Source organism: Nomascus leucogenys, chromosome 25, assembly GCF_006542625.1.
Source record: "Nomascus leucogenys isolate Asia chromosome 25, Asia_NLE_v1, whole genome shotgun sequence".
Classification (NCBI taxonomy): Eukaryota; Metazoa; Chordata; class Mammalia; order Primates; family Hylobatidae; genus Nomascus; species Nomascus leucogenys.
Window position 1 is genome coordinate 15,863,416 of NC_044405.1, and position 72,089 is coordinate 15,935,504.

The 72,089-nt window shown below is 36.7% G+C and overlaps 3 protein-coding genes across 3 annotated transcripts; 2 read left to right on the plus strand and 1 right to left on the minus strand.

The window, feature by feature from the left end:
• Positions 1-20,579: 20,579 nt before the first annotated feature.
• LOC100600582 (keratin-associated protein 13-3) lies at positions 20,580-21,110 on the minus strand. Its single transcript, XM_003263840.3, has one exon. It carries the CDS (start codon positions 21,104-21,106, stop codon positions 20,588-20,590), a length of 519 nt encoding a protein of 172 aa, XP_003263888.1. The 5' UTR covers positions 21,107-21,110; the 3' UTR covers positions 20,580-20,587.
• Positions 21,111-25,410: 4,300 nt separating this feature from the next.
• LOC100600937 (keratin-associated protein 13-4) lies at positions 25,411-26,090 on the plus strand. The gene has a single exon (XM_003263841.3). The coding sequence runs from the start codon at positions 25,474-25,476 to the stop codon at positions 25,954-25,956; it is 483 nt and encodes a 160-aa protein (XP_003263889.1). The 5' UTR covers positions 25,411-25,473; the 3' UTR covers positions 25,957-26,090.
• Positions 26,091-28,308: 2,218 nt separating this feature from the next.
• On the plus strand, positions 28,309-35,883 carry LOC115833128 (keratin-associated protein 15-1). The gene is made up of 3 exons (XM_030805980.1): positions 28,309-28,323; positions 31,737-32,104; positions 35,457-35,883. The coding sequence occupies exons 1-3, from the start codon at positions 28,309-28,311 to the stop codon at positions 35,881-35,883; spliced, it is 810 nt and encodes a 269-aa protein (XP_030661840.1).
• Positions 35,884-72,089: the final 36,206 nt, after the last annotated feature.

The following is a 72,089-nucleotide window of genomic DNA, read 5'->3' on the forward strand; positions in this document are numbered from 1 at the left end:
ATCCTTCCAAAATCAAATTTAAATTCTTCGAGGAGGAGGAGAACATCACAGTGAGCTCTAAATTATTTCTTTATATAGATAAATTTAGATACAAATGTAAATATAGATACCTATTTATATATAGATATAGATACCATTGCAGATATCGTTATATCTAGATACACATGAAGACGCAGATATAGTCTAGTACCCAACAAAAATTTACCAGGCTTCAGAAGTTAAGAAATTACTAAATCCAAAATATAGATATATGTAGCAGAATTAGGCTCACAAGAGCTTCAGTAAATGAAAATATTAGACGTAAATGTTAAATAACTACACTTGACATGCTTAGGGAATAAAAAGATAGATGAAAAATTTTGGCAGAGTACTGAAGTATATTAAAAGAACCAAAAAGAGATTTTAAAATTAAAAAAATAATAAATTAAAATATTGAATTGGTGAATGGATTAAAACAAAACATGGCTAAACAGATAATTAGTTACTGTCCAGTAGAATATATACAAATCAAAGAAAAATTATTAAAATATTTAAAGGAGTTTCAGAGACTATGGAACATGTGAAACAGTCTAACATAGTTGCTGTTGGAGTCCTAAAACAAAATTATGTGTCTGTATGTGTGTGTGTGTGTGTGTATGTGTGTATGTGTGTGTGTGTACATATGGCTAGAAATAAATCCACATATTACTAAATCTAAGAGAAGTCATCTGTAATAGAAACAAATTCACAGGGGATCCAAAGATAATTTTTGAATAGAGGAAAGAACAAATCCATATATTCAAGAACTACTAAAACTCCCATGCATGATAAATATGAAGACAAGCCCATAACTAGGCATATTGGAGTCTCACTGAGGAACAGGAAAGAAAAAGAGAAAAACTTAAAGCAGCCAGAGGTGGGAAAAAAATTTAAAAAGAAATTTACCTTCATCAAAGCAACTGAGATTAAAAGCTAAATTTTAAACAGAGAAGAAGAAATAAAAGAAAAGAAATACATGTCCTCAAATATTTAAAAATTTCAAAACTAGAGTAATATGACCAATAAATGTCTGTTTTAAAAATGGAGGAGAAGTATAGACATTTTCAGACAATCAAATACTTACAGAATTTGCCAGTAGCTTTCTGGGAAATCCAAAGGGATTGAAATAATGAGTGGAAATATGGAAGGTTCTATTCAGCTTTCTGTGACAGAAATTGGAATGACAATGTTCGATGCTCCCTGGTGAACTTGGTCTAATTTTGTTTATAACTTTCATAATTTAAAAAATATTATAATTCAAGTTATCTCTATATACAGAATTCTCACCTGTGAGTTTCTGCCATCTTAGAGATCTAGAACACAGACACAAATAGCATTAACATTAAAGAATACTTTCTGGCTAAGCCCTAAGCCAAAGCCATCTTGGATTAATGGAAATGATATGCCTATTTTAGATATAAAAGTGGTTCTCTGGCCTCTGGAAATACTCTAGTTAGAAAAGCAAACTACCTTTTAAAGACTAATCAGTGATAGTTTCAATAATAATTACACAACTATATAGTGAAGCATGCTTACACAGCTGGTAGTTATAATGTTGGAGACAATAAATTTGCAATATCAGAACTGGTACTGAAGTTAAATAGATTAATATCTAATTTCAGGATGAAATAGTGATAAATTTATCATCATATTATAAACTCTATCATTATATCATTATAAACTTAATCATTCTATTTCAAGAAACTATCCCAATGCCATATTAAAGTTTCTCTAGAAATGGCCAGCCCAAATCCCTGAGTCTTTTGCAACATTTTGAATTTACCAGGATTAAGGTAGGTTTCTCCCTATATTCCAGCAACTCAGCAACAGTGATTCCAGATCTCTATTTCCCTACAAAGGCAGTCCTGCTCTCTACCAGAATTCTATTAGATCTCTCATGGGCTTTGCCTCTACCAGTGGTGTGGGTTTCCACTGCGGCCTTCCCTGTTTGATCTGTTACACTCATTAGCTCTGTGAGTCTTGAATCTGGGGGTTCAGGTCTTAAGTTCCAGCTGCCCAAGCAACTGTATTTCCAGAAATTACCAGCCATCTAGCTACCGGCCAGCATGTGGTTCTGACTTCCAGGAATTAATGTATTCAGTTTCCCAGGAAGCTCATCATGAATCATTTATATGCAATTGATTTTACCAATTTTTATTTATTTATTCTTGTCACTTTAGTGATTACAGATAACAACTTGTTCCTCCCAACCTTAACTTCTGTATTTTTCATTAGTCATGCCTCAGTAGCATTTTCTCACTTCTCAAAATAAGATTCATCTGGCTCTGTTCTTAGGGAATGCATGATGAAAAAATATTTTATTATATTTTTCAAGGAAAATGCCTCCATTCATAGGCTACCCTATAATAAGAAAATTTAAAAACAATTTTTTGGCCGGGCGCGGTGGCTCACGCTTGTAATCCCAGCACTTTGGGAGGCCTGAGGCGGGCGGATCACAAGGTCAGGAGATCGAGACCACGGTGAAACCCCGTCTCTACTAAAAATACAAAAAAAATTAGCCGGGCGTGGTGGCGGGCGCCTGTAGTCCCAGCTACTCGGAGAGGCTGAGGCAGGAGAATGGCGTGAACCCGGGAGGCGGAGCTTGCAGTGAGCCGAGATTGCGCCACTGCACTCCAGCCTGGGTGAAAAAGCGAGACTCCGTCTCAAAAAAAAAAAAAAAAAAAAAAAAAACACAATTTTTTAAAATACAGTTTCTGTTTCTCTGAACTTACCATTTAGCAGGTTTAATCAATGTTAACCAAATAATTATTTAATTACAGTAGTTATTAAAGCTGTGAATAAGCAGCCTCAACATATAAGAACAATTAAAGAAGAGATGTCACCTATTTAGAAGTCAGCAAAGGTTCCCAAAGAAAGTATCCTATCAGCTGAGTCTAGAGAGTGAGTAAAAATAGCTTGATTGGGGTGAGAAACTGGAATAAGCATATCCAATTAGAAGGTGCTTTGCACTAATTTGAATGAAAAGGATAAAAACCTATGATTAGTGATATCCAATCAATCATCAGACTATCTGTATGTACTCATTCTACATTGCAAGTTCTGTCTCACATTTCTACATAAAACCTCTTTTACTGTAAACCAACTAGATTTCACTTCTTCCCTAAATACAAAATATGCATTTTTTTCTCTCTGCTTTGATCATTTTACTTTACCTTCTCATATTTCCCTTAGCTATTCTCATAGTTCTTGTGATTTTGATATTCAAGATAGCCCCAACTTTTAGATACATGTTCACAAGTTCTTCTGAAATTGGAGCTAAACTGAATTAGAATGAAATTTAAAGAGTGAGGTAGTCGGGATACGATGGTATAGTGAATGTGGTGATCTTGAATAGGAGAAATTCAATTAATAAACTGCTGTATGTAGAGACCCCACTTTCCAAGCTGGGAGAGTTTGAAAATGGAGTTCTCAAGCTCGCTAGGGATGGCGGAGGAGGCATGTTGTTGCAGATGCCTTCTAGGTTAACTCAATTAATAATATCAATCATCTTTTACATGTCTAATTCGAAGTAATCTATAAAATTACTATGGAAATATCGATTTTATGTGTCTATACAAATGAAAAGCATATGAAAAATTAAGTTTAAAATATATTGTAATAATATCAAAACATATCGTTTGTGGAATACATTTCAAGATCTTGAGTCATATCATGGATCTATGAATTTAGGGATAATTTTTATTATCTCGAATTCACAGATCCAACACATTCCAAACAGAAGTGCCAAAATTGCCAAAAATTGAAAAGTTGACTGAAATTTGTAAAATTTAACAGAGGAAGAATAGGCAACACAATCTTAAAAATGAGAAATAAAATAGGAAGATGTATATTAAAACATTATGGTGCTGGAATTAAGTATAGATAATTAAATTAGTGGAACAAAATAGAGTTATGCAACAGATCCACATGTGTACTACCTATTTTTTACAAAGATGTGAAGTCAATTTGAATGTAAAAAAATGTCTTTTCGACAGATGGTATTAGAGTCACTGATACGTGTAAATATCCAGGCATGTGGAGTACCGTCTCTCCTGGATTAGGAGTTTAGGGCATCCTTCCTACCTTTGCAGAGATCTTGGGACTGAGGAGCTTTCACACCTCCATACCTGACCCACCTCGGAGTGTTTGGTGTCTGCCGACAGAATTCTCCCTCAAGGCTGATGCTTGTGCCTGTCATCAGGGGACCTGTCAGCAGAACTGCCAAGTCTGGCCCTGCCCATTTTGACTCGGCTCCCATGGAGCTGAGCAGGGAGCTCAAACCACTGTGCACTCCGCAAATCAGCCCATTGGCTGAGGGAACAGAGAGCTTCTCCCAGTAAACAAGGATCAGGTTATATACCTAGCCACGTTGGCTGCAGCTGGCTGTTTCCCATCAGCGCCATCTACTGACTTGCAAGTCAAACCACACAGTCCAATATAAAACATGCCAACAGAGTGCATAGGGCTATAGAAGTAAAGCCAAAAACCCTACCCAGCATTCTCCACAGTCGCACCCCGTAAGGAGGTAGGAAGGAGAAAGGGAGAGAAAAACAGAGAAAGAAAGAAAAGGAAAAAATACTACCCCCACAAAAATAATTACAATAATTAGAAGTACCAGTGTTTCCAGACGAGAAGAAACCAGCACAAGAATTCTAGCACCATTAAAAATCTGTAGTGACACCACAAAAGTATTACACTAGCTCTGCAGCAATGATCCTTAGCCAAAATGGGAACTCAGAATTAATAGATAAAGAATTCAAAGCGTGGATGGCAAGGAAGCTCAATGAGATCCAAGACAAGGTTGAAAATCAACAGAAAGAAACTTCTAAAGCAATCCAGGAAATGAAGAAAGAGTTAACATCTTAAAAAGAAATAATTCAGAGCTTCTTGAAATGAGAAACTCACTTAAGGAATTTCAAAATACAGTTGAAAGCTTTATCAATAGACTGGGCCAAACAGAAAAAATAATTTCAGAGCTTGAATATTGAACTCTCCTAGGTAGACAAAAATTTTAAAAAAATGATTTTTTTAAAAAATTGAAGTCTTTGAGAAATATGAGATTATGTAAAGTGACAAGTTCTACAAATTATTAGTATTCCTGAGAGAGAAGGAGAAAAAGTAAACAACCTGAAAAACATATTTGAGGGAATAAATGAATAAAATTCCCCTAATGTTGATTGAGAGATAGATATTGACATATATAAGAAATCCAGAGAACACCTGTGATATGCAATACAAAATGAATGTCACCAAGGCATATAGTCACCAGACTGTCCAAGGTCAATGCTAAAAAAAATTTTTTAAAGGCAACTAGAGAAAAAAGATCACGTACAAAGGGAACTCCATCAGGCTAACAGCGGACTTTTCAGCAGAACCTTACAAGCCAGAAGAGATTAGGGGCCTATTTTAAGCATTCTTAAAGACAAGAAATTCCAGTCAAGGATTTTCTATTTAGCCAAACTAAGCTTCATAAGCAAAGGAGGAATGAAATCTCTTCCAGACAAGCAAACACTAAGGGAATTTATTACCACTAGAGCAGTCTTACAAGAGAGCTTAAAGGAGTTCTAAACATGGAAAGAAAAAAAAACCTGCTGCCACAAACACATATTTAAGTACATAGCTTACAGACCCTAGAAAACAACCACAGAATAGAATATCAACAGAGCAGCCAGCTAACAACTTCATGGTAGGATAAAAACTTCGTATATCAAAATTAACCTTGAATGTAAATGGCCTAATGTGTCAATTGAATGGCACAGAGTGGCAAATTGAATTTAAAAAAGAATATTCATTTGCTGTGTTTAAGAGACCCCTCACACACACTATGACACCCATAATAGGCTCAAAGTCAAGGGGTGGACGAAGATCTGTCTCATAAAATGAAAACAGGAAAAAGAGCAGGAGTTGCTATTTTTATATTGGATAAAACAGACTTTAAACCAACAACAGTAAAAGAATAAAAAAGAGCATTACATAATGATGAAGGATTTAATTTAAAAAGAAAACTTAACTATCTTAAAGATATATGCACTTGGCCGGGAATGGTGGCTCACGCCTGTAATCCCAGCACTTTGGGAGGCCCAGGCAGGTGGATTACCTGAGGTCAGGATTTTGAGACCAGCCTGGTCAACGTGGTGAAACCCTGTCTCTACTAAAAGTACATAAATTAGCCAGGCATGGTGGTACACACCTGTAATCCCAGCTACTCTGGAGGCTGAGGCAGGAGAATTGTTTGAGCCTGGGAGATGGAGGTTGCAGTGAGCTGAGGTTGCACCACTGCACTCCAGCCTGGCCAACAGAGGGAGACTCTGTCTCAAAAAAAAAAAAAAAAAAAAAAAGATATATGCACTCAACATTGGAGCACCCAGATTCATAAAACAAGTACTTCCAGGTCTGCAGAAAGACATACAGCCACACAATATTACTGGGGAGACTTCAATACCCCACTGACAGCAGTAGACAGATAATCAAGGCAGAAAACCAATGAAGAAATTCTAGACTTGAACTCGGCACTTGACTCTGATAGCTATCTACCGAATAATCTACCCATCTACCACAGAATATACATTCTTCTTCTCTGCACACAGAACATACTCCAAGACTGACCACATGCTCAGGCATAAAATAAGTCTCGATAAATTTAAAAAAAAAAACTCATTTCACCATACTCTCAGATCACAGTGCAATAAAAATGGAAATTAATATGAAAAATTTCCCTCAAAACCACACAATTGCATTGCAATTAAACAGCTTGAATGACTTAGGGGTTAAAAATGAAATCAAGGCAGGATTTAAAAATTCTTTGAAATGAATGAAAATGGAGACACAACATACCAAAATCTTTGGGATGCAGCAAAAGTGGTGTTAACAGGAAAGTTTATGAAGAAAATGCCTACCTCAGAAAGTTAGAAAGATCTCAACGATTTAGTATCACACCCAGAGAAACTAGAAAAACAATAACAAACTAATCACAAATCTAGCAGAAGAAAAGAAACAAGCAAAATCAAAGCACACATGGAAAAAAATTGAGAACTGAATATTTATACAAAGAATCAATTAAACAAAAAGTTGGTTCTTGGAAAGGATAAACAAGATGATTCTAACTAGTGACCTATTGATCACTAGTTAGAGTGACAAAAAATAGAAGAGATAAGATTCAAATAAACATGAGCAGAAATGAAAAAGGTGACATTATAACGAATCTCACAGAGACATAAAAGATCCTCAGAGACTATTATGAATACCTCTATTGAATCAGGAAGAAATTGAAACCCTGGAGAGACTAATACTGAGTTCTGAAATTAAATAAGTTATAAAAAAAACTACTAACCAAAAAAAAAAGAAAAAAATGCCCAGTACCAGATGGATTTACAGTCGAATTCTACCAGATGTACAATCAGGAGCTGGTACCAATTCTATTGAAACTATTCCCAAAAATTGAGGAGGAGGGACTCCTCCCTAACTCATTCTATGACCCCAGCATCACCCTGATACAACACATGAAAAAAACAAAATTAGAAAAGACAATTACAGGCTAATATTCCTAATAAAATAAACACAATAAAAACTTAACAAATCATTAGCACACAGAATCCAATAGCATATCAAAAAGTTAATTTACAGTGATCAAATAGGCTTTATTCCTGTAATGTAATGCTGTGTTAACATGTGTACATCAATAAATGTGATTTACCACATAAACTGAACTAAAAACAAAAACCGAGTAATTATTTCAACAGACAGAGAGAGCTTTCAATAAAATCCAATATTCCTTTATGTTAAAATACCCTCAAAAAAACTAGGCATCAAGGGAACACACCTCAAAATGATGAGAGTCATCTATGACAGACCCACAGCCAACATTACACTGAATGAGAAAAATCTGGAAGCATTCCCCTTGAGAACTGGAAGAAGACAAGGATGTCCACTCTCTCATTACTCCTATTCAACATAGTACTGGATGTCCTAGCTAATGCAATCAGGCAAGGGAAAGAAATAAAATGAATTCAAATAGGAAAAGAAGTCAAACTGTATCTCTTTGTGGATAATATGATTCCATATCTAGACAACCATAAAAACTCTGCCAAAAAGCTCCTGGATTTGATAAATGACTTAAATCAAGTTTCAGGACACAAAATCAATGTAAAAAATTAGTAGCATTTCTGTATACAACTATTATTTAAGCTAAGAGCCAAATCAAGAATAAAATAGTATTTACAATACTCACATCAACAATAAAATACCTGGGAATATATCTAACCAAAGAGGTGAAAGATCTCTAAAAGGCAAACTACAAACCACTGCTGAAAGAAATCATAGATTATACAAACAAATGAGAAAATTTTCATGCTCATGGATTTGAAGACTCAATACCATTAAAATGTCTGTACTGCCTAAAGCAATTTACAGATTCAATGGTATTCCTATCAAACCACAAATTTAATTCTTCACAGAATTTTTAAAAAGTATTCTAAAATTCATATGGAACAAAATCGATCTCAAATAGCCAAGGCAATTCTATGCAAAAAGAACAAAGCCAGAAGCATCACATTACCTGACTTCAAACTATCCTATAAGGCTACAGCAACTCAAACAGGATGCTACTGATACAAAAACAAACACATAGACCAATGACACAGAATAGAGAACCTAGAAATAAAACTACACACCTACAGCCAGCTGATTTTCAACAACGTCAGCAAAAATAAGCAATACAGAAAACACTCCCCATTCAATAAATGATGCTGGGATAGCTAGTTAGCAATCTTCAGAAAAATAAACCTGGACCCCTATTTTTTAGTATATACAAAAATTAACTTAAATGCATCAAACATTTAAATATAAGACCTCAAACTATGAGAAATCTAAAAACCTAGGAAACACCATTCTGGACATCAGCTTGGGAAAGAATTTATGACTAAGTCCTCGAAAACAATTGCAACAAAACCAAACATTGATGTGGGACCTAATTAAACTAAAGAGCTTCTGCACGGCAAAAGAAACCATCAACAGAGTAAACCGACAACCCATGGAATAAAAAAATTTCCACAAACTATGTATCTAACAAAGATGTAATATCCAGAATGTGTAAGAAATTTAAACAATTGAACAAGCAAAAAGCAAATAACCCCACTAAGAGACGCTTCACACACACACACAAATACAAGCAGCCAACAAAAACATGGAACACGTTTCAAATAAAAATCATTCAGAAAATTGCAAATTAAAACCACAATGAGATACATCCCAAACCAGTCAGAATGGCTACTATTAAAAAGTCAAAAAGCATCACATGCTGGCGAGGCTGTCTAGAAAAGAAAAAACTTATGCACTGTTGATGAGAATGTAAATTACTTCAGCCACTATAAAAAAAATAACAGCTTAAAACATAGCTACAATTTGACCCAGAAATCCCATTGCAGGACATGTATTCAAAAGAAAGTCAGTCATTTGACCAAAAAACAAACAAATAAACAAAACCACACATATACTCGTATGTTCATCAAAGCACCATTCACATTAGCAAAGACATGGAATCAACCTAGGTGTCAGAGGCATTTGAACCAGCCCTCATGGCTGCTCTGCCTACGGAATAGCCATTCTTTTATTCCTTTACTTTCCTAATAATTTGCTTTCACTTTACTCTAAAGACTTACTCTGAATTCTTTCTTGTGTGACACCCAAGAATCCTCTCCTGGGGTCTGGATCGGGACCCCTTTCCTGTAACATCTTTCTGGTGACCACAGAAGTGACTATAGTGGGGAAACCCATGACCCAAAGGGTAACTTTGGGTAAGTGATGGGGTCCAGTAACATCTTTTTGGTGAACCATGGAAGGGGCAATACTTAGAAGACTCCTTGATCCGAAGGAAACAGACTGCAGCTCTGATCGGCCAACTTTGGGTAAGTGTTGGGGTACCCAGGTAAAGAATGGGATTGGGTTAGAGGCTCAACTTAACGGGATTTAGAGTCTCTCCTAAGACAGATTAGGTTAGAGGCACATCTTAATAAAAGGCAAGGACGCTTGACTGACCTAGGGTTAGAAGCCCAACTTAGAAGGGACTCTAAGATTTAGGGGGTTAGAGGCCCCTCTTGGTGAACTCTCTTTCGGATAAGAACGGCTTTAGCTCTATGGGATGTTAACCACTATTCTCTTTAGATTAATCTGCCTTGCCTTCTTTGCTGATGGCCGTGGGTGAAAGGGTTAGCCATATACAGATCATTGAACATGGGAGCTTTTTTCTCCCTCAAAAAGGGAAACTTGAGAGCTGATGGGACTGCTGGAAAAGATCTGTTTGCCGTCGACAAGCAGCCGCCTAAAATTTTTAGTGTTGCTGCAATGGGTGGGTCATTCTCTGACCTTCCTGAGTACCTCGCCTTCCCCACTCTGACTCAGGCAATGCTTTCCTCCCTCTCTCTCTCCCTCTTTTTTTTCTCTCTCTGAACAAGCTGGTTGAATGAATGGCAAAATTCACTGTTTATCTCCTGTAAAGTTTTGATTAATGGAAAAAAGGATTTAAGAGGCTAGTCTTAAGCTGTAGCAAAGGGTGTGCTTTGTGTGTTTTTCTGTATTGTTCCGTCCTAATAAGGTGTACCTTGGGATAGAACATGGATTTAGCACACCCAGGTGTGTTTTTCAAGATAGCCCAGCAAACTTGTCAGTTAGAAAGTTTGACACAGGTCCCTGAAAAAACTGGATGAGATTTCCTTCTTGTCTTGTATGTCCATCTTTGGGAGCTTGGCCTTCTAACCATGTGGCCATGCTTTCCCTTTTCACAATGGCAGCCCAGGTTTAGAGTTCAATTCCTGGCTTGGGAAATGAGTCCTTTATTTTCTGTCTGTCTAAGTATTTTTTTTTTTGAGATGGAGTCTCGCTCTGTTGCCCAGGCTGGAGTGCAGTGGCATGATCTTGGTCCACTGCAAGCTCTGCCTCCCAGGTTCATGCCATTCTCCTGCCTCAGCCTCTTGAGTAGCTGGGACTACAGGTGCCTGCCACCATGGCTGCCGAATTTTTTGTATTTTTAGTAGAGACAGGGTTTCACTGTGTTAGCCAGGATGGTCTTGATCTCCTGACCTTGTGATCCACCTGCCTTGGCCTCTCGAAGTGCTGGGATTACAGGCGTGAGCCACCGCGCCCAGCCCTAGGTATTTTTGTGTATTATGCGTGCAATGTTTACATATGAAAGAGACTTAACTAATTGGTTTAATAACAATAAGAGCTTAAATCAAATATTTTGTCAGAAAAGTTTAAAGTGTAATGCCTTTTGGTTCCCATGACTTAAGTAATCTTTGAGAAATAAAAAACAATTTTAAAGATTATTGGCAAAATAAAAATATCTTCACAAATGTAAACATCTGGTCTAAATTATACACATCAGCTATTTAGTTTGCTAAATGCTTTAAGGTAATAAACTGCTTCTTTGTCTTTTAAAAATTGTTCAATTCGTTTTGAAGCATTAGATTCTAGATAAGGCCTGAGGACATGTAGAATTAGCCATGCCCCCTAGCTATGCAAGGAAGACTATAAAGAAAGCTTTTATATAAGAAAGGATGTTGTATGGTAAATTCTTGTCCTAAAGTAAAATAACTGGTTGTTTAAAAAGAGGGATGTTTAGGGCAAGTCAGAAAGTCTAAACATGGTGTACATGGCCTATGTAAGTTCTGAAAGGATTTGTGAAAGGGAATTTATGCATGAAATGTACATTTAAAAGTGATTAGGCCTCCTAAATGCACTGTGACTCTTAAATGTACAACTTGCCTGGTTTACAGCTAGGTAAGGCCTGGGACACATAGAGTTAGACACTGGGAAGAGTCAAACCTTATCTGCACTTCTGTCTGCTGTCCTAGGGTCCACACCTAGTACATAATTAAAATTCCAAATTTATCAAGGATTTTCATGAAAAGGAAAAGTTTCTAAGAGTTAACAGTGCAACATGTGTTTGAGACTACCAAAAAAAACCAATTTTACACACAAGTCATGTCAGGAAAGTAGGATGTACTTTTGGTAAGTGAGTATAAGAAGACATAGAAATGTGAATTTCTTGCCTAGGGTTAGAGGGTTAAGAATTGTTTTAAGTTAAATAGGATAAAGATGAAGGTTTTAGCAAGTTGTGGAAGGTTTGTGAAAAATTAATTGTAAAAGAGGTTCTGTGTGTGAACATATTGGCTAAAGTTAAAGGGGCATTACTCAGTTTTTCTGTAAATTAAACATTGGAATAAAAGCACGGCAGGTTGTTCCTAAAGCAAAAACCTGCATATAATCTGCTCTTTAACAAAAATTGTAAAGGGTTTAAAAAGGTTTATGAGGATCTTACCTTATGGTCAAACTGATTACAATTGGATAGATTTATTTATAAGGTTTTATAAAGAATTGGGTTTGACATCAATAATGCATTAATGCAACAATGACATTTGGCTTATTTGGTATAAAAATTATATGAAAAGCATTGTCAAATGTGAAATGGTGTTTGGCTTTCTTTGGGCTATATTTGCATAAATGTGTCATTGGTACATGTTCAAAAATAATGGGAAACCCCTATAATTCTAATATGACTTAGTGTATGTTATTAATAATTATAATTGTCATTGTATGCCACACAGGTAACCAAATTTCTCTGTCAATCATGTTTTTGACTGTGGCTGTCTTAAGACATTTTGTCACCAGCAGACAATTGTTGTCTCATTTTGGTCCTCTTTAGAAGATGGTTTTATAGTCAGCTATAGAACTCCAAAGGTACATTTGAATACAGATTTCTGATAACTTTGGAGACTGTGACATCAGAATAGAGAAAACAACTTCCAGAAGTCTCATGGAGAGCTAAAGTGTTCATGAATATCAAGCAGAACAGAAATTAACTCCATGGAATAAACTGAAGAAGTCTAAAGTAATCTGTTTATCTTTTTGCTTAAAACACTGCTGATTCTCTATTTTGTTTTTCAGAATCAAGGAAATTTTTCTTTACAGCCATTTACTGCTTTGACAATTGAGTAGAGTATACTGCTGTGAACAAAATTTGGAGCATATTTGTTTCTCTCTACCTGATTTCTCCAGAATTTGGAAACACATATTTGTGAGTATTCTTAATTTATGGTAATATAGTCATTTGCATAAGTTCAGTAAGAATCTATTTTCTTTTGCAGCAGGACATCATTGGAGAAACTGGTTATTTTACCACAGCTTTGTCTGGAATGGTGTGTTTTCCTTTAAGGAATCAAACTTGACTTGTAAAGCCAATAAAAGCCCCCTGGGGACCTGGCCTTAGACCTTGTCTACAATAATCCCTTATAGGGTTTGTGACCTGTGGTAAGCAAAGAATGCCACTCTCTAACAGGTCCAGGAGCCCCATGTTATCTTGGGACCCCAAGAGGAGAGGAATTTACTCAACTCATAGATATTTGAAGGTACAAACCCATGTCTGGGCTGGGCTCTTAAAAAGTCTTACCTACGAGTCCTTCTATGGAGCAGAGTTCCATCAAAGACAATTTAAAAAGAGTTTATGTAACAAAATAATTATTCTTTCTGCCCTTTATACAAATAATCAGGACAAGTATAATAAAGCCAATAAGTCTTATCATGATTTGTCTTTAGTAAAAATGAAAAACTGGAGAAATATTATGTTTCCAGAACTATGGTACACTTGTTATTAAATTCTCATCTCATCAGTTGTTTATAACTTTGTTTCTGCAATGTAGGCTTGCATACCAACCAGTGATCTCTAACTGCTGCTCAGAAAAAACAAGAAGCATGGGTAATGTAAAAATCTAAATCAGTTAATTCTGGGCACATTGAAAATAGCTAGCAACCCCACATCAGCTTGGTTCCACCTGTTGCCCAGTTCATGAAAAGTTTTCTAATTTAGTTTATTTGGGATAATTTTACTTGTTTTGCTTTATTCTTGTGGAATATATTGCTGTTGTACTCTTAGTGTAGGAATGCAGGATAAGCTTACTAAATGTTTTCTTAAATTGAATACTTAAGTAATCTTCCAGATATCACCTTTTGTCAGAACTCAAGAGTTAGTTATAAATGACCCTCAACATACTGATTCTTTCTAAGCTCCTCTCTACCCTGAACACAAGAGACCCTAATAGTTAGGCAGGAATATCATTGCCCCTATTCAGCCTGAAGATGTTACAGAAGATGGATCTTCATCCCTCAGCAACCCTTAGGATTAAGAGTTTTCTTATAAAAGAAAGGGGGGAAATGTCAGAGGCATTTGAAGCAGAGCAACTCTATCTTGAATAAGAGCTGGGTTAAATAAGGGTGAGACCTACTGGGCTGCATTTCCAGTTGGTTAAGGCACTCTAAGTCACAGGATGGGACAGGAGGTTGGCACAAGATACAGGTTCTAAAGACCTTGCTGATAAAAACAGGTTGCAGTAAAGATGCCAGCTAAAACCTACCAAAACCAAAATGGAGACGAGAGTGATCTCTGGTCATACTCACTGCTACATTCCCACCAGCGCCATGACAGTTTACAGATGCCATGGAAGCATCAGGAAGTTACCCTTTATGGTCTAAAAAGGGGAGACATGAATAATTCACCCCTTGTCTAGCATATACTCAAGAAATTACCATAAAGATGGGCAACCAGCAGCCCTCGGGGCTGCTCTGCCTATGGAGTAGCCATTTTTTTATTCCTTTGCTTTCCTAATAAACTTGCTTTCACTTAAAAGTCTTGCCCTGAATTCTTTCTTGGGCAAGATCTAATAACCCTCTCTTGGGTCTGGATTGGGACCCCTTTCAGGTGTCCATCAGCAGTGGATTGGATAAAGAAAATATGGTACATATACACAATGAAATACTTAGAGCCATAAAAAAGAACAAAATCAAGTTCTTTGCAGCATCAGGAATGCAGCTGGAGGCTATCATCCTAAGTGAATTTAAAGCAGGAACAAAAAAATACCATATCTTGTTACTTACAAGTGGGAGTTAAACATTTGGTACTTATGGGCATGCAGATGGCTACAATAAACAATGGGAACTTCTAGAGTGGGGAGAGAAGAAAGGGACAAGGATTAAAAACTGGTTGGGTACTATACTCAGTACCTAGGTGATGGAATCAATTGTACCCCAACCCTCAGCATCATGCAGTACACCCACGTTATCAACCTGCACATGTGTCCCTTGAATTTAAGATAAAAGTTGATTTTTTATTTTCAAAAAAGAAGGCAAGCAACACATAGGAAATTACCAATACTAATAACTACTTTGGGAATACATAAAAAAATTCAGCTTTAATTATCAATAAAAATATAACAATAATGAGGGGAAAATAAACACTAAACAAAAGATTCCATGGGTATGGTCGATAAGCATAAAAAAAGGTGTATAAAAATCACTAGTCACCAAACAAATGCAACTTAAAACCACAGTAAGATGCCACTTAGCAAATGGCTGAAAGAAATATGGCAAATGTTGGTGACAATGGAGTTCGTAGGCATCTAGGAAATTGCTGGTGGAATAGTAAAATAATGAAACTAACTTTGGAAAACTGCTTGGCGATTTCTAATTTAGTTGAGCATATGCCCACTCTATGGTCCAGAAATTTCATTCATAGATTTTTTCCCTCCCCCCGGGAAAAACTAAAAACATATATTCACAAAAAAACTGGAACAATCAATATTCATTGTGCTCTATTTTTTAAATCTTGAGAAAATTTGAAGTCAGTCAATAGATGAAAGAATATACACATTGTGATATTAATAACAAAAGGGAACATACGGCACCAATAAAATGAATAAAACATGTCACAACATGAAGCTTTTCGAAAACATTGAGTGAAAAAAGATGCATACAATAAAAAAAGTATGATTTCATTTTTATGAAGTTCTAGAAGAAGCAAGTTAGTCTATGGTGATAGCAATCACTACAGTAGCTGCGTCTGGGGTCAGGGATTGATTAAAAAAAGGAACATGAGTGAATTTTCCAGAGTGGAGAAATTTTCCGTATTTTGATCAGGTAGTCATTACACAGGTGTGTATATTCATCAAAGACAACAAACTCTACCCTTTGAAATATGTTCATTTCATTGTATGTAAATATTGATTGATTAAAAAAATTATTTAAAAACAGAGGTATTCTTATAGATATACCTCTGCTTAAAAACATTTAATGGCTTCTTATTGGTTTTAGAAGAATGTCTACAATACCAAATTACAACTCTGAGGACCTGCATAGAATGGCTCCAGAATACCTCTGTGGCCTAATTTCAAACTGTTCTTTCCTTTTCTCTTAATGACCAGCCAAAATGGCTTTTAGTTATAACATGCACATCTCAAACCTTTTGTCCTAGAAACACTTCTCCCAGTACCACTTACCGATTCTCTACTTATTGTTTCCATCTCTTTTAAATGTTAGTCCTCTGAGAAACTTTTCCTGACTTCTAAGACTAAGTAAAGTTCCCTTGATGTATATTATTTTAGCAAAAAACCAGCTCATTATTTTTGTAATTAAACAATTGCTTACTATTTACTTTATCTGTTAGACTTTCAGCCCAGCTAGAACAGAGACCACACATTTTCTTAATTCATTTATTATGGAGTAATGAATGAATATAATCTTATTTTTAAAAATATATTCAGCAATATATTTCCCCAGCAAAGATTCTGGTTCATGGTAAAGGCTCAATAAATATATTGTGAAAAAGGATGGTACTGACAAAACATTTGACGATGTATTCTGAGGCATGACTAATAAAAAACAGTCAAACAAACATGGGGTCAGGGTGTTGAGGAGGACAAAGCTGCTCTCTGTAACCACTAATGAGAAATGCATTAATGAATAGAAATTGTTGAACTCAAATGCCTAGAAATGATTTGTGAGAGAATTTCCTGGAAAACTGGTTACATTAATTCTTGGAAATCAGAACTGCAAGCCAGTTGGTAGGCAGATGACCAGTAGCTTCTAAGATTATAATTGCATGGGCAGTAGTTGCTTGGGAACTAAACTCCTGGGTTTGAAATGCATAGCGCAAGCATCTGTCAAAGTATGCAGCAGGAGGGAGCTGGAAGAATGGAGGCAACTAGATGTAGTCCAAATAAGTGCCAGCTGATTTCCTGTTAATCGTGTAGAATGGGATCAACTTGGTGACAATCAGAAGACTGTAATTCACTATGCTATATGCAGTTGCTGAAATAGAGAATAAAAGCTGCATTCTGGGAAATTTAGAGTGTTGCAAGAGATTTGGAATGGGAGAGGGTGGATGTTTCCTGACTGGTAATGGCATGATATCAAGTCAGGAGTTACAAGTTTCTCGTGACAAAATAATAAAACTTTCTTGTCTTGACTATCAGCTAGAAATGGCACATTATATATAATAACAGGGGCAATTGTGGTATAAGTTCAGAGTCCCCATCATTCAGTTTTTATCATTTGTTTGTGAGCACTGTATTATACTGCTATCTATCTGTGATCAATCTATCTTTGAGTTATTTTCTAAATTTGCATGTTTACTAGTTTTGGTAGGCAGAATAATGGCTCCTAAAAGATGTTCAAATTCTAAATTCTGGAATTTGTAATTATGTTCCTTCACATGGCAAAGAAGAATTAAAGTTACAGATGAAATTAAGCTTGCTAAAGTAGGGAGAGTATCTTGGATTACCCAGGCGAACCCGATGTATGTAATAAGTATGAAGTGGAAGGTAAAGGCAGAAAAGTAGGTCTAAGCGATGCACTATGAGAATGATTGGACTCACCACTGCTGTTTTTGGAGACAGAGGAATGGGGCCATGAACCAGAAAATGTAGGTGGCCTCTAGAACATCCATCTCCAAACTTTTTGGTACCAGCGACAGGTTTCCTGAAAGGGTTTTTCCACAGATTGGAGGATGGGGGAGGGATGGTTTTCGGATGATTCAAGCACATTCCATTTATTGTGCACTTAATTCTATTATTATTACATTGTAATATATCATGAAATAACAATAAAACTCACCATAATGTAGAATCGGTGGGAGACCTGGGCTTGTTTTTCTGCAACTAGATGGTCCCATCTTCAGATGATGGAAGACAGATCATCAGGCATTAGATTCTCATAAGGAACGTGCAACCAAGATCTCTCGCATGTGCAGTTCACAACAGGGTTTGTGCTCTGATGAGAATCTAATGCTACTGCTGATCTGACAGGAGGTGGAGCTCAGGCAGTAACAATTGCTCAACTGCCACTCACCTCCTGCTGTGCTGCCTGGCTCCTAACATGCCATGGACCAGTACCAGTTCATGGCCCCAAGGCTGGGGACCCCTGCTCTGGAATCTGTAAAAAGCAAGGAAATAGATTCTCCCTGAGAGCCTCTGGAAAGAAACTCAGCCCTGCCAATACTTTGATTTAGCCCAGTGAGGCCATCAATTCATCAGATTTTGACCTACAGAATTAAAAGACAATAAGTTTGTATTGCTTAAAACTCTAAGTTTAATCTAATTTGCTATGGCAGTAATAGGAAACCAAGATTAGAGTGTATTCCTGAAAGCCAGAAAACCATTCCTGCATCTGCAATTTGGAGACAATAACAGAGGAGACCTCAGCCTGGCCAAGAAGCTATAGGTGCTCCTCATTAAAGCCTTACCATTGCCTATGTTTTGGGGGTATAAGGCTTGATCATTACTCTTGGGTAAATATTATGAGCATAGGACTAACTAGAATCACTAAAATTAAAAAAATATTGATGAAGTTATAAAAAGGACCAAGTTTATAGAGGATTTCACAATTTGTCATTTTAATTTTTGTAACTCAATCACTGATAATTTTTCCTATGCATTTTCTTTCATTATTTCTTATTTCTTTCCTCTAACTATATAAGCACCATGACTATTTCCTAAACATGACGGAGGAGAAGGAGGAGGGAGAAGAAGAAGAGGAAAACAGGGAGCAAATGAGGGAAGTGAGGAGATAATAGAAAATGTCACAGCTGGATAGATCCAATAAAATAAATTGGGTGGAATAAAGTAGTTCTACTCACAGCTCTACAATAACTTGCTGAGTAACATTTTAAAATTCTATCTAACGCTACTGTTTCCATTTCCACCTCTGTAGAATAAGAATGTTGAGGTCAATGAACTCTACAGCTCTCTTTATATTTCATATTTTATTGCAATAGCAGTAACAGAGGAAGTAAAGAGAACATGATGAGATGACTGTTATGTACTCATAAGACTAAGTTTTTTGCCAAGTGTCTAATAATCTGCATTCTATTTCTAATTTCAGAGAATGTTCGAAGATCTTATAAAGAATAGGAATATACTTGAACACTGCTTGTTTTATATAAATATTATGTCTCCCATTACCATCATATTGTCTTAATACCTTACTTTTTATAACACTTGAATGTAAGATAGCAGAACAGCATAAGTACAGCCTATCCAATTTTATTTCAAGATACAACAAAAAACAATCATTTTTGATGACAGTAAAGGCTTCAGAGTTTTCAATTAGATTCAGTTTATATTTTGGCAAAGAACCCAGGTACAACTAACACCTGCTGAGCCTACTTCCTTCCCATCAAAGTTTGTTGCCTGCCTTTTTAAACAAATGGAGATCATTTGAGCAGATTGAAAATAGTAATTGGGGTACTGGGATTTAGCTAATTAAAAATAAGGGATACTCCTGCACTATCATACGTGAAGCTCATAGGTGCTCTTTCCTAAATATTTACATCCTACATCCGTGTGTTAGTCTTCCATTTTAATGTACTTCATGAACAGGCCTAATCATATAAGTATAAATTTTGTTCATGTACTCTTCAAACTTTTCTGATACATTCTGCCCTTCGAGATGCATGGCATATTCAAGGAGTGAACAAAGATAGTCAATACTCTTAATACTATCTTAGTAACTTACTTTTTATAACACTTTGATGTGAGAGACCAGAACAGTATAAATACAGCCTATCCAGTTTTATTTCAAGATACAACCCAAACAATCATTTTTGATGATTTTGATGAAAGGCTATCATCAAAAATGATAGCAAAGGCTATCCTAACTATCCTGACAAGGATACTTAAGAGAAAGGCTATCTTTGGAAACTGTGAGAATCCCGGAAACTCCTGCCTAAAGAGGAGGAAAATATCTAAAGCCCAACCAAAATTAGTGCGGAGACCCCACAATCTGGGCATTGCAAAGCCATTACTAGAATCAATGACAAAGCATATCCTAGTCAATGCCTTACTAATAAATAGCAATATTAACAGCACATTTGGACAGAGGAATGAAGAGTTTATTAAAATAAAATCTTTTTCATTTCCTATTTCTTTTGGAAAGAAATACAAAAACTATAAATTGTATCTATAACGCAGTTTGGATCATTCATTGATCCAATGGCTTCAGATATCTGAATTATAGAATCCGTGCCTTCCCTTCCCAGAGTTATAGATCCAGATTGATCCAGTTATAGATCATTCATTGATCCAAACTGCAGTTTGACAGAACTAACATACAAGCCAGTTTTTGAAGGCTAGAAAGTAAAGTAGATATGGTGATCAATAATATTAGAATACTTCTCAAAGGAAGAAATTAACAGATGACCTTACTAAAGAATATGCATTTCTCAAATGGGTTTGACCAGTCACCATATCAGTCAGTAGAAACCAGATCTACAGAATGGCTGATAACAGGATGAATGGAACCACCTCCTAGATGGAAAATAGATTGGATGGCAGAATCTGGATCTACAACTCTGGGAAGGTAAGGTATGGATTCTATAATTCAGATATCTGAAGCCATTGGATTCACAGCCCAGTGAGGAGCAGCTCCTAGATCTACAGCTCAGGGAGCAGCAGCTATTGGATCCAAAACCCCGAGACCCAACGTGCATAGTCGGGCAAGAATTGCAGAGCATGTGGGTCCTGGGGTAGTAGCAGGAGGTGCGGCAGGGGCTGGACTCCACACACAATGTCTGACAGCTGTTGGGCCTCCAGCAGGTCTCCTGAGAGCCCCTACAGAGAGAGGAACCCAGCTGGCAGGTGCTGGGAGAGCAGAGGTCAGTGCTGTAGACCAGGTTGCTGGGGTAGGAAGAGCCACAGGAAGAGCCTGGGTAGTGCAGGTAACCCCCACAGGAGCAGGAGGAGAAGCTTCCAGAGCAACAGTTGTAGGACATAATGACAGGAGATGCGAGTTCAGCTGAGTGTACCTGGGAAGATTCTGAGTTTTAATGTTGCATCCTGGACAGTGCCATTTATATCCTCTCAGCAATAGGTGTGGTGCACAACAGAGTCATCCCTCACATTTTTGTGCTCCCTCATTTACATATGTGTAACTCAACAATCTTGTCTGTAATTGCGTTTGAATAGTTTTCCACATATTGTATTTATGGGTGCTATAATTTTGGTATTATAGCACAAAGCCAATGAACTGCACTTATGCCAGAAATGCTATGACTGTTTCATATTAATGCTTATTTTATTATGTCTAAGAAAGCACTTCCTTTTCCTCCCAGGATAATTTTCATGTGTCTTTTTATTGGCTGTTATGGGCAAATAATTTTCCCTAAACAGTGAGAAATGAGATAAAAGTTACATGTCTTTTTTTGTCAATGGATTAGAGACACAACTTTGGCCTTAATGAGAAACCTGCTGAAAACTAGACCTACTTGTCACCATCCTTTCTCATTCTACAAAAGTTTTCTTCATCTATTATGTACTGTTACTCACTGTGTCTCACATCCAATGTAGAGGGAAAAGTATGATCCAAGACAAATTGAGTAACATTGATGCCTATGACCAGAAGGAAACCTGGATAATTATTTGGAGACATGGTGACAGCAAGGGATGGAACTGAGACAATCACAAATGAAAACCAATTCTGGGGCCTTATGAAGAGAATTAAAGTGTTAAATAAACACCATTGAAATGCGAGAAAAAAAATAAATGCATGTTAGATTCAATGCATCTAATATGAGGCCCATGGTCCTAACAGATTCTCATTCATATGTGTGGCAGCCTGGAGATTTCCCATCTCGGATCTTAAATTACAGGAGGCTTAAATAACCAGTGGCCCTACCTACTGTGTTCTAAAAGTTACCATTGCATTTTTGGGGAAGCCTTGCTTTCTCTGGGCTGCTCCCAGGCAAAGACTGAGCACAGTGGGATATAGGGATTCCTGGAAGATACTTGACGGCCAGCTTTGACTCAGGGTTTCCTCAATGGCCTTAAGGAACTACTGTCCCCTGCATAGGTCTCAAGCACTTCCTTCTCTTTCTCCTTCACTTGGGCCAGACCTATGTCCAAATCTTACAACTCTCCCAACCTCTCTCAGGGGAGACTCCGGAAAGAGAAAAAATGCAGAAAATCTGTAAATATTTAATCTTGTTTATACTTTTTAAAAAGTGATACTGTTTGGATTTGTGTCCCTGCCCAAATCTCAGGTCAAATTGTAATCCCCAGTATTGGGGAAGGCCTGGTGGGAGGTGATTGGATCATGTGGGTGGACTTCCCCCTTGCTGTTCTCGTGCTAGTGAGTTAGTTCTCATGAGATCTGGTTGTTTAAAAATGTGTAGCACTTCCCCCTTCACTGTCTTCCTGCTGCTCCCCTTGTAGGACTGGCTGCTTCCCCTTCATTTTCTGCCATGATTTGTAAGTTCCCTGAATCCTCCCCAACCGTGCTTCGTGTACAGCCTGCAGAACTGTGAGTCAATTAAACCTCTTCTCTTTATAAATTACCCAGTCACAGGTAGTAGTTTATAGCAGTGTGAGAATAGACTAACAAAAAAAGGAAACCAATTTTTTGATGGATAGCAAAAAATTTAAACTGAACATTTTATCTTGAATATGCCAATCAGGGTAAACAAAAAAAAATTATTTCAGTTGTTCAATGATTTAGAGAAACAATAAAAAAACTTTTGAGTTTAGTTTTGGAGCTTATGTTCAGACTGTCTCCAGGTAATGTCTGCTAAAACTCATTTTTTCAGCCATCCCCACCTTAGTTAGACTAGATCTACACCATTCTTCTATTATTTCACATGTGAGTTTATGTCTTTTATCAAGATTGGTAAATTCCCAACTGTACTCTCTTCAAATACTGTTTCTGCCCCATTCTCTCCTCTTTCTTTTGCTTAGATTCCAATTATAAGCAAGGTACACTTTTTAACTACATTACATATGGCTCATACTCTTTTATCTATTTTCAATCTTTACATAGAAGTATTGGCTTTTGCTTTTTGAGGTTGTAACCTGGATGGTTAGTGAAAGCAAGATTTTCCAGCATGTTAGTGACGAGTTGACTGGTAATTTAGAAAAGAGAAGCAGGTAGGTGCCAAAAGTTGTAATTTTCAACTATGGATGAGATTCTCTTGAAAACGTATCTCAAATATCCAAAGCCATTATTCATAGCCTAGTGAAGAGAATCAACTGTCAAAAGATCAGAAGCCTTTTGATGTGTATCCCTGAGCCATATATTTTATGTGAAAGATCTCAATTTTTAATTAATTGTTGATAAATAATTCAGTTAAAAAAAAGAAACAACAATGATGAGGCTCCATATTAAACAGAACAAATAATACGATCTCCAAGATGAAGTGGGTCCAAAGTTGTGGCATTTACAGGTTCTTCTTAAACTTCTATCAAATTAATGTGAACAAAGCTTTAGAGATTTAGAGGCAGAGAGAAGGGAAGAACCCCTCTTTTCACAATAACTGGTTCAGAGAAGGATTTTTGAATAAGGAGCCTGGATTAACTGAAGAGAAATTCACTAAATCCCTTAGTTTCACCTGAATAAATTCATGCTCTCCATTTAACTCATAAGTTTTGTATTCAAGATTATTTTAAAGAGTTACATTTGAAACAAAAGAAAATGGGGAAGGAATACTTTCCAAACCTACTTACTAAGGTACAAGGTTAGGGGAAATCAACTGCTATTGAAAAATAGAAAGTAATTCACTGAATAGATATTTCAATTGGCCATATTTGCGTCTTTCTTCATTCTCCCTTCTGGAAGGCCTATATTAAGTTACTTTTCAATATTGCCTTACATTTTAATTGAGAAAATTTAATCGAGAAAATTTCTAACATTATTGTTGTAAGTTTATTATATTTTATTATAAAATAAAATGTCATCAACCATGAGAGTACACTTTCTTTGGTCCTGAATATAATTTAACTACTTGTATTTCAACATAGAATATTTTGTGAATGAACTTACAAAGTGGCTATCCTCAAAGAATATGACAAAGCTGTCCAATTTTTATTTTTCAACATGGAATCTATAATTCAGCAGAGGCAAACAAACAAATGAACAAAACATAAAATATAACAAGTAAAAAAAAAGAAAAAAGATAAAATCAAACAAGCACAGAAAAAAGAAAGAAAAACAGAGGGAAAGAAAGTCAGAGGAAGAGAGAGAGAAAATAAGAGAGAAACATTCATATACCATGCAGAGGAAAAGAGGACTGGGAAACAAAGAAATTTCACATTTTCACAGGAAAATATAGGATGGTACTTGGTTCTACAAGTGGCAAAAAGACATTGAAAACCAGTAATATGGAAAGCTAGAGACATTCTAAGAAGGTAGAAGCCCTGGATAATTACAAAAGTAGATGATAAATATATCAAAGTTCATAAGATTTGCTAATTTTGAAAATTTTTGCTCATAAAGACATTGAGACAAGACACATGACAGCTTGAATGCAATAGGAAAAAAATTCTGAAATTCCTGAGCTTTCTCTTTGTTTCTCTTTCACTTGTTTCCTCCCTTCATCAGACAAGCATTCGGGCTCTTTGGCTGAATAGAAATGACCTCAAATTGATCTTCTCTGTGACTGTGTTTCAATTGAGCTTCTTTTTGTTATCTTGTCTTTAAATAAATGGCAAGGTTTCTTTCAGTTTCTAGCCATTTCTTTCTGTTTCTTTGCTTTGCCTGTTCTTGATCTTTCTTCACTGGATATGAGACACACTTTATAACTGTAGTACTTAATGTATTAATTTACTCTTACCGCCCTAAAAAGTCACCACAAAGTAATTTTGGAGTATAGCAATGAATGGTGACAAGATGGATCATTTTCACAAAGGTTCTGATCCAGGTGGAAATTGCACCAGAAAGAAACTAATGTTATCTCATTCCCCACTCTTAACAGGAAAACATCTACTAGCAAAGCCAGATGTGAATACACAGGAAAAGAGGCAGGTAGCAAGTGCCAAAGAAATAGGAAGAGCTTTCCTTGTCATGATGAGCTAGACATTAATGTAAAACAGTCATAGCATTTCTGACATAAGTACGGTTCATTGGCTTTGTGCTATAACACCAAAATTATAGCGCCCATAAATACAATACATGGAAAACTATTCAAATGCAATTACAGACAAGATTACGCAGTTACACATATGTAAATGTGGGACCACAAATATGTAAAGGATGACCCTGTTGGGCACCACACCTATTGCTGAGAGGATATAAATGCCCTTGTCCAGGATGCGACATTAAAACTCAGAATCTTCTTAGGTACACTCAGCTGAACTCACATCTCTCATCAGCATGTCCTACAACTGCTGCTCTAGAAACTTCTCCTCCCGCTCCTTTGGGGGCTACCTGTACTACCCAGGCTCCTGCCCCAGCAGCCTGGTCTACAGCACTGCCCTCTGCTCTCCCAGCACCTGCCAACTGGGTTCCTCTCTCTACAGGGACTGTCAGAAGACCTGCTGGGAGCCCGCCAGCTGCCAGAAATCCTGCTACCACCCCAGGACCTCCATGCTCTGCTGTCCCTGCCAGACGACTTGCTCTGGATCTCTAGGCTTTGGGTCCAGCAGCTGTCGCTCCCAGGGCTATGGATCTAGGAGCTGCTACTCGCTGGGAAATGGATCCAGTGGCTTCAGATTCCTGAAATATGGAGGCTGTGGTTTTCCTTCCCTGAGTTACGGATCCAGATTCTGCTACCCAAACTACTTGGCTTCTGGAGCCTGGCAGTCTTCTTGTTACAGACCAATCTGTGGATCTCGCTTCTATCAATTCACCTGCTAAATTTCTAGATCCTTTTGAGTATTGGGATCAAAGTCTCTACTGAATGCAGCCATTATTTTTATTCTTGCCAGTTCCCAATATCCGTTTATTCTTCCACCACCAGCTTCTTGCATGACCAACTTCTGGCAGACTGCGAAATTAATGAGTAACCTAATATTAAGTTCTAATATCTTTACCATTGATCGAATATATGCTATCTGATTTTCATCCAAAAACTGTTGAAAATGGAAATTTTAATCTAATAAATTTATGTAATCTGGTACCCAAATATATTGTTCACATTGTTATTATTTTATTATTATTATTTTGCTTACATTTTTGCATTCAAGAATTTGGGACATTTAAGTAAAAATCAATATGACTGTGTAACTGGATTTGGGGCACATATAATCTGACAGATTTGAGAACATTTCTCTTGAAATTAGGTATGTTGTCTATTAAAAGTAATCATTTCTGGAAGAACATAGTTTGCATCTGCAGACTTGTCTCAACAGCAGTGAGAATTGTCTAAGAATGAAAGATATACATTTCTACTGATATAGGAAAGCAGAAAATTTGATGCATAAACTAGAAATGCAGACAACAAGACTAGGATGTAATTTATAAGGTAAACTGTATGCTTACACTAAAGGTTACTTAAAGTCTAGCATCTGAATTTCAACCAAGAGAAAAGTGAAGCTTAAGCAACTGCTAGGACAGACGCTTTGCTCTTTGTTAGTAGACTTAAGTGCCAGGGTTCCTGCCTCCCAATGGTAAGGAGAGTAAGGATCATTCACCAATGATCTTAAGTGGGAATTATTGGGTCCAGGAGGCTTGGGTAACCTACCGATGCTTCTTCAAGGCTCAACCCCAATCAAGCTGACAGCAACACACCTGAGCCATGCTGAACAAGCATTTATATCCATTAGTCTTACTCTGGATCCTTCTCTTCTCCCCAGAACAAGGCTAATGTCAAAGATTTGGGTGCAAACAGTTTATTTGGCACAAGATCCCAGGAAGCAAGTATGAGGCACTATGGAAGACGAAAGAATCAAAGAGGAAAATCTAAAGAAAGGGTGCATTTTTGAGTTTTATGAAGAGCAACTTGGCTAAATCCTGTAAGGACATTTTAGGAGCATGTAGAATGACTCTTGGAATTGTCCACCACAGGATCAGATCAACATTTATCCATCCGCTTCTTTCTCCCATTGGCTGAACAACATCCAAGGTGTGTAATTTTCAGGAACCTTATAATTATGCAAGGGAAGAATCACAGTGGGATCCTTCTGTTTTCCTAGTTGTGACCTGGGAGAAGCCCAGGTACAGTAAAAGTGGCGTTGCATATGATAGAGGGCAGATGTTGTCCACACAAAGGTGGTTGAAGCCAACATAAAATGGTTTGCATTGCTATGCTTGTGGTCATAGGTGAGTGTATACCACACAAGAAGGCAAAAGAGTTATCAGGTAACAGATTTTCATTTAATACTTAACATCCCGGTGAGAAAGACAAATATTATATACTACAGACCTTTACAGGCATGGGGGAATGGAGACTGTAAAAGGATTTAAAACTGGCCAAGGCTTACAGATCAAAGACCTGGTAGAATATGATCTCTTGAATGAATCTTGTTTTGTTACTCTTTTCTGGTTTTTCTTTTCTTTTTATTAAAAAGTACAACTCCTAGTTCAACCAAGGAATACTTAGTATTTCTAGTACTACAGAAATACTACAGAATTACTATTCATCTAAATGGAGATGATCCACTATTGGATTTATTTGTTTAGCCTCATGAGTAGTATCAGTAATAAAGAATGAAAATACAAATAAATTTAGAGTTTAGGAGAAGAGCTCCAAAGAAGGTAAACTAATTTATTTAAATAACATTTTAACAATTATAACAAATAGTAGAGTAATAGAAAAATAATCAATGGCATCTCAGGAAGAAAATGTTATGAATTCTGAATTCTATGACATATCTTAACATTTTAATTATTATTATGAGTGTAACTTTGTTTTTTCAGATTTAGGATCCAAGATGATAGATATAAAGTGCTGCCTTCAATAATACCAAACATTATGAACAAGAACAGTGAAATTGCAGACTCTTGTGACATCTCACTAAAAACGTAAACCAGGTTCCCATTTTGGTGAGATTGGACTGAAGGAGGTTGGAACCAATCAGAGTGAATTCATGGCAATGTTCTTGAGTAAAGTAGCAATATAGAATGCAGAAGCAGCATACGATGTGTAAAAAATATTGATAAACATAAGAAAATTCCTTTCATATGCTTTTCTATATAAAACAATACAAATTATTACTTAAAAATAAATGAAACAAGAGCTCAAAGATAATAGAGCAGAAAAACGTGAACATGGTGATTAATGAGGTAAGGAAAAGTATTGATTGCCAGTACAATTTAGGGTATATACAAAGTGTTTTAAAATTTTTCAAATTATATCTTCTACTTTTATTGATAGAATATTGCAGCTTATTCGGATACAAAGTGAGTTGTGTATTCACCACAATTAAAAATGTGCATTTTCTCCACAGGATTCTTATTTTCTTTACCATGATGTCCTTAACAAAATTTGTACTTTTTATCATTATGGATACAACAGATAATCTTATCTTCAATGTTGAACTTTTAAAATAACTTTACATTAGCTTTATCAAACAGAACATTATGAACTTTTTATAGCTTTACTCTTTTTGGGGGGCTAGGAGAAGAAATCAAAACATCATTGGAATTAATTTATTTTCTGTTTGAAGCATTTGACAGTTCTAATATAAAACTGAATTCATTTAATCCTTAGTGATTTGTTTTTCCTGCTACTGGAGGGGCATATCGTTAACTATTGGTTCAATTATTTTCTGTACATGCACATGAATATGTATAATTTAACATGAGTGAAAATGACTTAAAACAGTTATTTGACCTAAATGAAAATGTCTGTATCAGGGTGATGTATTGACACACTTTTTGCAACTGTTAATAGTAAATAATCATCTTAGGACTTGGTCTTCTTAAACATTTTTCTGTCTTTTGAAGTAGATACTGATGTATCTTCAGTAAAACTATGTCTTTCACTTTGCATGTGGTCAATGATGTCACCTACTCTCATGTTGAATAATAAATATCATCAAATTGTTGTACAAGTTCATGCAGTCATCATCAACCGGATTTAGTGGTAGAAATTCAGAACCCAACTTTTGTTTTTTTTTTCATTAAAAAATGAGCTTTTATTTTTGGCTTATTTTCCTTTTCTTCTATCTACAAAATTTAAAGAAGAAATGTGTTACCGAATAATAAAAAATAGTTGTAGATTTAAACAATACAAGACATGGCCAAATCACTGTAGCAAGAGCATTTAGATTATCCTTTATCTGCGGCTTTGTAGCAGTCCAAATTTCATGGCCATATTTCATGTGCACCTAGCCAGTAATTCTCAAATTTCCCACTAACTCCACCTACTGTTGGCTTGATGAGTATTGCTGCGTCTTGCAGCTGTGGAATGGGCCATCGCACTACCAGCTAGGTCTGAACAACAAATGACCCTCCACCCAGACTTGAATGAGTAGGCTGACCTATCACTTGTATGTAAGTGTAATTTGTTTCTCAAGCGTTCTGTCTGCATCTTCTCTTTGCAAGAAAAGTGATAGTTTTTAGCTGGGTGTGGTGGTGCGTGCTTCTAGTCCTAGCTACTTGAGAGGCTGAGGTGGGAGGATAGTTTGAGCCTGGGAGGTCAAGGTTGCAGTGAACCAAGACTGTGCCACTGCAATCCAGCCTGAACCATAGCACCGCATGTTATCTCAAAAAAAGAAAAAAAAAGTGATAGTTCTATTTTGTTTGTTTAGAAATCTTAAGAACAATTCTAAGCATTCTGTCTTCTTTCAGATTTAACAATTGAATAAAGTAAAAACTCTGCTCACTGTGCGTGCTACTTTTTCTTCCCTAGATGAAACCATGACAAAAGTAAAACAGAAATTTCCTAATCATTATCTATGTTAATATATTACTGATTATAAATAAATAAAAAGTTAAAAATCTGAGACAATCACCAAATGGTATTGGATACTGAAACAACAACAAAAAATAAACCACGCCATATTGTTACCCAGTAGGTAGGTATCTAGGTCATCCATTTAATAATGTTGTTCTTGACTTAAATGATAAAACATTTGAGGCTTCACTGCTGATTCAAGGATCATCAACTACCTGGATATTTAGCCTAATCCTATAATAAAAGAATATTTGCATTGGTTTTGAATTGTATTTTTTCAAGAAAGTCCTGCCAACCAAACAACTTAAAAAATAAGAGTAAGTTGAGACTTCATCAAATTTATAGAACTGATTATATAAAACAGGTTGGTCCTACTTGCTAGTGAATATTGAAATATGTTAGCACTTTCATTTGGAGAATTGATTTCTTAGCTGGCACTAAGGCTAGGGGATCTGGAGTCCTCAACAAATCTAACTCACTGAAATCTAACTTTTTACTGGATATCCTCACTCTGAATTCTCATATATTTCAGAAAATATTTTATGAAAGTATTCTTTCTACCAAAATTATGTGATATAATCAATTTGACAGTCATTGCAAATGTAATCATTTATATAAAAATATTGACGTTTCTAACTCCCTGCAGAAAAAGAAGACCACAGTGGTTAGTTTGTTTGTAGTCTTAAAAATGTGTCCTCTTCATTTTATCATGTGAAGATATTAATAGATGGAATCAACATGAAAGATGATAAGTCTACTAAATCAAAAAAGAATATGGACAATTTTACTCTTAAAAATTAAAAATAAATTAAACTTTTATTTTAGGGTTAAAGGTATATGTGAAGGTTTGTTACATAGGTAAACTCGTGTCACGGGGATTTGTTGTACAGATTATATCATCACCCAGGTATTAAGCCCAGTACCCAGTAATTATCTTTTCTGTTTCTCTTCTTCTTCTCACCCTCCTCCCTCAAGTAGACCCCAGTGTCTGTTGTTTCCTTCTGTGTGTTCATGTGTTCTCATCGTTTAGCTCCCTCTTATAACTGAGAACATAGGGTATTTGGTTTTCTGTTTCTGTGTTAGTTTGCCAAGGATAATAGCCTCTAGCTCCATCCGTGTTCCCACAAAAGATATGATCTCATTCTTTTTTTATGGCTACATAGTATTTCATGGTATAGATGTACCACATTTTCTTTATTCAATCTGTCATTGATGGCCATTTAGCTTGATTCCACGTCTTCGCTATGGTGAATCATGCTACAGTGAACATTTGTGTGCAAGTGTCTTTAGTAGAAAACACAGAAAAACCCAGCCAGATATTTAGTAGTTTTTAAGACAAAAAGTAAGCAAAGAATATTAAAGCAGATATGCAGATGTAATGTTACCCAGTTTTATTTAAACTTACATTCTTCACTTTGTAAAATTTAAAGCAACTACTCTAGGGGAAATAACTAGGAGATACAGTAAGAGAAGTGTGCTTTGATATTACATGTCTATATAATTATAAATAAGCGGTTTTGACATCTTGCTCCAGTGAATGTTTTCTAGTTACTGGAATTCAGATTATTCCTAATCTATCATGGGTAACAGTAGAAATCAAATTCGTAGGCAAATGATAGGATAGGATAGCAATAGACGGTATGGATATATGGATATGAACACAGTAGGTATTGTGTTTAAGTTTCTGGTTCCTCAAACATAATTACTAAAAGTCATATTCACAGGCTGGTTGGTAAGAAGCAGACTGGCAGCTACTAGAATAGAAAGTTGGGTGGTAAAAGTTGGGTCTATAATTTAGGGATGTGAAAGCATTGGGACAATAACCAATGGATTGGAATACACTGGATACATAGCCGAGGGATGGAGAGCCACAGCCAAAAGATTGAAAGCCCCTGGATCCAAAGCCCAGAGATCCAGAGTAAGTCATCTGGCAGGGCTTGCAGAGCATAGAGGCTCTGGGGCAGCAGCAGGAGATCTGGCAGGTGCTGGCCACTACACAGGATGTCTGGCACCTGGGGAGCTCCCAGCAGGTCTCCTGACTGCCCCTGTAGAGAGAAGAGCCCAGCTGGCAGGTGCTGGGAGAGCAGAGGTCAGTGCTGTAGACCAGGTTGCTGGGGTAGGAAGAGCCACAAGAGAAGCCTGGGTAGCGCAGGTAGCCCCCACAGGGTGGGAGGAGAAGTTTCCAGAGTAGCAGTTGTAGGAGAGAGTTGACTTACAATGACAAGGTTGTAACTTTGAATGTCACTTCTTTGACCTGGGGACTTATATACCCTTAACATTGGGTGTGTCATCCACATGGCACATAAAACAGGTTACCTGCCAACTTTAAATGAATTAAAAAGATCATCATAGTCAGACATATGTATTACTTGTGATTTTACAACTAGAAAGTGCAGTAATGTTTGTGCCTTGGGATTTAGGTAATAGTGTTGACTCTTTAAAGCTATTGCTCATCTTCCCTTACCAAAGGTCACTCTTGAGATAACTCAGAGAATCGCTTTAGAGGTAGACAGTGTCTGGGCTGAGGGAAGCTGCCTTAATTAAAAATAATTGATACCCGTTTCACAATCTGTCTCAAAATTGTTGCCATCTGGTGCACAAAGTGCCAGCTAACCAATCTATTCATAGTCATTTCTTTTAAACAAAAACATACATTCACTGTCACCGCAAAGTAGCAAGCTAAGTTAACGAAGAATGTCATCAGAAAGCAGCAATGGTGATAAGCAAGATATAATGTCTTTTTAAAAATCAAACCTCAACTGGAACGGCTTTAATGAAATATTAACAGAGATTCCCTTATTTTTCTGTGCTCCTGTTTAAAACTATGCAGACTATTAGGAGCCAACCTTAGCTTTTCTTTCCTTGGGTGTGTGTTCACTGTTGAGTGAATTAAAAATAATGAATTGCTTTACGTATTTTGGAATGGTCGAGATTATTCATCTAAGATGCTGAAAAGCATTAAAAAAAAAAAAAAGATCATGTGGCAAAAACACTAATCAGAGTCAGTGTTTCCCACTAAAAGAATTCCCCAGAATCTGGAAAACATTCCTGTTTTAAAGAAAGTTTATAAAGTAACTGCCTTGAAGTGGTGAGACAAAGGGAGCATCTTAGGAAGATGCTCCCTTTGCCTCAAAAATAACATACATGACTTTGACGTAAATTATTTTCAGGTGTTTCTGACAGGTATTACAACACTTCTAAAATAATGGTCATATTTTCTCTTGTTCTGTGACTTGTATTTCACCTCGATGTAATGTTGTAATGAAGACTGATATCTTGAGGAAGAGGAGAGATTGAGATTTATCTTGCTGTGGTATCTGTGTTATTTGATTTGCTCATTTTTAGAAGAACGTTTCCATTCCACTTCTGAACGAAAGTAGCTGAATGCAAAAACATCCATACTTTGAGAAAAGAATGTGCGATATTACTTAATATCTGATCCCTCAGAGTATTCTTCTACTGAAATTGCTTATATAGGAATGGATGACATTAAAACAAGAAAGCAACTTCAATTTAAGTGTGCTAAATATTTGTGTGGCTATTTTGATATTCAATATTTTATTGACAAACACAACAGGAAGATTTGGAATCTACTAGAATGCTTTTTGGCTATTAATAATTGAGAAGCCTAATAAATAAGAATTGTTTATTCCAGAAACACAGAACAAACTATGTTACCTAATAAATGAAACATGATTGGAGATCAATTTGTCTCCTCAAAAGTTTAGACTTACAAAGTCTACAATTTGGAAGGAAGTTAAGCAATTATCTCTAGCCTCCTGTCAGATTGGAATTCCACTTACGACATCCTAATTAGATTTTCCCAGGGCCCTCAGTATGGAAATATCATTAATTGCAAGAGCAACTCATTTTAGATTTTTAACTGAATCTTCCCTTAAAACTTTTACCTAGTAATCCTAATTCTTCATAGAAGGGAGTCTCAGTTCACTTCCATTGTAGAATACATCAGTTATGAAGATGGATGTCTTAAGAGGTTTGCCCATTCCCACAGGTTAAGCCATTTCCTGCATCTGTGCCGTATATCTATTTACAGTTGGCTCTGATGAACTTTCTGAGCAAATCCAGAAAAATCCTCATTACTCTAGTACTCTAGGCAGAATATATATGTCAGTTGATACATCTCAGAGGTCACAAAGGCATTCACTCTCAATTACACATTATCATCATATATCCTTCCCACCCCTTTATTTCAATTTATAAAGTCATTTGTTACTATGAATTCTTTAAATATTTTATCTTTTTGTGAATACTACATGGGATAGACATTTTCCTCATTTCTTGCTTTTCTTTTTCGTCTCTAGTAAAAATGTCACCCTCTGAGAGAAAAGAAAGGAAAAAATCAACGATTTACATTTTACTTATAGTGCTTATTATTTTGCTCTCGGTAACATCAACACCACCAAAAATTACTTATACCTTATGGGGATAAACAGTTTTTTATAATCAAACTTATTGATGACTTCTATGAAGAAGCAAATCAACCTCTGAGTAAGGGATTTCTTTGGTAGTTTTACAATGTAAACTTCAAAGCACTTGTTCAAAAATTTGACCCTTCATTCTTAAATCTTCATGTGCTTCGCTTAGCTACTTGTGTTATAAGAAATCTAAACTCAAATATGTTAGGCACTCATTTAGCATGTCTACCAAATAAGGATTGTTATTGGGTTATTTCTTCTAATGGTTCAAATAATTGAAAGAAGGAATAGATATTGAAATTTTTTTCTGTTCTCAATTGAATTTATAAAATTCGAGCAAGATAAAAGTCCCTTCCAGATAACAAGGTATTTTTTAGATCTTTACAAATACCAGAACTCTCAGTATCTTAGCCATTTGCTCCAATTTCTAGAAGGACAGGATGAATGAAGCATCAAGTTTTTTTTTGTTTTTTTGTTTTTTTGGTTTTTTTGAGACAGAATCTTGCTCTGCCTCCCAGGCTGGAGTGCAGTGGTACGATCTCGGCTCACTGCAACCTCCGCCTCCCAGGTTCAAGCAATTCTCCTGCCTCAGCCTCCTGAGTAGCTGGGATTACAGCCGCCCACCACCATGCCCAGCTAATTTTTGTATTTTTAGTAGAGACGACAGAGTTTCACCATGTTGGTCAGCTTGGTCTCGAACTTCTGACCTCGTGATCTGCCTGCCTCAGCCTCCCAAAGTGCGGGGATTACAAGTGTGAGCCTCCGCGCCCAACCCTTTGAAGCATCAATCTTACAGGTACAATTATGGTGGTTTTCATTCTACCTAAGCAAGATGAATGAGAAATGGCATTTTTGTTTCATGAACAATTGCTTTGAAAAACTAATGAAATTCTTTCATGTAGAAATCTGCGTTCATAAAGTTCTTTGAGTGTTAATATATTTCATTTTGACTGCAGCCTAATTAAGTGTTCTCATTAAAATGGGCACTTGTGACTACACTTACTGCTAGAGTATGTAAGTGTCCAGTATAGAAGGTAACATTCACACACACACGCTCCTCACTGCAAATCACCTGAACTCAGAACTTCTGTTAACGTGTCTTACAACTGCAGCTCTGGAAACTTCTCCTCCTGCTGTTTTGGAGGTTACCTGGGGTATCCAGTTTCCACTTATAATTCATTCTACCCCAGCAATGCCATCTATTCTCCAAATACCTGCCAACTGGGCTCCTCTGTCTACAATGGCTGTCAGGAGACCTACTGTGAGCCCACCAGCTGCCAGACATCCTGCACTTTGGCCAAATCCTATCAGACATCCTGCTACTGCCCAAAGAATTCCATCTTCTGCAGTCCCCATCAGACTAACTACATAAGATCCCTTGGATGTGGAAACACTGGCCTTGGATCTCTTGGTTGTGGAAGCACTGGCTTCCAATCTCTGGACTGTGGATCCAGCTTCTACCACCCAACTACCTTTTCATCCAGGAATTTCCAGGCAACTCGTTACTAACCAGCCTTTGGGTCTCGCCTTTTTGGATCAACTTACTGAATATTCTCCATTCTCTCATTATTATTTCTGTACTCTATGGAACTGTAACACTCAGCCTGTCCAATATCTGTGATTGTTGACCATCTACGTCAGTAGGACTCAGCATCCTAGCCCTCTTGGAAGTATATGATTGAACACGGACAAATGAATCTTGACCTACGACCCTTCCTAAATCCGACAGGAGATAGATCTTGAATTACAATTTTCGTGCCAATGCTCAGGATCATTTCTGTTATCATCTTTCTAAAATCCTTCTCTCATTATTTTCCCAGAACTCTTCCACTCAAACGTATTTCAAATAGTTATAATATTTTAAATAAGCTTATTTCTTTGGCATGAATTCTGGCATTCCATTTTATTTCATTAATATAATACACTTAGGCTGGGCATGATGGCTTACACCTGTAATCCCAGCATTTTGGGAGACCGAGGCTGGCGGATCACTTTAGGTCAAGAGTTTGAGGCCATCCTGGCCAACACAGTGAAAACCCATTTCTACTAAAAATACAAAAATTAGCAAGGCATGGTGTGCACCTGTAATCCCAGCTACTGGGGAGGCTGAGGCAGGAGAATCACTTGAACCTGAGAGAGGGAGGTTGTAGTCAGCTGAGATCATGCCACTACACTCCAGCCTGGGCAACAAAGTGGGACTCTGTCTCAAAAAAAATAAATAAGTAAAAATGATATATTTAGTGAATTCATCCCATGTCTTCAACTGTCTTCATTAGGTACACTTTTTGTTTGTTTCATATGTTTTATTGATATTTTGTTGAATAGAAAACAAAGTGCAAAGAAAATTTAAATATATAACCTATCGCATGTTTTAAGAGATTTAAATCCCCTCATAAGTGCATTTTTTTACATATTTGCTTCAGAAAATTTTGTTTTAGTCTTTCATTGAAAAAAAAATTTATTGAGGTCCTATTATATACCAAGCATTATGCTGAACAAAGACACAAATTCTCTGCTTCAAGAAGTTCCCACAAATACAATTATAACTTATATGGCAAATGGAATAATGGGGATGAAGACAAGATTCAGTGGGAACACAAAGAACTTCAAAAACTCTCAGAGAAGATAATATAAACCCATTATTGAAAATAGAGTAAATAAGTTACATTTAATTTTAGAAGAACAAATCTTACTGATCTATTGTGCTATTGTGTCCATTGCAGTCCCTTGAAAAGCAGCTGCCAAATGGGATTAAACGTAAAAAGGATTTATTGGTGAAAATGCCAGTGATGGATAATGGGGAGGTAGTTGGAGAGGTCTGGGAGAGCCATGCTACTGTGGTGTATGTCTAGCCTCAGTGAACGACAGAGGGAAGTAAGTTTGGGCTAGAAGAAACTTCTTTAAGAAATTCCTGGTCGGGCGCGGTGGCTCATGCCTGTGATCCCAGCGCTTTAGGAGGCTGAGGCGGGCGGATCACGAGGTCAGGAGATCGAGACCACCCTGGCTAACACAGTGAAACCCCGTCTCTACTAAAAATACAAAAAATTAGCCGGGCTCCATGGCAGGTGCCTGTAGTCCCAGCTACTCGGGAGGCTGAGGCAGGAGAATGGTGTGAACCCAGGAGGCAGAGCTTGCAGTGAGCCGAGACAGTGCCACTGCACTCCAGCCTGGGCGACAGAGTGAGACTCCATCTCAAAAAAAAAGAAAAGAAAAAGAAAAAAAAGAAACTCCTTTAGGGCAATTCTAAGAAAGTTTTGGTAAGTCACCCATCAAAGGAGCCTTACATATCACCAAAATGGGCCTGCCTTAGCATCCTTGCCAAGAGTATTTACTAACAAGAACGGATGACAGCACAACCTTGGCACAGAAGTGATGGTAGATTCAAAGACCAACTGCTGTAGCTGTCAATCAGTCAGTAATGCTCCCTGAAGCAGGAGATTTAAGAGGTACATTTGCATAGCTTCCATCTTCATATTTATTCTGATCCTAAGTAAGCTAGACATTGATAAACAGCGGTAAAATAATAAATAATAACTTGGAATTTTTCATGTTTTTCTTACTTTGATCAAAATGTCACTTATTATGTCAGACCCTATACAGGACCCACTGAATGAAAATCTAACCCTACTACTGAATAAGAGAAAATCGAGAATTATTAGATGGTTATCTTTGATTTTAACTGATACATTAAGCAGACAGGACTCAGGACACAATTAGGAAACTGCTTCATTTTTTTTTTTAACACCACTGAACTTCACACTTGAATTTAGAGCTCTAGCTTCCCTGAATCCCTGAACAACACAATGGGTAGATCTATGATCACATTAAGATATTAAGAAAAATTTTCATTTCATGTTAGTAATTCAAAGTTGCATAATTACAAAAGCAGTCTTACAGCCACAATCAAAGCTTCTCCCTTTCCCCTCAGTTTAGGCTTGTCGTGTTTCCAAAGGCCACCAGTGGTTTAAAGAAGACTGATTTTTTTTTAAAATTTCCATACTCCACCTTGCCTTCCATCAATGTACTGCTCCTTGCTTCCCTTTCATTCAAACATATACAATGGGAGGAAAGAAAATGACAACCAGGGCCATCTTCCCCAATGTGATGCTTTAGACCACCTGTGTCAACATGGACTTTGTTGTTTGCCTCTGAAAACTTTTACTGGGAAGAGATAACATCAACCAATAGCTCATTTCACTGCATGCTTCAGGAAATTCCTATAGATTAATTTGTTGGAGCCAATAGCCCTCAGACCTGAATAAACAGTTCCCTAATTAAGCAACAGTTTATGTATCAAGAAACTCACGTCAGCTTCCTCTCTGAAAGACCCACCTTAAATCAGCTCAGCCCAGAATCTCATTTCTAACACCTCTCTGTGGAAACACAGACAAGACTTACAGTAGCATTCTTCTTTGTGGCAGGGAGCTCAGATATACTTCATTTTGTCTTAGCAGATTTTCTGGTGATCTTACAGGTTTTTCAATAGGGACATTAAAGTTTGTGCATTTAGCTAAGACCCAATCTTTGCCATTGAATATCCTGTGTCATTCTGCACTCTGAATTGAGCATGTAATGTTTGTGCCCTTCCTCCAAATTCATATGTTAAAATCCTAATTCCCAACGCAATGGTATTTGGAGAAGAGGCCTTTGGGAGGTAATTAGCTTATGAAAATGGAACCTTCATGTGGAAACTAGTGCCTTTATAGGAAAAGACACAAGAGGTTTGCTTCTGGTCTCTGTGCTCTCTGCTATGTGAGGACACAGAGAGAAGGTAGTCATCTGCAAACCAGGAGGAGAACCATCTCTAAAAAACAAATTGGACAGTACTTTGATCTTGTACTTCCCAGCCTCCAGAACTGTGAAAAATAAATTTCTCTTGTTTGAGTCTCCCAGTCTATGGTATCTTAGTCTGAACTGACTAAGACACCACAGATGTCTGAATATTGGTTCTTTTCCTAGTGGAGACTTTGGTGTGTTTTCTAGAGACCATCTTATTCCCACCCCAGCCCATTCTCCCTGGAATCCCTGAACTGAATATTGCCTGACAGAGTTAGCACACCCTTCCATGACTTCTCCCTGAATCTTCATCCCAAGTTCCCTCCTTCTAGGGCTCCATCCCACCCAGCTTTCTTCTGCTAGAATCCATTTGTCCTGGAGGTGGCCCTCTTGGCCCATAGGAAACACACACTCACAGCACTGCCCATGGAAATGTGATTTGGTCCTAGAGCAGGTGTCTTCCAACCAGCTAATTCTAATGGCTCACTGCTTTAAGAGTATGCTAGTCTAGTCTCAAAACTCCAGGAGATACAGAAATACTCAATTTTCTGCCTTGTCTTCTTGGTGGGCAAACAATTCCAGAGACATGTCATTTTCTTTTAATAGTGTGACACTTTTAGTAAATGCATCCTGTACTTATTACTATTTTCATTAGGTAAGCTTGTTTTCTTAGCTTCATGTGTTTCTTTTTCTTTTTTTTTTCTGGAAAGAAAATGGAGTTGAGAGAGGAGTTGAAACATGACATCTCATGTCTTGAGAGATTTATATCCCATCATAGAGCAATTGATCATATAATTGCTTTAGAAAATGTCATTTTCAGTTAGGCATTCATTGAACAAACATTTGTTGAGTTCCTATAATATAAAACATTCTTATTATAGAGAATGAGACTACCTTCTGTCATTCCAGGCAGCCACCACACTGTCTATGAATGGGCCTCATCACCTTCTCTCCCTTCCCAAAGAGAGGGAAGCCGTGTATATATGTGTTTCTCTTTGTGTGTCACATGAGTAGTATTATCCCACAAGAATAAAACTTATTTCAGAGTAAACCTCTTTCTCTTATAAATGTCTAAATTGCACTTAAGGGGTATAAGGCTCAGGAAAGCTGTAAAGCTGTCATGGCCACCTCTAATCATGGGGATGTGACTAGGACTGGGATTTATTGTCATTTACCAATATTTGCCCTCAGCTTTGGGGACTCTACCAAACTTGTAACTTATGTGAAAAGCACCCTGTAAAATTATTTTACATAAAGATAAAAGAAAACTCATTATATAAGCTCAATAATGAGAAAGTGACATGAGTAACTACACTCCTATATGAAATACCCTGGATATTCACAAATAAAGAGTCATGGTGAATAAAACCATACTGTCACAGAATAAATGATTTTCTATAGAGCTTTTCTTCTAGATCAGGAGTTGAGAAATGATGGCTGGTGGGCCAAATCCAGCTACTTCCTGTTTCTATATATGAAATTGATCGGAACACAGCCACAAGCATCCATTTACATATGGTCTATTCTGACTTCCATGCTACAGTGGAAGAGTTGAGTGGTTCAGACAGAGACCATATGTCCCTTAAGGCCTTAAATATTCACCATCTGGCCCCTTTCAGAAAAAAAAAAATAGTTTACCAACTTTTGCTTTAACATGATGGAACTTGCTTCAAAATTGTTACCGTAATGCTCCAATTTCTGGTAACTGTAATAAAGTTACATCAGTTAATTCTTCTCACTTCTTTTCTTTGGCTTCATCTACACATTGTAGCATCAACTGGAGCCCCAACATCAGTATAAATGGCTACTGTGTTCTTTTAAAATTTGAAATGAGCAAACATCAACAAAATGTTTCACAGATTCTCAAAGTTTTTCCATTTGACTGAGAGTGTTGAGTTTTGTGATGAATAAACAGAACGCCTTCTAGGTTTCACAAATTATAATAATATGAATAATATCCAGTATTTATTAGTATATAGCAAGTGCACGATGTGAATCATTTAATATTCAATCAATGCTGTAAGGCAAGTTCTAGTATAACCTCCATTTTACAGGTGAAGAAATTGAGGCACAGGCAGGTTAAATAAACTTTCCAGCAAAACAATGCTGCCAAGTGATGGAGGCTGTAACTGCATTTGGTTTACCTCTGGAACATGTGCTCATAACTAGGAGACTGTCTTATCAGCTTTTTATATTTCTCTGACATGATAAATGGCTAGTCAATAACTTAGGGAGGAAATTGATGAACAGATTTTGCCATTCTGTACTTATAGGGCACTGAAGCTCACAGCCACATTGTCAAATGTTTATCTCAATCTTTCCCTAGAGGGATGTCTCCAATTTACACACCAATCTGTGAAAGATCCTTTGCTTTTCTGACTAGTTTCATCTACAACGTGTTATTTTGTCCAGAAACTTGCCTCATACCTTTAGCTTTGGCTCAAGGAAAGATACTCATAGCCTCAGATGCAGAAGAAAATATCTGACTACCTTGAGTCCTAGATTCCCTCTGTTTTGCCATTTCTGAAGGACCATTAAGTCAGCTGTCTGTGTTTCAATGAAAAAGCAACTCTTTTCAATTATGTAGGAAGATGAAGAGAGAATAGAATATTGAATTGGCAGCCTAGAGACAACTTCTAGAGCTGAGTCCATCATTCCCTATGTAACCTTGGGCAAATTATCTTACCTCCTTGAGCCTCAGTTCCTTATTTGTTAAGTGAGGATGTTGTGCTGATTAATTTTTAAGGTATCTCATTTAACTTTAAAATTAGAAATAGAATTCACATTTTTAAAAGTATGACTTGGTAGTTAATGAAAACTAAAATAATCAGGCACATAAATGATTTTAATAGATTTTTGACATTATGAAGCTAATACACTTGTTCCTATATACGCAAACCAATTTATTGCAAATATATTTTATGTATTTATTTTTATCTATGTATAAATACTTTCAGGATTTTCCAATGATCTTGTTAGGTCACAAAAGTTGTTCACCACCACAGCTTGCTTTCTCTCACTTTCTTAGCTAATGGGCCCTCTACTCAGGGTTCCCCTAGCACTTTCAGAGTTTGATGAAATACTACACCTGGATGGAGTGTGGAGTCTGACTTCCTGAGTGCTTCCCCAAAACATACTTCAACCAGAAATGCGGTTGAATTACCCTCACAATGAACCTGATCAGTAGTAACAGGAGATGCTACAACAGGAAAAGACAAGTTTCCACTTTCCTCCCTATCCCATCAATTACTTTGAGGTGTATTTTTTCTTTGCAACCCCTCCAGAGAAGTCGCCAGTGTTTAACAAGCATGCCTGCCAAGTGGCTTGACTTATGTCTCATTATGAAGTAATACTCAGGGCCACTAACACATCGCACAGCATTGCATTGCATTTTGCTTGCTGCACTTCCACGCTCCATTGCCACAACCTTGCACTTCCCAAACAGGGTTAGTCCTTAATGATCACCTCAGGTTCTGCATTAGTCAGCGTTCTCCAGAGAAACAAAATCAGTATGATCTCTCCGGAATAACGAGTGAGAAAGAGAGATGGGGCGGGGGAGAGAGAGAGAGAGAGAGAATATGAGGAATTGGAGGCTGGGAAGTCCCACAGTCTGCATTTGTAAGTTGAAGACCCAGGAGAGCTGTTGGTGTAATTCCAGTCTGAGTCCAAGGGACTGAAAATCTGGGAAGCTGATAGTATAAATCCCAGTATAAGAGCAAGAAAATACTTATGTATCAGCTTAAGTGGCCAGGCAAAAAGAAAAAGGGGCAAATTCCTCCTTCCTCTGCCGTTTGTTCTATTATGGCCCTCGATAGATGGGATGAAGTTTATCCAGGTTGGAAAAGGCAATCTACTGAATCCATTGATTTAAATGCTAATCTCATCCAGAAACACTGTCACAGATACACCCGGAAATGTTTTACCAGATACCTGGGCATCCTCTGATTCAGTCAAGTTGACACAAAATATTAACGATCACAATCATTCTAAGGAAAACTATAGTTCATGTATAATTCTGTTGATATGTGTGTTATTTTAAATTACATCCTCCAGGACCTAGCATAAATCATGGCACACGGCAGGTCCAAATAAACACTTATTTAAATGAATTTGCTTTCTTGTACTTGAAATATAAACTCTTTGAGTAGGTGATTTTCACCATGAAATATTTGGTAGAAACAGCTGAAGAGGTTCATAGTAAAATGTTCATATGATGAACTAAATTGAAATGTTGGGACGAAGGGTAAAGCCTGATATCAGCTACAAAGCTTCAGAATGAAGAAACACAGTTCACAATCCATTTTACCACTATTGGTAGATACTAAAAGAGCTGAGTTCTCTGTTGTAGAGCACGTAGAATGAGTCACACAAATTGAAGAAAGATCTTGGAAGGCCCAAGAGATAATAAAACAGAACCTATATTCTAGCAATTGGTCTTGATTAGTTCAAATATAGTGAAGAGATAATCTAATTCTTACCATTATCTCTTAGTCTATGATGATCATGAGTGGGTGTGATCTCAAGAGACAATGTAGGTATTTTAGAAGCTTTTCACAATAATGTCATCATTTTTCTCTAATTACAATTGAACAGGTCGTTATAAGGTAAACACAATCAAAGTTATTATGTCCACATGCTATAGCAGAAAAATACTTGCTAAGTGGGTAGCTCACCATTATTTTAGATTTAGGAAGTATAAATATACTGATTCAGCAGTCATCCATCACACTCCATTCATGGAGTAATATAATATTGAATCCATATTGTTCTATCCCCATTCCAAATGAGGTCTAGCATCCACAGTCCAGAACTATCCCACACAGTTCATTTCTAAAATACCCATCTAAAGCAGTGGTTCTACACAGAAAATAATTTTGCCCGCAGGAGACACAGGGCAATGTCTGGCGACATTTTTGGTTGTCATGAACTGGGGGCTGCTACTGGCATCTAATTAGAAGAGGCCCAGGGATGTTGCTAAGCATCTTACAATACTCAGGATGGTATAAACATAGCGAAGAAGTATGCTACCCAATTGTCAATAATGCCAAGATTTATGGAAATTGCAAAAAGAGCAAATACTTTGTTAAAGTGCAGGAAAAAAAGCAGAAAGGTAGAGAATGATAAAAGAAGATTTTTAAGAAAAGGGTAACAAAGAAATAAAACAAACATGAGGAATGTGATGGCCAGAAATAACATAAGATGGAAAACTAGATTTAAACAATTTTTGGAAACAAATTCTCTGAACATTGCCTTCTGCTCTAATATGCTTCTTGTGCACAGCTGGGCTAGTGTTGCCTTCTTAGCAGAGCTACACTGGGGAGTGTGGAGGACTCATTAGCAGAAAAGTCATGACTGTGAATATGCACAGATATTTTATTGAAAGCTTTAGTTATTACAGTGACAAATCTCTCTCTCTCTCTCTCTCTCTCTCCACTAAGAGATCCTATTGATTCTGTTTCTCTGGAGAACTTTGACTAATACACTGATATAATCTTATGAAGCAATAAAGATTGGAGGACTTTTCCCAGAAAAGATAAGGCTTGACTTAGGACCTAAAGGATCATAGATTTAGACGACAGCGTAAGATCACAGAAAAGGAACATCACAGGTAAAACTTACAAAGCAGTATTCGAGCAGAGGTGAGGATTCTGATGCACAGGGTGCATGAGGACAACAGCTGGAGCTTGAACCAGAAAGGTTACTGGTCACAAGATACCATACTAACAAACTTATATAATATTACGTAAGAAACAGGAGATCACTGGAAATTTCTAACTAATCGTTTCAGAATTTCCAACTGTCATCTAAATGTAATTTACTATTTGGGCAGATTTTAAAATGAGCTCTTTTATTTGACTGTTTTAGGCAATATTTTATTTGAGATAATATTTGCAATTCACTTTGTTCATGTTGTATTATTTGAAATCCTTCTGGCTAAGAAAATATTAGAAATATTTTTTAGTTTGAAAGCTATATCCTATTTTCTGGATTTTTCCAACTTGCCTGGAAGGAGCCCTTAGACAAGGATTGTATCTTCTACATAATTTGTTACCTACAGAGTATCATTTAATAAAAGGTTAGCAAATGATTTATTCTTCTTTCAAGGAAATGCAGTACCTTTGATATAAATTATTTATTAAGTGTAGAAAACTGGCTTTATATCTTGTCCTGATCCACATAACATCAACTTGGTATTCTCCAGTGTTTCTGATGCGTATGTCGTTGTAAGCACATAGGTCATGCTTACTATATACTTTTGGATAGAAAGAGGAAACCTCGTGCAGATGAAAGAATCCTCTTAGAGGAGATGAATGTTCCATCCCAGAAGCAGCAGGTATTTCTTATTGACAATTTCAGATATCTTTGTGTATAAAGGGATAAAAGATATTTCAAAGAATGTATCACCTCTACTACCAACTTACATTGCTAGGCTTTGATTGTTCTATGGAAACAAGATCACAACATTAAAAAACCATTATTGTAGACAAAAATAAAATTTAATTATGAAAATTGGAGTCATTCGCCTTTTCACTTTTAGGTTATTTTCAAAAGCGGTAGTCAAAATTTCGTGGGCTTTTAAAAAACAATATACATGTTGTAGCAATATATTTTAATAATCCATAAAACAACACAAAGAGATGTGTTGGGTATTTGATTTGTTTATATACATGACACCTGAGGTAAAATAAAGTTTATTTGTCCAAAATCAAACAGCAAGCCAGTAGTGTCTTGTCAACTCACGTCCGTTTTTAAAACTCCCTCTATATATTTTGGGCTATATCACCCTTATGCAAGAGGCAAAAATCAATACAAATAAAAGAACATTCATCCTCATCATAGTAAACTGTCACAATCTCCTGGGTAATAGAGTACCTGTTTTCCTCACTCAAACTGTCTAAGCTTTTTAAATCAAGGAAATATTGAGCATTACTTTTTCAAAGATCTGGCTAACATAATATTCAGGTGTTAGGGATCTGTTCTATTGACAGTGAATTACATTTCTACAAGTTTGTTTTACATAGCCTGGTAAGAGGCAGGATGAATGTTGAAAAATATTCTTAGAGGAGCTAACGGCACCCACGATGAAGTATCTAAGGATATTCACTCGAGCCAGTGGAGCACAAATGGAAGAACAGTGATGTGAAAGAAATAGTGTAGAGTTGAACAACATTCATGTAATTGAAGACAGGCTCGACTTAAATTTTGACACCTCTACATAAAAACAAAAGTGATTCCTGCAGAATTAAGTATAGAGCAGGCTTTCTTGCATATGACACAATGCACTCTCAATACCCATTTAGCCGCTACATTTTCACAACCACCAGGTAGAGATTTCTAGCTATTTTGATACTGACTTAAGTAATTGGATTCTACATAACATTAGAAGAAACACAAAGAAAACCAGCATAAAAGTTAAGGATACGGAACATTTTAATTTTGCTCCTTTATATGTCATGCTCAGAATATTCTGCATATTAAAAGAGAGTAATGAAATTCTGTAATGATACATTCTAAATTGTTAAAGATCTTAGTACCAGGCTGATATGAGGCTCGGGTCATTGATTGAAAATCCATTCTATTTCTTTAAAAATCATTCTTTATATCCCAATTTTGTACAAATTCTATTGTGAAGACTTAGAATATATTTAGTTTGTCCATTGCCCCCATCCTGCAAAGATACACTCTATTTCAATGGGTGCACACAACTATATATGTTTAATTCTGTGATGTATATAACCATTTTATTTATCAAATTTCATTAACATCAGCTCTGTTAAAAATTAAAATATGTTCCCACTCAAAATACATTTTATGAAACCATTAAGACTAAGCATAAACAAATAAGCAAACAAAAAACAGAAGAAAAAGATGTACTTATTGAGAGACAAGAATGTTTAGTATCCCCTGAGGTGAATTATGAAAGGGTGACTTAAAATCCCTTCTCTCAGTTTCTACACATTCTTCTTAAGAAACCTACTTAATTTTATTTTCGATTGTAAACTGAGTTATCAGGGATGATTTTTCTGACATATGAGCTCATGACCTTCAATGACCTCAATTTTTTTCATTTTTACAATTGAATAAAATCATCTATTTGGCAGAATTACTCTAAGTATTAAAGAAGATAAATATATATATAAATATATAAATATATATAATATATAAATACATATAAATATATAAATATATTTATAAATATATATATTATCTTTTTTACATATATTTATCTTCTTTAATACTTAGATATATACATATAATGGAAGGCCTACAAAAATGTTAGGGCATTCTCACTATTATTTTCAGTCATTTTAATTTATATGTCCTAAAACATAAATTTTTTTTCTGTCAATAGTCAATATTACTATTGGCAGTTACTGTGCTGGCTTTGGGTTTACAAAGATGAAAAGACGGCCGGGCACAGTGGCTCATGCCTGTAATCCCAGCACTTTGGGAGGCAGAGGCAGGCAGATCACCAAGTCAGGAGTTCGAGGCCAGCCTGGACAATATGGTGAAACCCTGTCTCTACTAAAAACAGAAAAATTAGCCAGGCATGGTGGCAGGCACCTGTAGTCCCAGCTAGTCGGGAGGCTGAGGCAGGAGAATCGCTTGAGCCCAGGAGGCAGAGGCTACAGTGAGCCAAGATCGCGCCACTGCACTCCAGCCCAGGCAATAGAGCGAGACTCTGTCTCAAAAAAAAAAAAAAAAAAAAAAAAAAGGATGAAAAGATATAGTTCTTACCCTCAAAAAGTTTAAAAAATAGAGTAGTAGAAAGAAAGGTGATCCTCATATTGTTTAAGTGTTTTAGAATAGGCTTTCTCTAGCTCTAGAAGAAAATTCTTTCCAAGTGCTGTAAAATTAAAATGGACACTTTGCATGGGAATGTTGTTACTTTCCCTTCTATGTGAGCTTTCAAAACTGTATCCAAGACCAGCTCTACTTCAAGAATACGCACACCCTCTCCAACACTCCGCTTTGTTATTAGAACAATGGGTGCCAGTGCAGTTTCTATAAAGCAGAATATTTCAAATTTATGTGACCAGGACTCACACTGAAAAATACTTTTACTTCAGAACTTCTCTCATCTTTCTCAGAAAGCCCAAACATTCGATGATTCTAATAATTTCTGTTTTATCTCATACAATCCCATTTCACTCCATTCTATTCTATTATTTCTCACTAAAAGAAATACTGATCACCATCAACAAATAGATTTTGTGACCAATAGTACAAGTTTCACATTTTGAAGACATTTGCAGTAGAGATTACCCGCATGGGAGTTACTAAGGTTGGCTAATTCCATGTACTGTTTGACTTTATCACACAAAAATTCATTCCTTTATTAAAAACTCCACTCTCTTTCTCAGTAAGTGGAACAAAGTTCCCATTAAACCATGGTTCAACTATTAGGTCACTAGATGCTCACAGAAGAAATCTGAAGTACCTAGACATTTTTTATCAGATGAAATTGCAAACTGTGGACTGAAAGATAATTGAAGACAAACTTAGAGTCTGTCCTAAAGGAGATTAATTGAAATTAGGAAAATACATTGATGCAAGTTTAAATCAATGTTTTAAAAAATAACACATCATATATCTGCTTACATTTTGGGATCCAGAAAGAATATCAATCAAGTAGGTATTCAAGTTTGAATTCTTCCAATGATCTTAACAAAGTTTAATCTTTATATAGTGCTTTACAATCAATTTTTTAAAAAATTTATTTCATTTTTTGACACAGTCTCACTCTATCACTCAAGTTTATGGAACAATTACAACTCACTGAAGCCTCAAACTCCTGGGCTCAACCAATCCTCCTACCTCAGCCTCCTGAGTAGCTGAGACTACAGGCATGTGCCACTACCCCCAGCTAGTGTTTTTCTTTTCAATTTAATTTTTTGTTGTTGTTGAGATGGAGTCTCAATATGTTGCCTAGTTGGTCTCAAACTTCTGGGCTCAAGTGATCCTTCTGCTTCAGACTCCCCAAGTGCTGGGATTAGAGTCATCCATCACAGTTCTTTACAGTTTATATGGTTATTTCATTCACACAAATTATCTTATGAATGCTATCTATTGTGTCATAAAAATAGTTACTCTTTTTGCAAAGATATTGAATTATGACATTTTTCATATGTCCTAATTAGGGAATTATGACATATATTCTCTACCAAGTAGGGAATTGGTAAGTTACTAATATTTAGAAGTGAAAAATGTCCCTAAGTGTGCCAACACATTGGATGAAAATTTCCTTAAATTTAGCAGTTGGTTCTAGATCCTTATGAATCAATACAGTAACAAGATGATCAGCTTTTCCACACAGTGAGATGTCACAAACTAGATCATAACTCAAAGATGAAAATTCAGGAGATTTTCTGCCCAGAGCATGAAATTTACCATGGCTGGAACTGTAAATCTGATGTAACTTCTGTGGCAAGAATGGGAGAGGGAGAAAAATCTTGGCTGGCACTACTGGGACTGAACACAGCACTGGTAGACAGTGGCCTTGCAGAAAGAATTGTGGCAGTCATTGTGGAATTGGGAACTACCTCAAAAGGTACTAGGAAGAGAATAGAGGAAGTGGCTTGGACAGGAAGACTGAAGGAGAGATGCTGAGGCCAAGGGAGCCTCAAGGACTTAGATAAAGTTTCCAGAATAACAACCATCATGCCAGGTATTGGAAAATATGGTTTTGGTGAATTCTCCTTTAGAAAGTGGTCTGGGGTCAGGTGAGGTGGCTCATGCCTGTAATCCCAGCACTTTGGGAGGCCAAAATGGGAGGATCACTTGAAGTCACGAGTTCAAGAAAAACCTAGGCCACATAGTGAGATCCTGTCTCTATAAAAAACATTAAAGATTAAATAGGTGTAGTGGTACACACCTGTAGTTTCAGCTACTCAGGAGGCTGAGGTAAGAGGACTGCTTGAGCCTGGGAGGTTGAAGGCGCAGTGAGCCATGATTGCACAACTGCATTCCAGCCTGGGTGACAGAGACCCCATCCCCTCCCTCACCCCCCAAAAGGAAAGAAAATGGTCTGAGACAAAATATATAACCCCATTCTTATTCTGTATGTCTTATAAGTGGATGTACATCTACACAAAATGATTTGGGTGAATCTATCACATTGACCAAATTACTGGCAGTGATATGTCACATGCATTAATATTTAGTTGACTTTTCTGGGAGTTGGTGATAAGGAATATCCACTTATATGTTATGAAACCAATGTTTCATTTTTAGACAATAATTTTTATTTTATCAAAAGAATGACTCAACATAATTTTATTCATTAATTCCCAAAACATTGAAATAAAATATGTAGCAGGGTTAAGCATCTTGTGCAACCAAAAGAAAACGTATGCCTAAAAAGTACACCTTCAAAAATTCTCTAATATGATTTTATCACTATAAATTAATTGCCACCCACCTTTTCTGAAAATCTTTTAAAAATATCACATGTTGTATTAGTCCATTTGCATTGCCATAAAGAAATACCTGAGACGGGGTAATTTACAAAGAAAAGAGGTTTACTTAAGGCTCATTGTTCTGCAGGCTGCACAAGCATAACAGCAACATCTGCTCAGCTTCTGGTGAGGGAATCAGGGAGCTGACAATCATGGCAAAAGGCGAAGTGGGAGCAGGCATTGCACATGGCAGGAAAATCAGCATGAGAGAAGGGAGGAAGAAAGTGAGAAGAGGAAATACCAGACTCCTTTAAACAACCTCACCCGAACTCATTACTATAGAAAGACAACAAGCCATTCATAAGGGATCCTCCCCCATGTCCTCAACACCTCCCACCAGGCCTCACCTCTAACATTGGAAATCACATTTTAACATGAGATTTGGAGGGGACAAACAGCCAAACCATATCATTCTGTCCGTAACCTCCCAAATTGCCTGTCCTCCTTACATTGCAAAACACAATCATCCGTTTCCAATAGTCCCCAAAGTCTCAACTCCTTCTAGTGTCAACTCAGTAAAAAGTCCAAAGTCCAAAGTCTTATCTGAGACTCAAATTTCTTCCACCTATAAGCCTGTAAGATCAAAAACAAGTTATTTACTTCCAAGATAAAATAGTGGTACATGCAATGGGTGAACATTCCCATTCCAAAAGGGAGAAATCAGCCAAAAGAAAGAGACAACAGGCCCCATGCAAGTCAGTAACCCAGAAGGGCAGACATTAAACCTTAAAGCTCCAGAATAATCTTCTTTGGCTCCATGTCCTGGGCACACTGGTGTGAGGAACAGACTCCCAAGGCCTTGGGCAACTCTGTCTTCATGGCTTTGCAGGGTATATAGCCAGCATGGCTGCTGACAGGTTAGGGTTGAGTGCTTATGGCTTTTTCAGACATGGGATGCAAGCTGCCCATGGATCTACCATTCCAGGGGCTGGAGGGCTGTGGTTCCTTCCCCTCTGTGTTATTTTGTCTGTTTTGCTATAAAGAAATACCTGAGGCTGGGTACTTGATAAAGAAAAGAGGTTTATTTTGGCTTATGGTTCTGTAGGCTGTACGAGCATAATACCAGCATCTGACCAGCTTCTGGTGAGGGCAGCAGGGAGCTTACAATCACGACAGAAGGTGAAGTGGGAGCAGGCATCGCACATGGCAGGAGGGTGAGCATGAGAGAAAGGAGCAAGAGAGCAAGAGGAGGAGGTATTAGGCTCCAACAACCAGCTCTCAACCGAACTCATTACTCTGAGGAAGGCACCAAGCCATTCATGAGGGATCCTCCCCCATGACCCCAACATCTCCCACAAGGCCCCCTATGCAACACTGGGAATCACATTCAACATGAGATTTGGAGGGAACAAATATCCAAACCATATCACATGTATTCAAAGGTGCTGTAGGAAATCCCAAGAATTAAAAATCTACACTACTTTTCATTAAGACACTTAGAATCAAATTAAGGAAATAGTAGATGTGCACATAGAACAATACAGCAAGTGTGCCAGAGAGAAATTCTATCTCAATCAATCAATGTGTCAATACCTTTGAGCAACCATCCTGTGTCAGGCACATTCTGCATAGTGAAAAAAGACAGAAAAGTTTCCGGACCTCAGAGAACTTACCAGTGGCATTATCAGATCTCGTCACCAAAGTAATAATAATCTAATGTGTTCATGCCAATGTTGATTTTAGCACACAGAATTGCTGACTTGGATAACAGGTTTGCCCTGGCCCCTTTTTGTTTGTTTGAGATGGAGTCTCACTCTGTTGCCCAGGCTGGAGTGCAGTGGCGTGATCTTGGCTCACTGCAACCTCCACCTGCCAAGCTTAAGCAACTCTCCTGCCTCAGCCTCCCAAGTAGCTGGGATTACAGGTGCACACCACCATACCCAGCTAATTTTTGTATTTTCAGTAGAGACGGGGTTTCACCATGTTGGTCAAGCTGGTCTTGAATTCCTGACCTTGTGATCTGCCCACCTCGGCCTCCCAAAGTGCTGGGATTACAGGCATTAGCCACCATGCCCGGCCATCTCTGTCCCCTTCTTATCTGTGGTATTTAATCCTGACCTTTCTCTTTGACTCTACTAAATTTTAACTAAAAACAAAATAGGCTCTTGTAAAAATTAATAGCATCATAATTTAAAGTCAGTCTGGGAAATTCTTTTCACTCACTATACAAAGATATAGCCCAACCCCCCAAACCACGTAGATAATCCAAGTGAAAACATAGAGAAGAACATATACTTCACAAGGGTCTGCTTTGTCCCCTGCTTAATACTTAATGCCTCTACAGAGCATGATTCCAGCCTGTGCCCTAATCGTATTGGCTGACTGCATAAAGAAATGAACAGCTGGCACACTTCAGAAACTTTCCCAAGTCATGTTTACATTAAGAATGACTTGTGCCAGGCCAGGCTCGGTGGCTCACGCCTGTAATCCCAGCACTCTGGGAGGCCGAGGCGGGTGGATCACGAGGTCAGGAGATCGAGACCACCCTGGCTAACGTGGTGAAACCCTGTCTATTTTTGTATTTTTTTTTATAAAAAATACAAAAAAAGAAAAAATTAGCCGGGCATGGTGGTGGGCACCTGTAGTCCCAGCTACTCGGGAGGCTGAGGCAGGAGAATGGCATGAACCCGGGAGGCGGAGCTTGCAGTGAGCCGAGATGGCACCACTGCACTCCAGCCCGGGCAACACAGCGAGATTCCATCTCAAAAAAAAAAAAAAAAGAATGACTTGTGCCAGACACTGTGCTAAACATATGTAGTATCTAGTTAAATCATTACAACAATGTAATCAGCTAAGTAATATTAGAAAGTTCATTTTGTAATAACTGGGCTTATCTTATTGAGGTTATATAACCAAAATCAGAGAACAAAATTGGGATTTGAATTCAGACTCAGATGACACTAGAGTATCTATATTTTAAACCATTGTATTTATTTTCTTAAAATTCCATATTTTCTTTACAAATATGAATTATGACAGAAAGTCATGTTGTTTTGTTTTTGTTCTTAATAGTGCTAAGCATCTGACTTATTTCTTGAAACCTGTCTTGCAATATTTGGGTCTTATTATAACCTAAGTTGTCAGTCCCTGTAAAACAAGGAGCATGTCTTAAAAGATTCATTTTCCCCCATAGCATCCAGCATGGTGCCTTATGCTTAGTGAAATTCTAATGATTACTTGGTGAGTTGAAATCAGTGAAATAATCAGTCAGTCAAGAAAAACAAAGCCACAATGTTTGAATCATTCAAAATATTAATAAAGAGAATAAACAAATTATCATTGCAGTCATATCCACACTCTTGGTAATATACAACCTCATTTGGGGTTGGACTTATATAAACAACTAGGTGAGGGAGTGCATGCAGTGTGTATAAAAAACCTGCAAGAAACCACTATATTCAGAAATACTTAAAACCACAGTCAAATAAAGACTACAACATATCATACTATAGCCAAAAATCAAGGGCTATTTAAAGAAACTCATACTGTATTTTTCAACACATTTTATAGATACTATTTCTGCAACTGATATTTTTTAAAGAACTACTCTAATTTAAACTCAATACATTTGCAAGTCACTTTCCTTGCCGCTGCACCTTTTCCCCATTTTCTAAGACAGGAGGACCCACAATTATTGATGTAACCAGGTCTCCATGTAAGGCTATAGCCACAGTTATAGCCAGAATATCCTATCTTTCTTTTCAAGAAAATAATTTGGAGAGAAACAGCCATGAATGTTTAAAAAATTCAAGAATAATCACAATAAAGCCTATTAACTTTTAATAAATTAAAATTGGTGTAAAATTAAATACATGTCTGCCCTGGGAACACAGAAGGAATGAAAAAAAAAATAGCTGCTAAAATCTGCTTGCTTCCGCCCCTTCTCTGCCTCCATTCTAATTATCTGTTCCATTCCCATTTTCCTCCTCAATGACTCTTGTAGTCATCTACAAATAACCCCTGTGTCTGATGTTTACTGTTCTTCATTATCGGTCACTATTGGCCATCGCCACTTCCACTCTACTGAAGTGCTTGTTCAGACTTCACCAATGCCATCCTCATTATTAAACATAACAGTTTTTTTAATCACTCTGAAATTTATCTTTCCTTTCTAAACTGTGTGCTATTGGACTATCTCTCTGCTCCCTACTTAAAACTCTTTTCCCTTGAACTTCTTGTAAAGTGTTTATGTGACCAGATATCGTCCTGGATCTTTCCATATCCATCTCACCATAGATTCTCTGTTTCTATTTCCTTCTATCCAGTCTGCAAATGTGGGCATCTCTCAGGATGGAATAGCAGGCTTTCATTTACTTAAAGAATATTCCTTTCCAACATGATTCCATCTACTTTCCTGTTTTTCACTATCAATTTGGCAGGCAATTTAAAAATTTGCATTTGAAATTGTAACTGTTCTTCCAAGAAAAGTCCTAAATGTCAGGTAATTAATTCATAAGCATCCGTTGCCACATGTATTAGCCATCAATATCTCAAGTTTTGTATCTCAGGCTTGTTAAAATTTGAACTTATGGTTACACATCTCCTTATTGGAATTAATATAAACGATTATTTCAGTTACTATGACTGAATATCTTGGAATCGGTCTGATATTTATCTGTTTGTTAATCTTCACTACCAATCAGATTATTCCATACTACTCCTAAAATGTACCACATAGCCACCCTATCTTTTCATTTAAATTCTACTATTTTATATATATAGGCCTGTGTGATCTCTAGCTAGGTAATGTTCCAGTAATTTCCCTGTTTCTAATTTCTTTCCACATCAGCTTAGTCTCTGCATTGAATCATAAAAGAGACAAAAAAGCGTTTTTTTTGTTTTTGTTTTTTTTTTTTGAGACGGAGTCTCACTCTGTTGCCCAGGCTGGAGTGCAGTGGTGCCATCTCGGCTCACTGCAAGCTCCACCTCCCCGTTCACGCCATTCTCCTGCCTCAGCCTCCTGAGTAGCTGGGACTACAGGCGCCCGTCACCACGCCCGGCTAATTTTTTTTTTTGTATTTTTAGTAGAGAGGGGCTTTCACCGTGTTAGCCAGGATGGTCTCTCTCTCTCCTGACCTCGTGATCCGCCCGTCTCAGCCTCCCAAACTGCTGGGATTACAGGCATGAGCCACTGTGCCCGGCCAAGAGTTGCCTTCTTAAAAAGTTAAGTTATTACCATTCTTCCCCTTAAAGACATTCATTGGGTTGCCAATAATAATAGTGACAATAGTAAATATTTCTTGACAACTAGTATTTGTTAAGACACATGATACACACTTTACTTCAGAAACCAAAAACTGTAGGTCAAACTGGGCCTGCATCATTCATCGATTCACTCATCACTCATTTGTTCAGAGTATTTATGAAGCATCTTTGTGTGTTAGTCACTGTTCTGTGTTTCTTCAATTGACATATGTTGATTGCTTCAGTATTTTTAAAAATTTGAATAGGTTTCAACATTTTTAAATGGAGAGATTAAAAGATACTTTGCTTAAAAAAAAAAAAAAACCGGTGAGGCACAATATGACTCTTTCAGGACAGCAATCTATTTAATCTGTAGATATTTTCTTTCACCCTGAGATACTGTTTCCATTTTACTGCAGTTCACCACTTTCTTGTGAACTGAGCACTAATGACATTATAATTTTTCAGTACGCTTGCACTATTTTCTATTGTAAACATTAATATTTATTAAGTCATAGTCTCTAATAAAACTAATAATAACATTACTAAAAAGGCTCTATATTTTTTAAAAATATGAATGAGAGAATAATTCTTTGTGAAGGAAGAGGATTTCTACATATTGAGTATACTAACCAAATGTGTCAGAAAATGCAACTTATGCCATTTGAAATTGACATACTGAGACTTTGGGTATGGCTCCCTTTTACTCCTTGGCTATTATTGTTGTTTAAGCATGTGGTCTGGGATTTGCATGCTCTTTCTTAATTCTCACAACTCTTCATATTAGGTACCAGAAATCAGAAAAAAAAAAAAAAAACCACATAGCATGTCCAAGGACACATACCTAATAATCTTTCAAGCCAGCACTCATGCTTAGCTCTGTTGAATCCAAAGCCTGTGCTTTTTCATTAGAGTTCTTTCATATGATAATCTATGATTTGCTTCCAAGCTACTTTTGCTGATTCATTTCTTCCTGCACTCCGAAATGTTCATTGATTTCCCCTTATGTAGTACTTTTATATACTTTACTTTTGTTTATACCATTGTTCTCTTTTTAAATGTTGAAACGTTAGACTCTACCCAAGCCTGTTCTTACCTTCCTTCTCCCAGAAGTGGCCTGCTGCTCTATGAGAGTGGTGCTTGCATTATGATAACCATTTTTCTCTTTGTACCATGGGTGCTCATCTATGTTTCCTATGACTGGAGTACAAACTTCATTAAGTCAAGAAGTCAGCTTGTGGCAGATTTTGTTTTTAACGTAATACAGCATCCAGCCCAATTTTTTTTTTAATTACACAGTAGGTACTCCATTAATGTTTATTGCATTCTACTTAATATAATTAGAGAGGGTTACCTATATAAACAAAGTTTCAAGTAATGATTTCTACTATATTGCTCTCCTTTCTAACTTTATGGCCATTAACAAATATGGAATTACTTGTTGCATGACACAATAATCATTGTACGTGTAACCTTCTATTTCTTTAAGAAATACTGAATGGGTCCTAATGGGGTTAGTGACTGACATTATATTTGGGGTACATGCTTAGTACATGTTCAATGAAATGTGAATTATTGCATCAATAAAAAAATATTGAAACTTGCAGGTAAGCATAACTAGTTTTAACATTGATGGTGGGGGTCAAAAAGTGTTTGTACCTTTTTGCCAATCCTTCATTGTTTCACTAAAGGAATGAGAATATGGTATACTCAAAGTGATGACTTTCTGAGACGTTCTGCAATTGGCTTTTCCTTATGAAAGCAATGTTGCTAAGCAACACTTGTGCACTGGTATATTTCTTTCCCAAACTTTCTATCACAAGCACAGCCCAGGATTTTTTCAATTGTAATCACCGGAATCTCTTGAGAAGTAAACCCCAACACAGCCACCAAGCTATGCTTCATAGTTTGCACTGAATTTGATGGGAGATGAATACTCCACTTGACCCCCAAATACTCAGGTGATTGCCAGCAGGGACAGTTCCAAAGTGCAAGTGGAGTATGATTTATGACACACATCAGAAATTACACCAGTTGCTGGTTTTCACTATGTTGCCTAACTCTGATCTGCATGAGGTACCTGCCTTACAAAGGCTATGCACTGGAAGGCTCATAAAAAATCACGTGTTCTGTTATTGAGATACAACTTCTGTTTCCTTCAAGTTTAAGTGTCAAAAATCACCTGGCTGACAAATCTCTTTCTCTAGAATATTGATGCGCTGTACACTAAGACTCTGGCACGCTTCCTCAAAGAAGAATAAGAAAAGATTTTCATATTAAACGTTTCCATTTTCCATGTGCCCTGACATTAAACTATCCCCTTTTCTTTTTGTTGGCTAAGGTAAAAAGGCTGCAGTAGTTGCTTCTGTTAACCAGGAGTTATGTTATAGTAGTTTTACAAATTCTACACTGTCTAATAACTTTAAGAAAGAATTTTTGTTAGTGAATTATTTTTCTCAAACTATTAAACAGTATTCTTTTCTATGTGTTCTTTTTTTATTATTATTTGAGATGGAGTCTTGCTCTGTCACCCAGGCTGGAGTGCAGTGGTGTGATCTCGGCTCACTGCAAACTCTGCCTCCCAGGTTCACGCCATTCTCCTGCCTCAGCCTCCCAAGTAGCTGGGACTACAGGCACCCGCCACCACACCTGGCTAATTTTTTGTATTTTTAGTAGAGACGGGGTTTCACCATGTTAGCCAGGATGCTGTCGATCTCCTGACCTCGTGATCCGCCCGCCTTGGCCTCCCAAAGTGCTGGGATTACAGGCGTGAGCCACCGCGCCTGGCCCTATGTGTTCTTAAATATTTCTGATCTGTCATTTATTTTAATGGGAATTGTTCTTAGTAAGGTCCAAAAGATTCTTAGCAAACTAGCAGTGTAGCATAACACACACAGCATGTGAGTCTTGGAAAACTGGGTCGTGAACATCTTAATTTGCAAGAGTTTCTACTTCAGTAGAAATGTCAGGCTTCATAGAACAAAGATTTTAGGCTTAGAAATAATGAAAGTTTTCAAAGAGTTTTATTCCAATCATAAAATGGCTCTCAGTTGGTCTATAAGTGATACTTAAAGTAGAAACTCCCAGCCAACTTCAAGTGTTTGGGCTCCAGAAACAGTCTTAAGAACACAGCCAGGAGCTCAACTAGGTGATGAGGAAGACAGTGAGTGAATGGAAAGGTTCTGAAAATGAGTTTCCGAAGTGGCAAGAGATGCCCCCTGGTGTACAGAAGGAATCACTGCAGCCTTTTTTTTGCTTTGGTCAGCAACAAAAAATGACAGATATGTCTATAATCATATCCATATTGGATATTTATAGGGGTTGTAAAACGGTTAAAAAGTTATACAGATTCTATGTACAACCATGATTTTTTCCCCTTCAAATGTTGTCTGCTTTATAACTGTTTAACAAACACCTCATTTATGTTACCTCTACTGGTGAAATCATCTGCCCTCTAGCAATGCTGAGCCACTTTTAACACAGAGAAAGGGGACTTTATGCATCAGACGAGATTGTAAATTAGGAAAGCATGTTCTGTGAAGGGCAGCCTGCTAATTCCCTTTTTCAGACTTTACCCTCCTTTCAGATTAGCCTCTAACATTTTATCCTTCCAAAGCCTAGCTCATCTCCCATGAAATGCCTTATTCTCCACAGCAGCAGGATTGTAAAATTTACCTTCCTTAGGGTTTGTGGCATTATACAGCTCATGATGAAAGAGAGAAAGGTATGAGGAAGATGAGAGAAGAGTGGCTTGCTTACTTGACTGCTCCCTCTTCACCATATTCCACTAGAATGGGTTCCATTATTTTAACCCTGGATCTTATGAATTTGCCTTCGATAAAGTGACTTTGTTGTTAATTATCTACTCAGATTATGGCCTTTGTTTAACAACCAAACACAAAGTTTTATTGGTATCCATACCATCTAAAATTAGGTATACTAAAAACAAATGCTACAGATAACTTCACAATTGCCTTATACTAGAGGCTCCCTGCATGTTCCAGTAAAAAACTGATGATTTCAATCAAGATCCATTTTCTCTCTCTTTAATTCGGGGTCCTAGAACTCTGTTGAGTTTTACCAAACTTATACCCAGTCAGTGAATTACTCTAATTAACCAGTGAAGACAACAAACTCAATCTACCATCTCTCTCAGCCCACAACTCATCCCAAATATCACTCCTGATGCATGATTTCTGGCAATAGCAAGAAGTAGTAAGAAGAGCAAACATGGATTTTAGATCCAGATTCTAATCCTAATTTTACAATCCATTGGCTGTGAGGTCTTGGAAAAGTTACTTAGCCTCTCTGATTCAGTTTCTTTATTCTTACAATGAGAATCATAATGTTTTCAGAGTTTATGTAAGGCATTTAAAGTATGTGCTTAAATTAAGTAATCAATGGTTGTCCTATTTTGGTATACAATGTTTCTATTATTATACTTGTCACTTCTAAGTTTCTTAGCATATTTAATGCTAGTTAATCTCATTTCTCTTTTCTCCATCTGTGTTTTTCTCTCTATTAATTGTTTTGAATGACTCAATACTTTATAAAGTCACCCATGGATGTTTCAGTACCTTTTACTCAAAACGGAAAAAGCAAAGAAGGGGAGAAGTGCACCAAATGAGAACTGACAGAGTTGTATAAAATTTTACTTAGATCTAAAAATTTATACAAATTATCTAGCCCTAATCATGGTACTTCGCAGTTTGATAAAAACGCTGCTCATATAAACAGGAGTTTATTAAACTTAACAGAAGCTGATTTTTAAACATTAAATCAAAGACAAATGTTGTGATTAATTTTCAGTGAGCAATTAGGTACATATGAGAAACTAGTAAACTCCTTGTTTCCTATCCATTGTATGACAAGGGTAAAAGCAATTTAACAAAATATTTCTTTTGTTTCCTTTGTACTTCTCAGTTTAATGACTGAAGATTCAATTCTCTTCCTTTAGAAACTCAAAGAAAATACACAGGAGGGGATACATTTGAAATTATACCTTCGAAATGTCAGTGACACTAGCTGATGAACACTTGAGCAGAAACAATCAACTTTAATACTTTTCAACACATATAAAAATATATTCCTGTTTAATTTCTTTCTTGATTTTAGGTTAGATTCTTAAAATCCTTTCAGCCACATTATCTGCATTCAACAAAATATATTCCTTTTAATATTGATACAGATGAAGATTGACACAAATATGTTAAATGGCCTGCAGGGATAGTCTTCACATAGAAGGAAGAAAGTTCAAAGTCAAATATAAATACACATACGCATTTGTTCAAATGTCAACACTCTACTTGATATTTACAAAACTGAGGAATATTTTTGACACTTATTGTTTCTGTCCAATTTGTTAAAATAATATTTTGTTGATTTTATGTACTCTTCTATTTTCCATTCCTTCTATTTTTTTAACTTTAGAAATATACTATACTCTAGGAAGAACTTAGGAAGGCAAACATGTTGTAAAGAAATTTTTGTTTTCAAAGTGTTTAATGGAAATTTTAGAGAAAAAAATGAGAAATTTGAGTAAAAGAGATAAGATAGTCACCTAAATGATGTATAATGAAGAAAGAAATTAGACAAAAGAAAGTTGGGGAGTCTAAGGGTAATCCTGAAAACTAGTATCTTATGAAAAAAGAGACAAGAGGGCTCTGTTCTGTTCCATTGATCTATGTCTCTGTTGTGGTACCAGTACCATGCTGTTTTGGTTACTGTAGCCTTGTAGTATAGTTTGAAGTCAGGTAGCGTGATGCCTCCAGCTTTGTTCTTTTGGCTTAGGATTGACTTGGCGACGCGAGCTCTTTTTTGGTTACATATGAACTTTAAAGTAGTTTTTTCCAATTATGTGAAGAAAGTCATTGGTAGCTTGATGGGGATGGCATTGAATCTATAAATTACCTTGGGCAGTATGGCCATTTTCACGATATTGATTCTTCCAACCCATAAGCATGGAATGTTCTTCCACTTGTTTGTATTCTCTTTTATTTCATTGAGCAGTGGTTTGTAGTTCTCCTTGAAGAGGTCCTTCACATCCCTTGTAAGTTGGATTCCTAGGTATTTTATTCTCTTTGAAGCAATTGTGAATGGGAGTTCACTCATGATTTGGCTCTCTGTTTGTCTGTGATTGGTGTACAAGAATGCTTGTGATTTTTGTACATTGATTTTGTATCCTGAGACTTTGCTGAAGTTGCTAATCAGCTTAAGGAGATTTTGGGCTGAGACAGTGGGGTTTTCTAGATATACAATCATGTCATCTGCAAAAAGGGACAATTTGGCTTCCTCTTTTCCTAATTGAATACCCTTTATTTCCTTCTCCTGCCTGATTGCCCTGGCCAGAACTTCCAGCAGTATGTTGAATAGGAGTGGTGAGAGAGGGCATCCCTGTCTTGTGCCAGTTTTCAAAGGGAATGCTTCCAGTTTTTGCCCATTCAGTATGATATTGGCTGTGGGCTTGTCATAGATAGCTCTTATTATTTTAAGATACGTCCCATCAATACCTAATTTATTGAGAGTTTTTAGCATGAAGCGTTGTTGAATTTTGTCAAAGGCCTTTTCTGCATCTATTGAGATAATCATGTGGTTTTTGTCTTTGGTTCTGTTTATATGCTGGATTACAGAGCCCTCAGAAATAATGCCGCATATCTACAACTATCTGATCTTTGACAAACCTGACAAAAACAAGAAATGGGGAAAGGATTCCCTATTTAATAAATGGTGCTGGGAAAACTGGCTAGCCATATGTAGAAAGCTGAAACTGGATCCCTTCCTTACACCTTATACAAAAATTAATTCAAGATAGATTAAAGACTTAAATGTTAGACCTAAAACCATTAAAATCCTACAAGAAAACCTAGGCAATACCATTCAGGACATAGGCGTGGGCAAGGACTTCATGTCTAAAACATCAAAAGCAATGGCAACAAAAGCCAAAATTGACAGATGGGATCTAATTAAACTAAAGAGCTTCTGCACAGCAAAATAAACTACCATCAGAGTGAACAGGCAACCTACAGAATGGGAGAAAATTTTTGCAACCTACTCATCTGACAAAGGGCTAATATCCAGAATCTACAATGAACTCAAACAAATTTACAAGAAAAAAACAATCCCATCAAAAAGTGGGCGAAGGACATGAACAGACACTTCTCAAAAGAAGACATTTATGCAGCCAAAAAACATATGAAAAAATGCTCATCATCACTGGCCATCAGAGAAATGCAAATCAAAACCACAGTGAAATACCATCTCACACCAGTCAGAATGGCCATCATTAACAAGTCAGGAAACAACAGGTGCTGAAGAGATGTGGAGAAATAGGAACACTTTTACACTGTTGGTGGGACTGTAAATTAGTTCAACCATTGTGGAAGTCAGTGTAGCGATTCCTCAGGGATCTAGAACTAGAAATACCATTTGACCCAGCCATCCCATTACTGGGTATATACCCAAAGGACTATAAATCATGCTGCTATAAAGACACATGCACACCTATGTTTATTGCGGCACTATTCACAATAGCAATGAGTTGGAACCAACCCAAATGTCCAACAACGATAGACTGGATTAAGAAAATGTGGCACATATACACCATGGAATATTATGCAGCCATAAAAAATGATGAGTTCATGTCCTTTGTAGGGACATGGAGGAAGCTGGAAACCATCATTCTCAGTAAACTATCGCAAGGATAAAAAAGCAAACACTGCATGTTCTCACTCATAGGTGGGAACTGAACAATGAGAACTCATGGACACAGGAAGGGGAACATCACACTCCGGGGACTGTTGTGGGGTGGGAGGAGGGGGGAGGGACAGCAATAGGAGATATACCTAATGCTAAATGACGAGTTGATGGGTGCAGCAAAACAACACGGCACATGGATACATATGTAACAAACCTGCACATTGCGCACATGTACCCTAAAACCTAAAGTATAATAATAAAAAAAAAATCAAAAAGAAAAAAGAGACAAGAAACTCAAGGAATTTCATGAAGTGGAAAGGTCTTTGTGCTTCTTCCATATACATTGTGTGTGTGTGTGTGTGTGTGTGTGTGTGTTTTCAGATACATATAAATATAATACAAATGGAATAATCAGTGTCGAATTGCATGTTTAAATGGCGGACTTTTTACTACATTCAAATAAATTTGTCCCAGTTGATTAGATTTGAGGCCCACTAGAATAACTGATTACTAAGCATTATAATTCAAGTTCATCATAAAGCATATGTTCACTTGTTTTACAGTAAATATCAATTCATGAAAGGAAGAAAAGTCTTAAAAATCAGTTAACCCAAGTTATTTCAAGTCATAAATTTAAATACCTACTAGATTCTTCAGTGAATGCTGAAGAGCAGTTATTTTTATGGTTTTGTATTTTATGTAAAGCTGGCGACATATATTTGACTTGAAACGTGTAGCACTTTTTAACAGATCTTATAAGCTACCTATTAGATAACCAGATACATAATAAGACAGGCAAGCAGCATTGTACATAATTCTGTTAAGACAAAATTAAAAATGTAAAAAAAACATATACATTATATAACAATAAGAATTATAAATAAGAATGTAATAAATGTGTAATAAGTATGCTTAGCCCTTTTTCCTAAAACAAGAGGACTTACATTTTTAAAAGGTATTTGGCTTTATTTTCTAAGTGAAATTTGAATGCTCAGAAAGAAGTTCTGCTCAATAGTAATGGCAGAAATAAGATCATAGAATGTAACCTTGGGTGTAAAACTTGTGTAACACTTACATTTTACAGATGGGGAGAGCGAGCTTGATGACCTATAGAAACTTATGCCTGCCATGAGCATCACCTGTAAATGATTATGATGTACTCTACCACTCTTTGGAATAAAAGTTTAAAAAATCATCCTCCACTGATAAAGTCACTTATCAAGTCACCATAGATTATTGACTGGTGTTTCCAAAAGGAAAATGAGATTGGTTTTTGTTAGAAGATTATTGTATCAGCTATATCATTTAAATTCACTTTGAAAGACACCCAGCCATTATAATCAGGTGACTACGGGGATAACATATATTATTACTAAAAGCAAGAAATCATTCTTCATTTAGAAGGCCCAATCAACACCAAAGAAGCATGATTCTCACAAATTATTGCTTTTTGAAACAATAATAAATAGATTCAAAGGAAACAATACAGAGGGAAAAATAATGCCTCACATGGTCATTATGAAAGTTAAAAATTGAATACTGGAGTGAAGGTCAAGTAAATGTTAAAAAGTTACTGCACAAACACAATCACCATGTTAAATGAGCTGCAGGTAAAAGTGACTTTCTAATTTGGAGAATTTGTACAATCAAAAGGGTCAAACAGGTTGTGCATGATGCCATAATCTTGATGTTCATCCCTTAAATCTTTATTGAGATTAGGTTGTCATTTCTTTCAAGTCTTTTGTCATTAACATGGAATTTTTTTTTTTTTTTGCCAAAGACTGAACCTTTTAAAAAGCAAGAAAAGTATTAAAGAAAATTAATAAATAAATGAGTATTTCTCTACATTGTATAAAATCAATTTGTTTGATCATTTGCTTGGATTAATTCATTTTCAGTGACACAGACTTAGTTTTAAAATAGCATTCCATGCTGCTCCTGAGTATTAGTTACACAATTGCTTTAGTTGTTTTAAAGATTATGGCCTTTTAATATTTTCTACCACTCAGAATAAGAACAAAAACTGTCCATACCAACAAAATACTCCCATAAAGAACCTGACTGTGATATGCCCCTCAAATGAAAAAAATCCATCAGAAGAATAATGTCCTTTAAATAACTCCGTTACATCACATCTCAGTCATTGAAAGCACCTTGTGAGTTTATTTCTTCCTTCCCATGGAAACCTCCTTTCACATGGTATCTCTGAGGTCAAAATTCAGCAGCCTGGAAGACTCAATATGACGTGAAAGTTATCCAAGTTGAGATTTATTCTACAACAATTAAATATCAAACTAGTCATACTCCACAATAGTTTGAGAAAAAAATGTCATACTTTAAATATCATGGTTCACAAATGATCAACACGGATCCCAGGGATGGCACAAAGATGGTTCTAATTCAATGAATGCAGAATGTTAGTATCTTCTTAATGGATGTTGATCTGGTTACAGAGAATATGCACCTTACATGACCACAGAGAGGCCAGAATTTTATTTTCATCCTGTTTGCCAAGGTCTTTATCTCTACAGCCAAAATTAGAACGGTGATTTAAACAATTGAAGTCACAGTACTCACCCCAAAGCTTTTGTGGAAGCCTAGATTGTCAGTGACTGCAGCTATTAGGGAAATGAATTCAGCTGGGTAGAAAAAGCCACATGACTTGAGTTTAAATGTCACTCTTTGTTCTCTGTACAGTAAAATTGTAAACCCTCAGAAGTGGGGCTGGTAAAGCCTACAGCCTTTACATCTCAAATAGCACACAAGCCCCCCAAACCCTTTAATATTCCCTTGATTCCAGGAAGGGAGGGCCTCTTGAATATTAACATGTTTGAATTTAGTATTCTTTTAATCAGCTTGTGCCTGTAAGAGGTAATTTTTCCATTCTCAAAGCCTTGGCTTTTATCTGACCCCAATTGAGATCCCCATAAATTTACTCCATGACATGAGGTAATCCCTCAACTGTATTTCAAAAGATTATTTTGCTTCACTAATTATACATGATGGCTTCTGACATTCTCTGTAAGAAGGTATTTATGTAAACATCATGATCTGTCCACCATTATTCAAAACCAACTTCTATTAAAGGGTTAACCACCTCAACTGAGTCCCTGGGATAGACACATCTCTTAACCTGGCAATAATAATCTTAAGAATAGTAAGTGTTTATGAATACTTATTATATGCCAGGAACTTTAGATGTTTTGATTCACTTAACACGATCCCCTATGAGGTAAGTATTGTGATTACCCTCATTTTATAGATGGCCTAGAGAGCTGAAGTAATGGCATGCCCGACGTCATCATGGCTATTAAGTAAGTGTGCGTGTTGAATCTGAATTTAGGTAAGCTGACTTCAGAGGCTATGTTTTTCCACTTCACTGAATTGCTGATTCATAGAGCTCGCCAGAAGGGGAAAAAGCAGACACCTCTTGATGGTGTTTTCTATAGCACACTTAGATCACCTAAAGGCTTGGGGCATAATTTTTGTAGACATGGTTTATCTTTGTTAACTTCTTATCCATGTCCTTTTGATCTCCACCCTTTGCCCCTGCCACATCCATCCTGAAGAAGTCAGTCACTACATGGCCTCTCTTGGGGGCTGGGTTTTATTACTGAGTCACTCCATCCATGTGAGTTTCTTCCCCTGACTTTGCATCTCTGGTTCCGTGTGTATTCCTCTGCTTTCTCCTTTTCCTCTCCCTTTTCCCTCCCAGTATGTGGGTGGATAGTATTCCAGAAGTAAATGGCAATAATGTACAGGATGGTTCTCTTCCCAAACCCTCAGGAATGAATTTACAATTCTCACCATGACCACAAGTCTTAACCCTATGTGCTAGGCAAAGATTTAATTCAGAGAATTTTAGTCATTTTAGAAAACTGGATAAATTGTTTGGGAGGAATAGTTAAAAAATAAATTAGATTTCAGTAGCACTCTTGTTACTTAACTAAGAGTATGCTTATTTATATTCTGGGCTGAATCTGGTATGGAAGAAAACATGGACATTTACTCTAACTTGGGCTCTGTGTCGTTGACATTTATGACTTGTTTTTGTCGGGTTACTCAGTATCTAAAACTTGTTTCTGTTTTGGGAGAAGAGAGTACTATGGCTCCCACTGTAGACCTTAAAGAGGACTAGATAATTCCTTTCATTACTCTCAGTAGCAATGTCTTAGGTATTTGAATTAAGCTTGGCTAATCAACTGTCTCAACTGGTCTTGGATTTTTAACAAAGTGACACAAAGACAAAAAACAGTATTCAGAATGTATCTAGAGCAGAGGTATCCAGAAGCAGAAAAAATGGCACGAGGAATGTCAGTAGTAACAGTGTCCCACTCTAGTGGTGGCTAAAAAGAAAAATGTCAGTAATGACAAAAATAATATCCTAACAAGACTATTGCTGTGTCATTGATTTGGGTGCTATATTAGCTATATTGACCACCCTGGGTTGCATCCCACTGCTCAACCCAGTCTCCCAGATTTCCCACAGTTCTTCAAACTACCCATAGTCTCAGTAAAGTTGTTTGTTTGCTTTTTGCTTTTTTTTTTTTGCCAGTGATTTCCATCTCATTCAATCAAGAATACCACTAGACACATTCTGCATTTCCTTACATTCCTTTCTTCTAGAACAAAAGTAGACTAAGAAGACATTTATGATGACTTGATAATCTTTCCTTTCACTACTTCCATGCTTATTAAATAGTCTGCCTGGTAGACAGGGCTTGTGTTTCAGCCTCTTCATACAGTACAGACTGTTGACATAAAAGTTCTAATAAATCACTGTATTATATTTTCCATTTACTCTTTGCCTAGGAAGTAATCCAGGTGTTTCATATGAGCTGTTTAAATCTTTTGAGCAAACTATTTCCCTTATTATTTTAACATGAAAATAGAGCATATGAAGCATACAATTTAAAATGGGAACATATCAAGCTTAATAGCCATCTTGTATTGTAACCATGACTGATATAATAAAGTAATACATTTAGCTTTATAAATCTGTAATGATTTTCAATTCAAATGCATTAAAGTTGAGTAAATCTAGATTGCAAGGAAGAAGCTCATTACTGAGCAGGAGAGAAAGATAAGCAAACATCACATTATACGATAAAAGTTGTTGTGAGAAAAGAAAACATGTGAAAAGAATATAGTTGAGGATAAGGTGTTTGTTCATTTTTCATGAACTATGATGTCAGAGTAGTTTTTACACATTAAGACTCGCAAGATGAAAAGGTATTACGATGGGATGAAACAGAGACACCAGGTACTATAAAAGAATAAGTGTATTATAGTAATAATAATCATTATTATTACAGATAATGTCTACCATTTATTCTGCCTGGCCATTCTTTTGTACTTTGCAAATAATAGATCATTTAGTCCTCACCACATTACAGGGAAAACGATGAGATTATTTTCAACTTGCAGATAACAAAAATGAGATTTAATGAGATAAAATAAATTTCCCAAGTTCAGAGAATTAATCTGCAGTCAAGTTAGTATTGGAATCCAAGCAGTTTGACTTGAACTTTGAGGTTCTAACTAGTAAGAATGGCACCTTAAGATGTAAGCAAAATAAAATTTGAGTTAGGAAAATCCTTAATGGAGACTACTGTGATGAAGAGATGAAAAAATATAAAATAAGAAAGAAGAATTGGTGATGCAGATGGTGTGCCATCTTTGAGAAAAATATAAATGCCAAGGTTAAGGGGAATTAGTAGCCAATAACTGAGGAGAGGGACATAAATGGATAATTATTTTCACAAAAGTTTAATTTTGCAGCACTTGGTGGATCAAAATGCTGCAAAGGGGTTTGTAGGGAGGCAAAAAGGGTGAATGTGTGGGAAAAATAATCTATTGGTTAGAATAAGTTTAAGCTCAGCTGTCTATGGAGACATGCATTTGGAAACATTCTTCTGGTAGATAAATATCAGAAGAAAGACTGGATTGGGAGAGATGCCATATATGGCAAATAAAAATACAGAGTGCCCAGTTAAACTTGAGTTCTAAATAAACAACATTTTGTTTAGCATAAGCATGCTCTATATAATATTTTAGACATACCAAAAATGTTTTTGTTACTTATCTGAAATTCAAACTTCATAATTTGTTCATTATTGTGTCTGGCATTCCTATAAACTGGGAATGTAGATTCGAGCACCACAACTTGCAGAGAAGGGGTCAACTACTGCTTAGAGTAAAGGAGGTCAGCTTTAAATAAACAAAGGCTAGACAATGGGATCTCTGGTAGAATACAAAGCTTTATCTTTTCCCTCTCATCTACTCTCTTTGCGTTATAACTTTGAAATGTTCTTTCACTCTGATTCCTGGCACATCATATAACATGGTGTTACCAGCAAAAAGGCAGAATTGATGATGTTCTGGTTCTGAGCATGAATGTCCTTGCAAGACTCTAGTTTGCTCTCATACTCTTGCCATCTTCATGAGTACACAGTAAGTAGATCTAGCCTAATTTGAGAGTGACAGATTGATGGAGCAAAGGCAATTGCCATTTTTACCCCAGTCAACAGTAAGTCAAACCCCAGTCATGTGAGCAAACAGCAAGGCTATCTTACTTCCCCCAGCCGTTGGATGGTTGAGCACGAACCATCTTATTATATAGCACTGAGGCTTATCGTTGTGTGTAATACAGCAGTATGATGGCAATAGAAAATGGAAACAGTCAATTATAATAGTGTCAAAATAAAAGTAGCAATAACTAATATATATTGATTGCAGACTACATGACAAGCTATGCTTTGAGGTTTTGTATGCGTTACTCATTTAATCCTCACAAGGATCATATGAAATTGTTGCTATTATTACCCCAGTTTTACAGATTAGAACACTGAAATCCAATGGGCTTAAGTAACTTTTCCAAGGTCACCTTGGGAAGTAACAGAGCTGACAGTCTGACTTAGGTGGATTTGTCTTCAGAAAGTTCATGCCTAACCACCTAGTGATACTGCATCTCAACAAAACTTTGAGGATGACACTGGATTTGACAATAAAGAAGTTGTTTGGAACATTTACTGCATTAGCTTCAACTAAGTGACAGACTATTGGGGGAGGATGGAAGATTGCCCTAGAAATGAGGTACAGAGGAAGAGAGAGAATGCAGAGGGGGTGCAGGTATTCCTTTAGATCATTCAATGACATGAAGAAAAGGGGAAGAGATGACAGTCAACTTAAAGATAGACCAAGATGACACTGAGGTTTTAACCTTGGTTTCTTTGGTTGTGTTTTTCATAGGACTTTGTGTATGTCTGAAGATAGTACATTGCACTCACACTTCCTGAGTTGAAAACCCAGCTTTGTCTTGCATAAACATCCAACTCTAGGAATTTTTTAGCCTCTCTGAGCTTTACTTTTTTAGCATACAAATACTTCAAAGAGTTTCTAAAAGACTAAAGCACAGTATCCCAGAATATAGATGGTAGTTCCAGGTAGGTCAATTTCAGGTGTCTTCCTACAAGGGGAAACTGCAAATAGAAGGATAGGTAATAGTGAATAAAACAACAAGCCAGAAGATAAGAAAGATAAAAACAGGAAAAATGAATGCCTCAAGTCTTACAGGGGAGAAGGAAAACTTCCTTCTCAGAGACAGTTGAGAACAAAAAATGGATGAACATAAATCTGCAAAGTGAGAGAGGGAGATCAAGGTGTATCTCTCCTGATGATACCATAGAAGAATTTTGACTGGAGCCTCTAATTCTTAAATGTGACCAGTGACAGCCTATGATTAAAACATTGGACCTTCTTGAGGGGCATTTGCCTCGCCTTCACTGCTCAGGTGCAAAAACTTATGCCTAGAGTCGAAATAAAATATTTTTAAATTTATCACAGGTTATAATACCTCACAACTCACTATTGCATGGTTTGTGGAAGCTATTTAAATTTTCCAAAGTGCAATTTCCTCACCTATTCCACAGGAATAACAAAATCATATACCTTATAATGTCTGAAGTTAATGTGTGACATGTCATGAAAGACAAAATAAATATGAGCTATCTTTACTAGCTATATTGCAGTAAAGATACTGCAATATGAGCTATCTTTATTAGCTATATTGCAGTGGCAGTTGGCTTACGTTTATGCCTATATACTTAACAGAGCATCCAGCATATTGCAGTAGTTAATGTCTACCTATGGAAAAGATAAATAAAACATGATATTAATTTAGCATAAAAGTAGAGCTTTTTTACATTTTCATCAATAGAATCATATTATTATAAGAAAAGGACACAGGATTCAATGAGGATACTGGCATATAAATTAATAACCAATGGTTTGGTACTATGATAGATTTATTTGGCACATATTTTATGAAATACTTTCTGTAAGCTAGGCATTATTCTAGGCCCTGTGGATGCACATATGAGTAAAAGAGATTAAATTTCTGCCCATATGTAGCTTCCATTTCCTGGGGAGATACAAAATATGTGAGTCAACAAGCAAGTGTATAACATCTCTTGGTGATAAGTGCTATGAAGAAAAGGCTATATAAAGGACCACAGGCCAATAGCGTCTCAGGGAAGACCTCTACGCAAAAGTGACATTTGTGCATGATGCTGTCAAGTGACTGCTGGAATCTGGAAAGCA

Excerpts from the sequence above, each read along its gene's own strand:
- LOC115833128 (XM_030805980.1), top strand. Across the intron at positions 32,105-35,456 it reads GCGCAGGTAGCCCCCACAGG|AACTTCTGTTAACGTGTCTT; the intron begins GTGGGAGGAGAA and ends ACCTGAACTCAG.
- LOC100600937 (XM_003263841.3), top strand. The coding sequence starts at position 25,474 with ATGTCCTACAACTGCTGCTCTAGAAACTTCTCCTCCCGCTCCTTTGGG.
- LOC100600582 (XM_003263840.3), bottom strand. The coding sequence starts at position 21,106 with ATGTCCTACAACTGTTGCTCTGGAAGCTTCTCCTCCTGCTCCTGTGGG.